This window comes from Stegostoma tigrinum, chromosome 5, assembly GCF_030684315.1.
Source record: "Stegostoma tigrinum isolate sSteTig4 chromosome 5, sSteTig4.hap1, whole genome shotgun sequence".
NCBI classification, from domain to species: domain Eukaryota; kingdom Metazoa; phylum Chordata; class Chondrichthyes; order Orectolobiformes; family Stegostomatidae; genus Stegostoma; species Stegostoma tigrinum.
This window is the reverse complement of record NC_081358.1, coordinates 7,139,899-7,211,987: the sequence shown is the minus strand read 5'-3', so window position 1 is coordinate 7,211,987 and position 72,089 is coordinate 7,139,899. Positions and strand designations below refer to the sequence as shown.

General features: G+C 42.2%; 1 long non-coding RNA gene across 1 annotated transcript; it reads left to right on the top strand.

Annotated features, from left to right (window-relative positions):
• Nucleotides 1-19,893: 19,893 nt before the first annotated feature.
• LOC132209610 (uncharacterized) lies at nt 19,894-43,509 on the top strand. Its single transcript, XR_009445798.1, has 3 exons — nt 19,894-19,967; nt 42,866-42,984; nt 43,371-43,509. It is a non-coding gene; the product is annotated as an uncharacterized LOC132209610 (long non-coding RNA).
• Nucleotides 43,510-72,089: the final 28,580 nt, after the last annotated feature.

Here is a 72,089-nt window from a genome sequence, read left to right as displayed (position 1 = left end):
TAAGAGTCTAATGATGACCATGAATCCATTGTTGATTGTTGGAAAAACCCATCTGGTTCACTAATGCCCTTCCGGGAAGGAAACCGCCATCCTTACCCGGTCTGGCCTACATGTGACACCAGACCCACAGCAATGTGGTTAATTTTTAACTGCCTCTGGGGAATTAGGGATGGGTAATAAATGCTGCAGCGATGCCCTCATCCCGTGAATGAATAAAGGAAAAAAAACATGACTTTACTAACTCCTGATTTAGTTTCTGTCCCCCTTTCTGACTACTGCTTGGAATACTTAACTTTCATCAGGGTCTTTTCCGCTTTGAGAGTATTTCAATACAACACCCTCAGCCCTAGACTGACTGTACCATCCCGATAGCTGTCCCCTTATTTATTGTGCCTGAAGTTCTTTCCTGACTCTTTCTATACACTCTGTCCTATTACTTGTTCTGGAAACCTCCTTCCTTTAGCTGGTTTAAGGTACTTATGACATCAATTTACCTCGACTTACACCATCAGTTTATCTGCCTTATTCTGAATGCTTCATACACTGAGATGCAAAACCTTTAAGTTTGTACTATTATTGAGTTTTCCTACACTTTTATGACTCCTTGGTAAAATATGATACTCACCCATTCTCTCCCTTAGTTTTATTTTCAGTTAACCATCAATCTCATCACTAACCATCAATCCCCTTGCCACCAACTATTTAGCTTAAAGTCCTATCTACATGCCTAGTTCTGAAATTCATCAGGACTCAGGTCTCAGAATGATTCAGGTGGAGCCCTTACCATGAAAACAGCTCCATCCTTCCCCAGTTCTGATCCAATGTTACGAATCCCAACTGGTTTCTCCTACACTGATCTTTGAGCCTTGCACTTACCTCTTTATCTTACTGACATTGTGTCAATTAGCTCATGGCTAATCATCATGGCAGAGATGATTACCTTTCTCCCTCTGTTTAGCCCCTAGCTGACCATATTTCCTCAGCAAAATCTATTTCCTGCGTCTGCCTATTTTGTTTGTACCTATGTGGACTACAACAACTGGGTCTTTCCCCTCGCACTCTAAGTTCCTCTGCAGCCCAGATGAGATTTCATGAACCTGGGCACCAGGCAGACAATACAATCTTCGGGAGCCTCGATCCTGGCCACAGAGAAGAATGTCTATTCCCCTGATTACTCTATACTCAATTACAACTGAATTTCTCTTCCCCCCACTCCCCTCCCTTGGATGGCTCCCTGTTCCTCATTGTTATGGTCAGTTTCTTCATCCGCAACCTCACCCCAGTAATCCACACTGAGAGCTCAAGGCTAGAGGTCCCTTCAACACTACTTCTTGGATTCCTCCACCTGCCCAGTCTATAGTCACACTCTCCTGTTTCTGGCCATTAACTGAATTCAAGGTTGTTAATCTAAGGGATGTAACTTCCTCCAGAAATAAAGCAGATAGACAACTCCCCCCCTCTTGACAGTGTTCAAAACTCAGACTCCAGCTCATCAGCTCCGAGCCAAAGTTCCTCAAACAACCAACGTTTTGCAACAGATGTGGTCACAATGAATCTTAATGGCATCCAGCATCTCCTTCATCATACAGGTACAATACATTGCCTGGCCCTGCATCTCCATTCTATTTACTTAATTCCTAATTTGCTTCTTTTTTTAAAAAAGAAAGTCCTGCTGGTCTTTTAGTTTGTAATTAGTTGTATTTCTCATATTTACCTTTGGCCTGGAAGTAACCCTTGAAAAATAAGAAAATTTGCAGCTATTACCAGTCAACGTACTTCTGGTTTTCCTGTGATGTCACTCTTTACTTTACGCTAGGCCCCCATTCCCAGGCTTCAAGTTATCCTGTTCAAAGAACTTACAAATTATGAACCGAAAAGAGCAAGGAAAAAATTCTCATCCTCTCTGCACTGAATTCCCACAATACCTCCAAAGACTTTGAACTTTGTACTCATGTGAGCTGTGTTTCACTCCAGCGGTGATCTCTCCTTCCTGACTATGTGAAACGTAGTTACGAGCGTCTGGAGTTTTGGCAGATACAGCTCAGAAAATAGAGTATTGAGTTGTTTCTTCAATCACTCTTCCAGAAGAACAAGTAGGTTTGACATTGGTCAGTGCATTGAATATAGGAGTTGGGAGGGTCATATTGCAGCTGGACTGGATATTGGTTATGCCACATTTGCAATACCGTGTGCAATTCTGGTCTCCTTGCTCGAGGAAGGATGTTGTGACACTTGAAAGTGTCAGAAAAGATTTACAAGGATGTTGCCAAGTCGGAGGTTTTGAGGCTGAATGGACTGGGACTACATTCCTTGGATCATTGAAGGCTGAAAGGTGACCTTATAGAGGTTTACAAAATCATGAGGAGCATGGATAGGGTAATTAGACAAAGTCTTTTCCCTAGATGGGGGAGTCAAAAACTAAAGAGTGTAAGTTTAAGGTGAGAGGAGAAATATTTAAGAGATCCAGGGGAGAAAGTGGTGCACATATGGAATGAGCTGACAGAGGAAGTGGTGGAGGCTGGCACAATTACAACAATTAAAAGGCATCTGGATGGGTATATGATTAGGAAGGCTTTAGAGGGATATGGCCAAACACTGGCAAATGAGACCAGATTAATTTAGGGTATCTGGTTGGCATGGACAAGAGGGACTGAAGGATCTGTTTCTGTGCTGTACATGTCTAAAACTCTATGACTATGACTTGACAAGAGGGTTTTTGTTCAGAAATAGGACAGACCAGCTGAGCACCTTTCCCCACAGGCTTCTTGTTGCTCAACAAATTCCAGGTCCAGAAGTATTTTCCATCCAACTACTATTCAAAAAAAGCCCCATTGGGAATATACAGCGGAATAAGCAGTTATCACTAATCTCATGATTTCTGGGAACCCTTAGATAAAAAAAATCTACTATCCACATTGACTATTCGATTATCTCTGTTCAAGAAATCGCTCAAGGTATTTCTACAGAACTTGAAATTAATCCATTTATCCAAAATCCTTCAAAACCTAGCCTTCCAAGAAATATTGATTATGAAATGTCTTCGTAACATGGATTGTATTATTCATGTCTAATAATCCATATATGTATTCCTCAGCATTCTTGCTTGTCAGATGTTTGCACTAGACCCATGATTATCTGTGGTCTTGAATGTGCGTTTGCCAATTTCCCTGGGGCACATGACAATGATAGTGGGAAAAGCTTCTAACTGTTTGTCTTTGTACACACTGTGAGCTTTTTCCACACTGATGGAAAGTCTGCTCACCTTCTGGCTGAAGGTTATTCCACATGGAAGCTTCATCCTGATCCAGCTTACTGAGAATGCTGTGAATAGGCTCGTGATCATGCAGATCTCTGGTCCATTCCCTGCTGGTTTACCATTCATGCTTTTTTTCTTGGCTTTGTCCTATCTTAGCCTGTGGTTGCATTCTTTGGAATCAGAGTAAAGGCCAATCAATGTCCTTTTGCACCATATAACTGGTAAAGTACTAAAGCTTCATGGTGACTGCAACAAATGGCTCTTCCCTCACAGTCTGCTTGCTTTTTCCATCCTGGCTACGGAGGCAGTACTAATGATGATATGAATAAAGATAGAAAGTGCTGGAGAAACTCAGCACATATGACAACACCTGAGTAGTGAAAAACAATGTTAATACTCCATGTCAGATATGGTTCTTCTTCAGGCCTACAGATCTTCAGCGCTGAACACTCTATTTTTGTCTAGTTATCTGGTAATTAACCTTATTAATTGGTTACAATAGCTTTAGATTTTCTACCATCTTTAATTAGTGTGTCAACGTTTACAAAGAGGCCCTTTCGGAAAGCTTCACTGGTGATGAAGCTGCTGATTCTGTATCTGGGTACCTTTGAACCTAAAATGGCGTGTAAGTTTCTCACTGTAGTTGTGTGAGTACTTGTGACAATAAACATTATTCTAAAATTTCAGTTACAATTCGATTACCAGCTCCATTATCCACCCAGACAGTTCAACCTCCAAAAAATCACAGCGCCTACTGTCAAACTGCTCAATTGATTCTTACGGCTGTATCCTGTCCAATATCAGTTCTGGATGGTGAATTGTAAAGTTCCCCTTCGCATGAAGCTGATTTTCCAGTATTTCCCCGGCTTAGCAATATCTCCCTGGTTCTTTTTGGACAAGCCTAAAACATGTGTTTTGTGCAACTGTTCTTCCAATCTTGTTCTGAGCACTTACTCATCCAGTTCTCCAATGACTGCGTTTAAAAAGCTTAGCGCTGTGTTTTGTTTGAAATGCTGAATTTCAGGTAGCACACCTGTGGCCTTCAGTGCATGCTTGGCAATTAAGAAATCATTTTCCTGGTGTTTCTTGACTTTTGCAAATATAATTGATGATTAGGGGATTTAGAATAGCAAGACTTTAAAGCCAATCTATGTGATGTTTCAGCAATTGTACGATTTGCTTCTTTTTTTCCCATTCTTCCTTGTGCTGTTTTTGACTACACCTCATGCTTTTTAGTTTGTTTCACATACTGGCTTTCCTTTTGCTCAGGAATGGCACCTAAGATCATCCCAATGACCGTGCAGCTTTTGCAACTCAGCTATGAACTGACTCATCACTCATAGCGACCACCAAACTGGTGAGCTCATAAATCAATTACTCACTGTTTGATCAGCACCTTTTTCATTGAGACTTGTGTTTCTGCAATCCCAATGCAGATGTACCTTCTGTGCTGTTTCATATCTTGTATGAGCCTTCTTTTCCTAAGCGGTTTAGATGTTTGCATCATGCCTTTGTCTTTTGGAAAATCGCCACTTATCACTATGTTGAGCTTCAGTGCTGCTTTCCCTGACACAGAATTGCCGCTCTCCTAATGGGTTGACGAGCAACTTAGGCTCAATTTACTTTAAAATCATGACCACATTCACTTAACAACCAGCTAATAATTTGGCATGACAGAGCAACTTCTGAACACATCCTTAGATCAGCATGCTGTTGTTTGGAGTGCTGGTATCCCTTCACTAGTCAAACTCTATTTACATGTGAAGTGTCCTCGATGCTGATCCAGCTCCCTTAGAGCCCAGCTCTAAGAGTGAATAGATCCTCTGACACTCCCGTTCTTATCTGTCAGCCAGGGCTTCATGACTGGACCAGATTAATGGCTCCAATCAGGGATCTCATAGTCTACAATGTTCTCCTGGCTGACCTCATTACAATCACTACAGGCTTTTGTCCATGACTTTAAATTGAATTAAATATTCTAATTTATCTCCTCTGGTTTATATTCTGCAGTGGAAACCTATGCTCACCAGGCACTGTTTCCAGCAGTCAGACCAGTTTAGTGTCCTGTGTAAACCATCTGATGATCAGTAAGGTATTAGTGAAGAAATGCACAGATGGACAAAGTCGTGGCCCCAGCATAGCCCTGTTCTTGATCAATGAACTACCCACACCCCACCCTTCCCCATTGCAACAAAATAAAACTAGATGCTAGTTTTTAGTTCTTGCTTTAGTTCACAAATGACATAATGAACATAAACGTCAATAAAGGCACGTGTAGAATTAAGGCAAGAGACTGCTCACAAGTGGTTGAAGTGATTGGAGCTCAAAATATCTCATATGTTGCAGTGTTATATTTAATTTTGCAAAATTTATTTCCAAACCCTGAGATGTTTGAAATTATGGTTATCCACTGAGTGAAACTAAAAATTAATGTTTGCAGAACAAATTACACAGTGAACAGAATGACATGGAGAAAATAAAACAGCCCAAAAGAAAGATTTAAAACTCACAGGACAATGGGGAGAAACAAAGTAAAGGCAGTAGAAGGCAGCTGTAGAATTTGAAGGACAGAATGGCTATTGAGGAATTTTGAGGTAAAGTCCATGGCTTTCCACTTGGGAATTGACAATTAGGCTTAGAGACAGTGCTCTACCGATGTTTTCATTTTTGCAGAAAAGTTGGGAACAATGTTTCTCTATGCCAGAATGGTGAGCCATGATGTGGAGATGCCGGAGTTGGCCTGGGGCGGACAAAGTTAGAAGTCATACGACCCCAGGTTATAATCCAACAGGTTTGTTTGGAATCAAAAACTTTTGAGAAGTTATGCTCTCATACTGGGTTGATGGGATGGGCTGCCTATGACATTGGAGAGCATGCCTCATCTTCACTCTGTCATCAAGCTGTGGAGAGCAACAGACAGATTGCTGGCAATGTTTGAATGAAGATAAGGCCATTTCTGGCATTACTGCAGCCCTCAGGTAAGGAATAAGAGACTAAGTGAAAAGGGAACTTTTAGATTAGATTAGATTCGATTAGATTCCCTACAGTGTGGAAACAGGCCCTTCGGCCCAACAAGTCCACACCACCCCTTGCAGCATCCCACCCAGACCCATCCCCCTATAACCCACACACCCCTGAACACTATGGGCAATTTAGCATGGCCAATCCACCTAGCCTGCACATCTTTGGACTGTGGGAGGAAACTGGAGCACCCGGAGTAAACACAGGGAGAATGTGCAAACTCCACAAGGATTAATGGGAATTGTGGATGCAGTAAAGATAGCAGTGGTGCTTGAGGTGAGATGTTGAGTGTTACATTACTCTCACATGCTTCAGAAAAGATATTGTCATGCATAAGTAGAGATAATTAGAATGTCATATCACTCACTACTAGAGCACAGGCAATGGAACAAAACAGCAATTTAATCTGTTGCAACTGTAGTGAGGTCCAGGAGAATACATTTAACACAAGTTTCATTATTTGTGAATCACAGAACCTCTGCAGTGTGGAGACAGGCCATTCTGTCCAACAAGTCCACACCAACCCTCCGACAAGCATCCCACACAGGCACACCAACCTGCATTTCCCATGGCTAATCCACCTAGCCTACACACCCCTGGACTCTATGGGAAAATTATCATGGCCAACCCACCGAACTTGCACTTATTTAGACTGTTGGAGAAAGCTGGACCACCCAGAGAAAACCCACACTATCATGCGGAAAATGTGCAAAACTCCACACAGACAGTCACCCGCAGTTGGAATTGAACCCGGGTCCCTGGCGCTGTGAAGCAGCAGTGCTAACCCCTGAGACACTGTGCCTAAAAAAAACATGATTGTATCAGACTCTTGGGAACCATGGCTTATAATGTGGTAATGGCACATGTTTGTAGGTAAACCCAGAAATTCTAAGTTGAATGAATGCTGGGTTAGAGAGAAGAAAAAGCTCATACCATAAAAAGAAGCAAAACTGAATGCCAAAAATTAAATGGCTATAAGCGCAGCAACGAAGGCACAGATCCAGTCCAGGATGACTGGCCAACACTATTGCAAAGACGTTTGAGAGGATTAAACAAGACAAGTGTAGACTGAAATTCAGTACTTTTGTAAAGACTCTTGCAATTGTGATAGGTAAATACTGCTCTATTGTGGGCGGTGGGGGGGAAGTGTTCGCTATTTTAACCAGCTGCGAGATGAATCAGGGCGACAGTACAAAATCAAACAAAATGTTTGAGAAACTCAGCCACGGTCAAACTTCAGAAATACAACAGAGGAGATTGCTTGTTTTGGGAGTAAGAGCTAAATTAGCATAAAAGCAAATCTCAAATTCTTTACGGGGTGCAAAGCTCGTTACCTCAGAGCGACATCATCATGGTGATAGGTGGAGCTTAAGATGGTCTCCTGCATTTCAAATTTTCAAACAGTGTGTTTGAATGTGCCTTTGAGGAAAATTAGTTGCAATTCTAGTATAAAGCTAGAATACTGCAGAAGCAGTGAGGTGGTTTCAAGAAGCGTGATTATTTCTGTTAACAGATTCCAGGCAGTCAGGATAGGAGATGTCCCTTGGACTAATTGTTAGCTTGGTGCAGCTGACAGTCAGGATGAAGGGTGCCCACCGGTAGTATTTTCTTGGTGTTGCCGAGAGAGGATATAAAGGAAGTCCACAAACAATGTTACCTTGGTGCAGCTGGGAAATACTGGAACCTGAAGAAACCAGAGGGGTGGTGACTGCATTGTGGAGGTATCTATTCACAGCTGAAACTGTACTGTGAGTAAATGCTGGAGTATAGTCTCTGGAATCTAGTGGAAAGAGGAGGTTGAACCACCAATACATGAGCAGTTGTTCAGGCAATCCATGACAAAACACTTCTGAGAAATCTTCAAAGCTACGAATTCCAAAGTGAAGAATTCAAATTCCTTTTGAAGAAGCCAATTTGATACACAGATTTGGTTACACAGTGTCACTACACTTTGGGGTGGGAGGAAGTTGCTAAGAAACCATGGGATCCATCTAGATATAGTTGCTGTTTGGTGTGTTCTGTAGCACGTTCAACCACAGTTTGTCTGTCCCCCATCGTAATTCTAAATGTTAGAGTATACATTGTACACATACATTGCAATTTGGTATGTACAGAACTTGAGCATTGCTGAAACAAACTTTCATCTTGTACTAGAGATAATAGGTGCTGCAGATGCTGGAGGATCCAAGATAACAAGGTGTAGAGCTGGATGAACACAGCAGGCCGAGCAGCATCTTAGGAGCAGGAAAGCTGGCGTTTCATCAGACTGGTCTAGGCCCAAAACGTCAGCTTTCCTGGTCCTAAGGTGCTGCTTGGTCTGCTGTGTTCATTCAGCTCTACACCTTGTTATCTCTTTCATCTTGTACTAATTAGGACAATTTACAAAATAAAATAAGGTAAAATAATTAACTGTCAAGCTTTGTTTAAAAGTTTCTGACCGTATTGACTTTTATTGGCCAAGGGACTTTGCTCTAAGAAAAGAACCAGAGAATAGTTTTCATCTGAGATAATGGGAACTGCAGATGCTGGAGAATCCAAGACAACAAAATGTGAGGCTGGATGAACACAGCAGGCCGAGCAGCATCTCAGGAGCACAAAAGCTGACGTTTAGGGCCTAGACCCTTCATCAGAGAGGGGGATGGGGTGAGGGTTCTGGAATAAATAGGGAAAGAGGGGGAGGCGGACCGAAGATGGAGAGGAAAGAAGATAGGTGGAGGGCGGACCGAAGATGGAGAGAAAAGAAGATAGGTGGAGTTTTCATCTACTTTGTTGACTTGAAACAAGCCTGGTGTGTGTACATGTTTGTCTGCCAGCAAAGAACAGAGCCCTGTGTATTAATACATTTGGCTTTCAGTACATGCAAGTACATGACTGGGCATGACTAACAATCCTAAAATAGTTGTCAGCTTAATCCTTTGTACACACAGGATTATTTACCAAGTATTGTTCAATTCCAGAATCTCATCAAATGATTGAAGATATGTTGAGAGTTTTGCAAGCGCAGACCAGTTGGATACAGTCAGTACTTTGGTTGTAGCAAACAACAGAAGGGATGCGCTATTTGATCCAATGTGCCAGCCTTTCGGACATATAGCCTGTGTACAGATATCACACAAGCACTGAAACTCATGTGCCACTCAGTTGTGTGATAGGCAGAATGCCTTTTGGTTTAACGACAGTATCCTGTTTGGGGCAAACACCACGCATGACTGCTGTATTGTGGCAGCATAAAACAGCTACTTCACTTGTTGTTCAAACTTTAGAAATGCCTTACTTTTCTAGAGTAGTCTGAAGTAGTCTGGGCAATTTTCAGGGCAGACCATTTCCATGAGTGTGTGTGACATTGCTGTGAGAAATGATTGATAAAACACAAAAACAGAAATTGTTGGAAAAACTCAGCAGGTCTGGTGGCGTCTGTAGAGAGAAATCAGGGCTAATGTCCAGTAACCCTTCTTCAGGACAGGCACATCAGAGCTCAATCTGCCCTAATTATGCATCAGGCATGCACAGTGAACAAATGACTTGATCCTTTGTACAGTTCCTGATTAGGTCAATCTTTGATAATATGTCTTTTTCAGCAATACCCAATTTGTAGATGTGTTGCAGATTGTTTTGCTGTTCAAACTTTCATTATAAAGTTGATTTTGCTCTTTAAAAGCTATGGAAATTTGTGGTTTTATTCTCTGAATAAGCACTGGGCTCTCAAACTTTGTCTATTTTAAACAAAAAAAAAAGCTATTGGTCCCTAGTCAGACTGTAGCATAAATTTAACAGCTTCTTCGGGAAATGAAAAACAGTGAAGGAACTTTCAAGCATTAAAATGATCATGGAGAAAGTAATGAGACTCAAGGTGGACATGTACTCATGATATGATGGTTGAGCTCTGGGTATTGCATCTCAGGCAGTCTATATTGATCTTGGAGGATATGCAATGCAGATTCAGCAGATCTATATTCAGGTAAAAAGGTTGAAGTTATAATTAAATTAAATTATAAGGGCAGGCTTCATAGACCAATTTTATGTTCCATTAAGGTTGAAAAATAACTGCGGGTATAATTGAAGTGTTTATCGTCATTAAAAATTTTGATTAGGTAGGGAGGGAAAAGCAATTTCCTTTGGTCGAAGATAACTAGATATAACCATAAAGTTGAACCGAGGTCATTCGGGGTGTAGTCACACAAAGCAAAGAGGAAATCTAGAACATTTTCTTAGCAGAATTTGTTGAAGCTGGGTCAATTTGAAAATTTCAAACTGAGATTAATAGATTTTGTTTTAGGTTAAAGCCATATTAGTTTTGGAGGCAAGATGGATAAATAGAGTTACGACACAGATCAGCCGTGATCAACTCAAATGGCAGATACGTTAATGGAGCATAATGGACTACAATGTTTCAGTTTATTTTGAGATTAATTTTTTAATTTAAATATTAGCTCATTTATAGGTTCTATTTATGGCATACCATTATTGAATATTATAAAGATTGACAAGTCGCCAGGCCCGGACCAGATTTGTCCTCGGCTGCTTTGGGAAGCGAGAAATGCAATTGCTTCGCCACTTACGAGGATCTTTGCATCCTCGCTCTCCACTGGAGTCGTACCTGAGGACTGGAGAGAGGCAAATGTAATTCCTCTCTTCAAGAAAGGAAATAGGGAAATCCCCGGCAATTACAGACCAATAAGTCTCTCGTCTGTCGTCTGCAAGGTGTTAGAAAGGATTCTGAGGGATAGGATTTATGACCATCTGGAAGAGCATGGCTTGATCAAATGCAGTCAACGCGGCTTTGTGAGGGGCAGGTCATGCCTCACAAACCTTATCAAGTTCTTTGAGGATGTGACTAGAAAAGTTGATGAGGGCCGAGCTGTGGATGTGGTGTATATGGACTTCAGTAAGGCATTTGATAAGGTTCTCCATGATAGGCTAATTCAGAAGGTCAGGAGGAATGGGATACAGGGGAACTTAGCTGCCTGGATACAGAAGTGGCTGGCCAACAGAAGGCAGCGAGTGGTAATAGAAGGAAAATATTCTGCCTGGAAGTCAGTGGTGGGTGGTGTTCCACAGGGCTCTGTCCTTGGGCCTCTACTGTATGTAATTTTTATTAATGACTTGGATGAGGGGATTGAAGGATTGGTCAGCACGTTTGCAGACAACATGAAGGTTGGAGGTGTCGTTGACGGTATAGAGGGCTGTTGTAGGCTGCAGCGGGACATTGACAGGATGCAGAGATGGGCTGAGAGGTGGCAGATGGAGTTCAACCTGGATAAATGCGAAGTGATGCATTTTGGAAGGTCGAATTTGAAAGTTGAGTACAGGATTAAGGATAGGATTCTTGGCAGTGTGGAGGAACAGAGGGATCTTGGTGTGCAGATACATAGATCCCTTAAAATGGCCACCCAAATGGACAGGGTTGTTAAGAAAGCATATGGTGTTTTGGCTTTCATTAACAGGGGGATTGAGTTTAAGAGTCGTGAGATCTTGTTGCAGCTCTATAAAACTTTGGTTAGACTGCACTTGGAATACTGCGTCCAGTTCTGGTCGCCGTATTATAGGAAAGATGTGGATGCTTTGGAGAGGGTTCAGAGGAGGTTTACCAGGACGCTGCCTGGACTGGAGGGCTTATCTTATGAAGAGAGGTTGACTGAGCTCGGACTTTTTTCATTGGAGAAAAGGAGGAGGAGAGGGGACCTAATTGAGGTATACAAGATAATGAGAGGCATAGATAGAGTTGATAGCCAGAGACTATTTCCCAGGGCAGAAATGCCTAACACGAGGGGTCATAGTTTTAAGCTGGTTGGAGGAAAGTATAGAGGGGATGTCAGAGTCGGGTTCTTTACACAGTGAGTTGTGAGAGCATGGAATGCGTTGCAGCAGCAGTTGTGGAAGCAAGGTCATTGGGGTCATTTAAGAGACTGCTGGACATGCATATGGTCACAGAAATTTGAGGGTGCATACATGAGGATCAATGGTCAGCACAACATTGTGGGCTGAAGGGCCTGTTCTGTGCTGTACTGTTCTATGTTCTATGTTCTATGTTCTATAATCCGTCAAATGTTCGCATATCTAGATATTGTGGATTTAATTTTCCCAAAGCAATCAACATTGTACAAAGCAGCCAGTATTATTAGCTGTTGCAGAAAACACATGAAATAAATGTCATTATCTTGTAAACGGAACTGCCAGTCCTATATATTTCGCACAGTTACTGCAATATTAAGAAGTAATCCCCCAGGTATAGGCTGTAACATGAGCCATTATAGAACAAAATGAAAGGCTGAGTTTCTTACAACAAAAAAGATTATAAAATAATTGTATTGCACCATAGGATCAGAATGGGAAGGCAATTGCTGAACTGTTCTTAGCATTGATAATGTTACCCAATCTCTGAAGCTTTCAGTGGTATTTCTACGCATAATAAGAAGAAAATGCATTGATAGAGAAGAAGTTTGTCTATTTCTCTAGTTTGGGTTTACATTAAGCCAGTTGGCATTCATAATTCACAGACACTTTTATTTAAAATAAAATGCTGTCTGAAAGCTGAAAAGGGCAGTAAGTTCCAGAAATGTGATGCTGAGCCTAACTGAACAATTTTTTTTCCAACGTCAGCAGCTTTCATTCTTAATTACCAGTTCATAGGGAACACTTTGTTTCATTAAGAGCATGCTACTCGAAACTATTGATCTCAAATGATTACCAGCACTGGAGGTAATAGTAATCATGGCTTATTCTTGTGGTTTCAAAGCATTGCAAAGGTACATTGCAAAAGTAACTGCAGCTTACGTATCCCCGTGCAGCACCACTATGTCAGTGCCAGAAAGCATTTTACACGTTGTCATAATTGCTCATCCACTTACTCTTTCCATTCGCACTCTGCTGGATGTTCTACATTATCTCTGCAATGCAAAAGGGCAGCTGAGTTTTGGTGCAAAGCAATGTCAACAGGTGGTGATCATATGGAGTGCGATTTCATTGTGGGGTTACCATGGTAACATTATTTCATTTTTCACATCTAAGCAGTTATTACAGCTAACAGTGATGTATGGCAAGATCATATAGAAAAAAAGGAGATTCAAACATGCCCTTTAAATAGAACGATTGAACTCATCAACAATTAAATTGAAATTCTTCCTTTGTGGTTTTGTGCGAGCACGTTTTAATTAAAGTAGAGTTTTATATAAACTGGTTATATAACAAAGGAGACAAATATGAGTCAGTGTGCATGAAGGCAGCTGACTGCTAATACCTCTACTGTGCCCTCACAAAGTTTGTTTTTACCCTCAGAGTTTCTTCATGATAAGAAAGCACTCTCAGTATTATCCCAAAATTTTCGTTAACCATCAATTGCTTGGCCTGGATTGCTTTCTAGCGGATAGAACAAGAAGGCTGAGACCTAAAATGAATTTTAAATTCCACCGTGTCCCCCTCCTGAAGGCTCCACATTTGCAGTGCAGGATGGATTTAGAGCATCAGTACCACTTAGGATAGGTTCACAAATATTAAGAAAAAGGGAGATGTGGTTTTGGAGCTGGCTATCAATGAGCTAATTCACATGGATGATTGAAATATCAATGCCATTGTGCCTGTTAGCAGTGGAAGACTTTCCAAATCTTTAAGCAGATCCCTAGTGTAGTAAGAAAGTTAGGAGTAAGACTGCTAGACACTGATAGCTGATGGCTTTTATGGGCTATATTGCTGGAAGTGATGGAGACAAATCATGCAATTTTGTTCTGCTTCTGATACAATTCCTTCTGGGATACCACTAATTACACGTTGCCATTTGGAATACGACTGTCCCTGCTGGCTGGAAGTGAGGTTCACAACATTGCATTCAGAAGAAGCCCAGCTCCACTCAGTCAACCTGCCATTGGCCCTTTAACTGGCTTGAGGCAAGACTTTAGTTCCCATCTGAGAGGAAGTCCCACCTCCCAGCAACTTTATTTAAGGAAAGGCCACCATAGTTCTAAAATATTATAGGGCTGCGCACTCATTAGATACAACCGGTGGTGATAGTTTAACCTGAGGGTCACCATACCTCAGACAGGGGAAGTGATTGGGAAGGAGGATCCTTCATGGTAACCTCAGCCTGCACAGGAATGGAGCCCATGCTGTTGGTAGCATTCTGCATTGCAAACCAGCCAGCCAATTGAGTTGGTTGACTCCCAAGTAGTAGGTAAGCATTCCAAATGAGTTAATGATATGTTACATTGGCTGCAGCCATTCTACTGATATCACACACAGGCTTCTGGCAGAAACAAGCTTTGGGAGTGAGCAGATGTAACTGGACGAGCTCACTAAGCTCCTCACAATTATGCCTGACCAATTGTAATTGTATTTAATGCCATCATACAATAAACTGTCCTGTAATCCAAAAAAGTGACTCTTCTGTAGAAGCTGTTATCCACTAACCACTAGATGGTCCAAGACAAATGAAAGCCAAAGGCCGATTGGTAGCAGCGAACTTGATCAAATAACCCTTACCCAGTACTAGATGCCTGTAGAGGCAGTAAATGACACACAGTACCAGGATTGACCATCTAACAAAATATTGCATACTGCCACTGTAAGAAGACAAAATCAAAAGGTCCATAGAGAAAGGTTAAACATTCATTCAATCAAATTTAAACCAAAAGAACTGCAAATGCCAGAAATCAGAAACAGAAACAGAAATTGCTGGAAATGTTAGTGCGGAGGGAACAGAGTTAACATTTCAAGTCTAGCAATTCGTCATCAGAATCCAGCAGCCACCAGTCTGGAAAACTCAGGACGACTGCTCTGACTTCTCTCAGAATCCACTTTGGTTGCTTCACAGCAGCACCCTCTGCTGGATGCTCTTCCTCCTTTCGATTAGCAGGTCCTCAACAACCCCTTCTCAGTTATGGGGATTGTTCAGATTTCTCTCAGAATCCTCCTCAGCCATTTCTCACTGGTGCACTCTCGGCTGGCCTGTAAAACTTGATTTGGTACACTTTTAAATTTAAATTTTGATACGAATGCCACAATCACTGGAATGCCTGTCAGGAGCCCAGGTATCCTGCAAGTTTCGCTACCACACAAGAGAGTTGAAAGTGTTTGCGTAGTTTGCAGGCAGCTCATCTTACTGTTGAATTAGCATTCATATTTGAAACTCGTCTTCCTGAAGAAGGTCAAAGAAGGTCCCATTAATTCCAAGTAAACAAGTGACCCAAGTCATTTGTTGGTCCAGCAATAAACCAAGGTCAAACAATCCATACAATAACCAGTAGAAGATTTCATTGGGCATCCTAGAGTCAAGATCAAGCTCAAAGAGAGGAAAGAATATGTTAAGATAACCATTGATGGCATTGACAAAATATTTCAAAAGACTAGAACGAATAGTGACCAGCAAAAAAAACGTTCTACTAAATTTCACGAAAACAAAACTATGACCAGTCAATGCCAGTGAGATCATTCAGGGTGAGCAGTAACTTTCAGTAACCTGAGAGTCTGAAAAATGTTACCCAGACAAACAACCGCTGAGGGGACCTGAAGATATCCAGCTGACCAGCAACTCAAGACGAGATGCAAATGATTCCGTGGAAGTCAGACTAAGATCCATAGATTCAGGACATGGTCACTCAGAAGAAACTGCCTGGTATAACCATCCAGGATACTGCAAAACCATTGGTCACCTTTACCAGTGAGAAAAAAGAAGTGCCTGATCCAGAAATTCAGGTTACCACAGCGGGGTAAAAAGCATGAGATTCAACAAAACAGCTGTCTCCCATGGTGGACATTTATGAGTTGAAAGAGTATTTTGTATTTAGTAACAGCAATTGCGGAGATGAAGGGTTCTTCAGATAAGCTAAAGGACCAACAATAATGTTGACAAGGATCACCATCCTCCACACAGGATATTCAAGATTTTAAAGAAATTGAGCAGAAAGATGATCCACAGATCAAATCCAAGGTCTACAGTCCTCAAGCAAAAGGTTGAGTATTCTTTCGCGTCTGGAGGGAGAGCATTCTGAGAGAAATTGACATACATTGAAGACTTGTACTTTCATGAAAGGAGACTTGTTAGAATAGAATGGAATAGCTTCAAATAGAAATTTATTGGTATATGTATTTTTACACGAAAAATACAGTGAAAAGTTTAATAAGTCATCCCAAGAGGGAACAGAAGTCACACTTAATCATAAAAAAGTAAAATTAAGACAAAGATAACAAGGTGCAGAGCTGGATGAACACAGCAGGCCAAGTAGCATCAGAGGAGCTGGAAAGCTGACGTTTCGGGCCTAGACCGTTCTTCAGAAATGGGGGAGGGGAAGAGGGTTCTGAAATAAATAGAGAGGGGGGGAGGTGGATAGAAGATGGATAAAGGAGAAGATAGGTGAGAGAAGATAGACAGGTCAAAGAGGCAGGGATGGAACCAGTAAAGGTGAGTATAGGTGAGGAGTTAGGGAGGAGATGGGTCAGTCCAGGGAAGGTGGACAGGTCAAGGTACGAGATGCGGGTGGGGCTTGAGGTGGGAGGAGGGGATAGGTGAGAGGAAGAACAGGTTAGGGAGGCAGGGAGAGGCTGGTTTTGGGATGCAGTGGGGGGAGGGGAAATTTTGAAGCTTGGGGAATCCACATTGATGCCATTGTGCTGCATGATTCCCAAGCGGAATATGAGGTGCTGTTCCTGCAACCTTTAGGTGGCATCGTTGTGGCACTGCAGGAGCCCAGGATGAACATGTCGTCTGAGGAATGGGAAGGGGAGTTGAAATGGTTCACAACTGGGAGGTGTGGTTGTTTATTGCGAACCGAGCAGAGGCGTTCTGCAAAGCAATTCCCACGCCTCCACTTGGTTTCCCCAATGCAAAGGAGGTCACAGCATGTACAGCAGATGCAGTATACCACATTAGCAGATGTGCAGGTGAACATCTGCTTGATGTGGAAAGTCTTCTTAGGGCCATAGGATGGGGGTGATGGGGGAGGTGTGGGGGCAGGTGTAGCACTTCCTGCCATCTTTACCATGGGTGTCCAGTCCCTATACACCTGTATTCCGCATGCAGATGGCCTCAAGGCCCTCCGCTTCTTCCTGTCCTGCAGACCCGAGCAGCCCCCTCCACTGACACCCTCATCCGCCTAGCCGAACTCATCCTCACCCTCAACAACTTCTCTTTCGATTCCTCCCACTTCCTACAGACAAAGGGGGTGGCCATGGGTACCCACATGGACCCAAGCTATGCCTGTCTCTTTGTAGGTCACGTGGAACAATCCCTCTTCTGTACTTACACAGGCCCCAAACCCCACCTCTTTCTCCATTACATTGATGACTGTATCGGCGCCGCCTCGTGTTCCCACAAGGAGCTCAAACAATTCATCCACTTCACCAACACCTTCCACCCCAACCTCATGTTCACCTGGACCATCTCTGATACCTCTCTCTCCTTCCTGGACCTCTCTGTTCCATCTCTGGCAACCACCTGGAAACCGATATCCATTTCAAGCCCACCGACTCCCATTGCCACCTTGAATACACCTCCTCCCACCCACTTTCCTGCAAAAATGCCATCCCCTATTCCCAATTCCTTTGCCTCCGCCGCATCTGCTCCCAGGATAAGGCATTCACCCCTGAACATCTCAAATGTCCTCGATTTTCAAGGACCGCAAATTCCCCCACTCAGTGATTGAGAACGCCCTTGACCGTGTCTCCCGCATTTCCCACAACTCATCCCTCACATCCGACTCCCGCAATAACAACCAAAAGAGAATCCCCCTCATCCTCACATACCACCCCACCAACCTCCGGATCCAACGCATCATCCTCCGACACTTCTGTCATCTACAATCCGATCCCACCACCAAAGACATTTTTCCCTCCCCACCCTTGTCTGCTTTCTGGAGGGACCACTCTCTCCATGACTCCCTTGTTCGCTCCACACTGCCCTCCAACCCCACCACACCCGGCACCTTACCCTGCAACTGCAGGAAGTGCTACACTTGTCCCCACCCCGATCCCAGACCCCACATCAAGCAGATGTTCACCTGCACATCTGCCAAGGTGGTATACTGCATCCGCTGTACCCGTCGTGGCTTCCTCTACATTGGGGAAACCAAGCGGAAGCTTGGGGAACTGCTTTGCAGAACACTTACACTCGGTTCGCAATAAACAACTGCAACTCCCAGTCGCGAACCGTTGCAACTCCCCCTCCCATTCCTCTGATGACATGTCCATCCTGGGCTTCCTGCAGTGCCACAATGATGCCACCCAAAGGTTGCAGGAACAGCACCTCATATTCCACCTGGGAACCCTGCAGCTCAATAGTGGACTTCAGAAGCTTCAGAATGTCCCCTCACCCCCACGCATCCCAAAACCAGCCCAGCTTGTCCCTGCCTCCCTAACCTGCCCTTTCTCCCACCTATCCCCTCCTCCCACCTCAAGCCCCACCCCCATCTCCTACCTACTAACCTCATCCTCCCCCCTTCACCTGTTCATCCTCCCTGGACTGACCTATCCCCTCCTTAACTCCCCACCTACACTCACCTTTACTGGCTCCATCCCCGCCTCTTTGATTTGTCTGTCTCCTCTCCACCTACCTTCTTTTCTATCCATCTTCTGTCTGCCTCCACCTCACTCCCTATTTATTTCAGAGCCCCCCTCCCGCGCCCCCGCCCCCCCATTTCTGAAGACGGGTCTAGGCCTGAAACGTCAGCTTTCCTGCTCCTAAGATGCTGCTTGGCCTGCTGTGTTCATCCAGCTCCACACCTTGTTGTCTCAGATTCTGCAGCATTGGCAGTTCCTACTATCTCCAAAATTAAGACAAAGTTCATCACAGTTCAGTTTACGGCTCCTGGGCTCAGGGAAAGCTGATTTAGGAACATTGGGATACGCTGTAGTTGTAGCAAGGCCACTGAACACTAGGCTGGAAGCTTCTGCAAAAGAAGGTCAAAAATTGCACGACACCTGGTTATAGACCAGTCGGTTTATTAGAACTCACAGGCTTTCAAACCATTGCTCCTCCCTCAGGTGTAGTGAGAGGGAAGGTATAAAGACATTGAATTTATAAGTAAAAGATCAAAGGATCATTCCACTGATGCGAATATGTTTTGACACCCTCCTGTTAAATCTTTAATCAGTTAGAATGGAGATGCAGGTTTTGATTGATTAAAATGAAAATCGTGGAATTTATTTCAAGTCACTGCCCCGAAATAACTAAAGGTTTTATCAGTGTGTACAAGAGTTGACATTTCAGTTCAGATAATTCATTTTAAGTGTGAAGCCTTGTTTAGAATCTGGCTGCGTGTCACCTTGGAGTCAGACTGGTTTTATTTCCAAAGTCGGAATTTGTAAAATGCCACATTGACTGTCTACAAATTATGTGCTTTTTGAACAAAATAGAATGTATCTGCAAATGCAAATCTGCAAATGCAAATTTACCCTATACATTTGTATGTGTGTGTGTGTGTGTGTGTGTGTGTGTGCATGTGAGGGAGAGAACGAGAGAGAGAGAGACAGCGAAAGAACGTGTGTCTGTGTCTGTGTGTGTGTGTGCAAACGAGAGAGAGAGAGGGAGTATATGTGTGTGTGCATGTGAGTGTGTGTGTGAGAGAGTGTGCGTGCTTTTGAGTGTGAGTGCATGTGTGTGTGTGTGTGTGTATATGCGGATGTGAGAGAGAGAGTGAGTGAGAGAGAGAGAGAGAGAGGGGGTTGATACGCCATTGGTCATATCCTGCGACTACCTTCTGTCGAGGTTAGTACAGTTTTTCACTGTGGCCCGTTGGAGCTGGCAATCGATGAGGTGAGTGTTGTATCCTGTTCTTATGAAGGCGTCATTCAAAACCTTCAGGGGCCTGCCTCGCTCCTCCTCACCTGAGCAGATCCTGTCTATCTGTGGAGCCTGTCCGTAGGGGATGGTTTTTTTTTAATATGTTTAAGGTGGAAGCTAGAGCAGTGCAGCATTGTGAGGTTATCTGTGGGCTTGCAGTGGAGTGAGGTGTTGAAGTGTCCATCCTTGATGGAGATGGGTGTCTCCAAGAATGGGGCTGATTCTAAAGAGCAGTCTGTGGTAAGTTTGATGGTGGGATGAAGCTTGTTGATATCGCCATGAGTCCAAACAGATAAAAGATTTAACAGGAGGGAGCAAGCCGGCCATTTTATGTTTATTCAGTACATTCACGGCAGTTGTATGATCCTTTAATCTTTTGCTTATAAATCTGTGTCTTGATACTTCTTCTCTCACTGCACCTGAGAAAGGAGCAAAGGTTTGAAAGCTTGTGTTTTGAAGTAAACCTGTTGGACTATAATCTGGTGTTGTGTGATTTTTAACCTTGTCCAACACAGTCCAACATTGGCACCTCCACATCATCTGCAAACGAAGTCTGCAATCCTGGGCCAAGACTGCCACTCCTGGGCTAGACCATCTGCCAGGTCACTGGAATACAACCGAAAACGAAGATGACAAGACTGGCACCCAGTGCCGAGATGTCCATGCTGGGACAAGACTGCCATACCAAGAGATGACCACACAGGGAGACTGCGACTCCTGGAGACCACCAATGCCGGGCTGAGAGTGCCTTTCTCCTCCTTCAGGTTCCTAGGTGCAACCTAGCATCTGAGTCCCGGCCAGTAAGTCAGCATGGGGTGTGGTCCTCACTCAACGGGGAACCCCAGGCTAGGGTCTGGTTCACCTCAGCATTGCTGCCACTGCTGCTGCCACTGGAGGCTTCAAAGAAAAGAAAACAAAGAAAAAAGAAAAGGATCAAAAGTGAAAAAGAAGAAAAAGAAAGCCAATGGGAATGGATGAGATCCAGACTCAGTCCCCTGCTCTGCCTCCATTTTGGAAGAGAAATGTTGGTTGGGGTGGTATATATGATAGCAGTAAACATATTATAGCTATTCCTTTATTCACTCAAGGGGGAGCACATTGCTGGCCAGGCAGCATTTATTGCCCAGATGGCAGTTCAGAGTCAGCCATATTGCTGTGGAGCTAGAGTCACATGTAGGCTAGACGAGGTAAGGATGGCAGCTTCCTTCCCAGAAGGGCATTAGTGAGCCAGATGGGTTTCCGACAATCGACAATGGATTCGTGGTCATTGTCTGACCCTTAATTCCAGATATTTTTATTGAATTCAAATTTCACCATCTGCTATGATGGGATTCAAACCCAGATCCCCAGAACGTTATCTGGGCCTCTGGGTTAACAGTCCAGTGTTAGTACCACTAGGCCATCACCTCCCCTTGAGTTACACGTGGCACTGCTGCCTCACAATAACAGGGACCTGGGTCCACTTCTACCCTCGGGTGACTGTCTCTGTGGAGTTTGCACATCCTTCCTGTGTCTGCGTGGATATCTTCTGAGTGCTCTAAGTTTCCTCCCACAGCCCAAGGATGTGCAGGTTAGGGTAGATTAGCCATGCTAAATTACTCATAGCATCCAGGGATGTTTAAGTTGAGTGGGTCAGCCCTGGTTAACGCAGGGTTACAGGGATAGGGTAGGGTGATGGGTCTGGGCGGGCTGCTCTTCAGAGGGCTGATTCGAAGGGTTGATTCAGAGGTGGGGTTTGATGGGCCAAACTTTAGCAATTCTATAATGATTGTAAAATGAGGAGATGTAGGGATTAATATTCATGTTACATTGGCTCCACCCATTTCATTGATGTCACACAGTCTGTGGGCAGAGACAATGAGTTCTACCTTAGCTTTCAGGGGCAGCAGTTCTATTTGCTTCAACTTGTAAGAGGCTTGTAACCACTTGTTTGTCTCCTGCACAGTCACAGCATTGAAGGCCTGGTTTAATCTGTTGTTCAAATTTTTGAGTTGTCCCCCACGCAGTGGAATCTGATGTCGATTTTTAGACTTTGAGGACTCAGAGTGACTGCCTTTAGGGGCTTTCATGACTTTGTGCAACAGTAAATGATTTGATCGGGGAGTCATAATTGACAGCAAAAAGTGCTGTTGAGGCTTCGAAGATCTGGAAGGATCTGAGGAGAGACAGAAGCAGAGTGAACATTTTGAGTCCATTATGATGCTTCTCAGGATGCAAATGTCTCCAGCAGTTCCTGTTTTTGTTTCAAAATTCCAATATTTTGCTTTTATTTTAGCCATGAATGAGGATTGTCAGTTGGGTTTGCAGTGTTGAATACCCATGTGTTCTGGGAACTATACTCTACTTAGCAAATAGAAAAACCACGTACATGCACTTACTTTTTAAATTCAACTTAATAGATATGAGCCACTGACTGGCTTATTCCTCAGGGCAAGGCCCTGACCAATCATTAACCTTATGTGGTTTAAAAATCTAAACAAAACCTGGTAGTTAACTGCCAATCATCATTACCTGCCAATTTTTCCATGGCAACAGATCTACCAATTTGAGTAAAAATAGTCTTTAACAAATAAGAACAGGAACATCTGCAAGTTGTGGACAGGTAATGAGGAGAATTTGTGAGAAAGGATTATATTTCAGCAAGGTTGACAATCGGAAGTGAGTAGAAGCTGGAAAATGCGCATCAATGTTAGTTCATTTGACTTCCTAAGTTTCTCTTTCGGTCATTATATACTGATTGGGATAATGAGTCTAAAACTAATTCAATTGTTCTCACAATACCTTTTTATTTTTTGATTGTCAAATAATTGTAATTATTGAAATCATTATAGATTTTAGTTCCCTTAAATTTAAGGGAAATCAAGGTTGATCTGTGATTGTTTAGCTGTTATAGGTGTTGTTTGGGGTCCAAAATTGCAATTGACATGTTTGTGTCAGTTTAGGTGCTGTATTGGTAAATATTTTAGCATGTATATTTGATGCTGGATGCAGAAGGAGCAAGAGGAGGCGCAACAACAATAGGAAAAGGAGGAAGACGATGGAAGGCAGAAAACTGAATTAAACAATGGATTGAATACCTATGCCCCCCATTTCCCAATATTTGCGGTAGGGAATGAAGGTTGAGATGGTGAATTTGATTTTCCAAATTGCCACAGGCTATGAAGGAAGTTGCCAAGGAATTGGAGAGTGACAAATGCTGTGGTTGTTAAGGTTTAGTCATCTTAGCTCTGGGCATCTCTGTAGGAGTTCCTCAGGGACTGCTCTCAGCCCACCTATCTTCAGCTGTTTTTTTCAATGACTTTCCTCCTGTATGGTCAGAAGTGGGGATTTTTGCCAATGATTGCACAATACTTAACATCAGATACTGAAGTGTTCTGAGTCCAAATGCCTAAAAAGCCAACATTTCTCGACAGAATTCAAGTATGGGTGGCAAGTGGCAAGTAACATTTTAGGCAGTTCAGGCAATGGCCATCTCCAACAAGAGATCCTAACCATGGCTTCTTGACATTCTATGATATCACAATCACTAAGTCCTCCACTATCAACATCCTAGGGGCTACCATTTCCCAGAAACTATAAATACAGTGGCTGCAAGAGCGGTTCAGAAGCTAAGAATCCTGCAGCAAGTAACTCATCTCCTGACTATCCTGTCCATCATCGACAAGGCACAAATCTGGAGTGCGATGGAATATGCTGCACTTACCTGGATGAATACAACTCCAACTGTATTCAAGAAACTTAACACCATCCAGGACATAGCAACCGACTTGATTGACAGCACATCCACAAAAATTATTCCTTCCATCCCCCTTCACACACAATAGCAACAGTGTGCACCATCGAGAAGATTAAGGGAATATTTAGTAAAAGTGTCAACATTTTGAGGGATTTTAATTAACCAAATACTGAGAAATTGATTCCTCTTTAAAGTTGGCTTGTAGCAAAAGATCATAGATTTAAAATTAATAATAAGTTAAAGAATTGAGTGTCCTTTACGATTCCCATACTCCAATCCTATTGCTTCAACATCTGTTCATAGATTACACTAAAATTGGTGGGGTGGTAAATAGTGAGGACGATAGCGTTAGATTAGATGTGTAAGAAGGGAGGGAGGCAGAAGACAGGAAATTATTGGCTTGTTAGCCTGACCTCAGTTATTGGTAATATTTTAGAGCTGATTATTAAGGATGAAATTGCAGAGTACTTGTAATGCGTGATAAGATATGGCTGAGTAAGAGATAATGGGAACTGCAGATGCTGGAGAATCTGAGATAACAAAGTGTGGAGCTGGATGAACACAGCAGGCCAAGCAGCATCTTAGGAGCACGAAAGCTGACGTTTTGGGCCTAGGCCCTAGGCCCGAAACATCAGCTTTTGTGCTCCTGAGATGCTGCTTGGCCTGCTGTGTTCATTCAGCTCCACACTTTATTATGGCTGAGTAAGCATGGCTTTGTCAAGAGGATGTCGTACCTGACAAATCTCTCGTAATTCTTTGAGGAGGTAACAAGAAAGTTAGACAAAGGAGAGCTAATGGAGGTGATCAATTTGCATTTCCAGAAGGCATTTGACAAAGTGCTGAATACAAAGCTGCTAAACAAGATTAGAGCCTGTGGGCAAGTTGCAGGTGTGGATAGCAACTTTGGTTGACTGACAGAAAGCAGAGAGTAGGGATAAAGGAGTCTTTTTCAGGATGACAGCCAGTGACCAGTTGAATTCAGTAGACCTCTATGTTGGGACCACAATTATTCACATACTACACTTGCAATCTCGACAAAGGAACTGAGGGCATTGTTGCTAAGTTTTCAGGTAGCACAAAGGTAAATAGAGGGATAAGTTGTGTTAAGGAAGCAGGGAGGCTGCAGAAGGACTCAGACATGCCAGGAGAGTGAGCAAAGTGGCAGATGGACTATAATGTGGGAAAGTATGAGGTTGCGTGCTTTGGTAGGAAGAATAGAGGCATAGACTATTTTCTAAATGGGGAAAAGCTTGAGAAATCTGAAGCACAAAGAGACTCAGGAGTCCCAGTTCAGAATTCTCTTAAGGTTAACATTCAGTTGGCAATTAGGAAGGCAAATGCAATGGTGGCATTAATTTCAAGAGGGCTAGAATACAAGAGTGGACATGTACTGCTAAGAATGTATAAGGCTCTGGTCAGACCACATTTGGAACATTGAGCAATTTTGGGCTTTGTATCCAAGGAAGGATTTGCTGACATTGGAGGAGATCCAGCGGAGTTTACAAGAATGATCCCGGGAATGAAGGAACAGTTGTAGACTCTGATTTTACTCAATGGAGTTAATGAGGATGATGGGGGATCTGATTGCAACTTACAGGACACAGAGAAGTCTGGAAAGAGTGGATGTGGAGAAGATGCTTCCACAAGTAGGAAAGGCCGGGACCCAAGGGCATAGTTTCAGAGTGAAGGGACAACCCCCTTACAGCTGACATGAGGAAGAATTTCTTCAGCTAGAAGGTGGTAAATCTGTGGAACTCACTGCTACAGAATACTGTGGAGGTCAGTTTAATGAGTTTATTTGAGACAGAGATAGATAGGCTTTTAAGGGGATCAAGGGTTACAGGGAGAAGGCCCGAGAATGGGTTGAGAAACATCAGCCGTGATTTAATGGCAGAGTAGGCTTGATGAGCTGAATGGCACAATTCTGCTCCTGTATTTAATCATCTTATGTTCTTTAGACAAGGGAGAACATGTTGAATGGTAGGACCCTGGGAGGCAGCAAGGATCACACAGCCTTTGCATGCATGTAAACACATTTCTTATGGTAACTGAACAGGTAGATAAATGGTTAAAATGGCATATGATATACTTACCTTTACTGGTTGAGGCATAGAGTTTGAGACCAGTGAGGTTATGCTGGAAATGCATGAAAATTGGTTAAGCCACAGATAGAGTATCATGAGCTGTTCTGGAATCTACGTTATAGGAGGGATCTAGACAGCACTGGGTGCATAGAAGAGTTACCAGGATGTTGCCAGGGCAGAAGAATTTCAGTTATGAAGAGAGATTGGACAGACTGGGACTGTGTTCCTTCGAGCAGAGGAGACTGAGGGGAGCTATGTATAAGATGTATAAAATTGATAGGGTAGGCAAGAAGAAACTTTTCTCTTTGATGGGAGGATCAATGATTAGGGGCAAAGATTTGAGGTAAGGGGAAAAAGATTTTGACGAGATATGAGGAAATGTTTTTTCACCCAAAGGGTAATGGGCACGTGGAACTCGCTGCCTATAAGGGGGGTAGAGACAGCAAACCTCATCACATTCAAGAAAGATTGAGATTTGCACTTGTGATGCCTAGGCATGCAAGGTTAAGGGTCAAGTGCTGGAAAATGGGATTAGAATAGTTGGGTGGTTGTTTTCTGATTGGCCTAGATGGGAAGATATAACATGCCTATGGTTAGGTAAACACTCTGAACGCTGTCTTCATTTATCACAAAGAAGCAGAGGGAATCTTTGCATAAAGGTTGCTCAAGACTGAGATGAATGTTGGATGGAATAAGTCATACAAATGTCAAGAAAAGGTGTTTGATGACCAAATTGCATTATCTGATTCCATTCTTCAATTTTCTGGGGAAGTAAATTTGAAAAATCCATGATGCTTGGCTTCCGTTCATAGCAGCTCTGTTCTTCCAATTGATATTCTACTTTAAAGTGAATACTATTTGTAGAAGTATCATCTATGCACTATGTCAGGTCAAAAACCCCTTAAGAAAATTGAAGCATTACACTTCCTGTTGGAAATATCAGCCTGCACTAGTTCTTTGAAAATTATAATTGTTCTTAAATGCTATGTTCTGACCACCCGCACAGTTCCTCAATGGCACATTATCTCAAATGACAGATTCAAATATTGCGACAGTTTTTAGCTAGGTAACAATGTTCTCAAGGAAATAGTACACACCAGCAAATGGTTAATTTTATACGCTACTGGGATTGTGCTAAAACATCGCATCGACTGGAGCAGTTGATTTTTTTTTCTGATGATTACTGTACAGAATTTTGTTTCACCTTGGCTGCTTGCTGGTCTAATTGGAGGATTCAGACTTCTCTGTGCCAAAACGACAGCTTGTCAAAGCCCCTGAGGAGCTATTCCTTTCCTGACATTTTCATGTTAATTGGTACGAATGGCGACAACTAGAAGACAGACCAGAATGCTACATGGTGTTTTAGTCATGGTGCCAGTGTATAGCTGCCCCAGACAAGGAGAGAAATTGTAGATAGGGTCTTTTGATGTATTCTGCTTAAATAGACTTGATTAGTTATTTACTTGGGACCAGTGCTACCTGAGCACAAGACTACCTCAGCTGGCAGGCAGTAATTGGAATAAGTCGAATGAGTTGGATGGGATCATTGCACTGTTATATTAGACATCTGTGTTTTTAAAGTTGAATTCATTTTTGCTTCTTTTTCAGTATTCCCTTTTTTTTTCAAGAAAGAAACTTCATATGATGTGGGCCACACTGGTAATGCAGTATTTATTGCCCATTTCTTTGTGCTCAAATGGTGTTGAGTCAACAATACCTGCAGACCTGGAAAGACCACATAGGGTCGCCAGAGCATTCCCCTGAAAGACAATCATGGCAAGTTAGACTTAAAGCCAATCAATTTCATAAATTAACAAATTTGTGAAAAAAATTCGACCATGCTGTAGTAATGTATAAACTCACTGTAAAGCACCTTCTTAAGCGGTTTTTCCATATCAAGGATAAAAGAGCATCACTGGCCTATTTATTTGCATCTACCAGTCTCCTGGCAGTGAGAGGTACTGTAGAGAGTCTGAGTACTTTGTTGCTTGTTTCCTACCTCCATCTGAGTCGACCCGAAACGTCAAACCTTCCTGCTCCTCTGATGCTGCTTGGCCTGCTGTGTTCATCCAGCTTCACACCGTGTTATCTCAGATTCTCCAGCATCAGCAGTTCCTACTATCTCTGAGATCTGATCTCAGATGTTTATAGCTCTATATGAATTACCATGTTTCTTAATTACAGCCTGGTCACAATTTTACTTCTTTCCAGGTTGCTTTCTTCCAGGGGGGGCACGTTAGCAATAGGAACCTTAGACATATTTAGTGAATTGTGAGTTGGAGTTGGACCAGGCGTTTCACAGTAGTCAGAGAATGTATGTTGGGAAGCTTGTAAGAAGTTAAAAAAAACTTGTTTTGCTCCTCTTGACTCACTGCAGAGCTGTAAAGCTGCTTATTATTTAATAAAGGAGGAAGGGTGACTCAGCCATGGCTCACAAAGGATATTGGGACTGCACTGGATGCAGGGAAGAGATGTGTATGGTTGCCTTAGAAGGACAGATGAGCCTGAGGGTTTGAGGCATTTTGGAATTCAGCAATGGGGGACAAAAGTATTGATTGGGAGGGGGAGAGTGGAGTATGAATTAAATTATAAGGGACATAGAGAATGATCAGGGGACCTTGTAAGGGCGTGTGGAGAGCCAGAGTTTGGTAAGAATAGATGGGGTTTCCTTGTAGCCAAAACTGAGGAAATTGTAGTTGAGAACAAAGAAATGGCAGAAGAGTTGAATAGATTTGGTTCTGTCTGCACTAAAGAGTGTACAAATAAACTCCTAGAAATTTTGGGGATCTAACAATTTGGTGAGTGAGTAGAATTGAAGGGAATCCATACTACTAGAAGGATGGTGCTGGGAAAGTAGATAGGGTTAGGGGCTGATAAATCACTGGGCTCTGGTCTACATCCCAGGATACTAAAGGAGGTGGCCTATAGATGTTGAGTGCATCAGTAGTCACCTTTTAGACTGTATAGCTCCTGCTGATGGTGGAGTAGCTTACACAATTGTTTGGAGACTGAGGGAAAGAGGAAATGGAGAATTGACCTAGCATCAGTGTTAGGGAGTGTGCTGAGATCTATTGTAAGGGACGTGATAACAAAACACCTGGAAAGCAATAGTGGGATCAGACTTGGCCGGAGCAGATTTGTGGAGGGGAAATCATCCTTGGCAAAGCTGGTGGAATTTTCTGAGGATGTAATTGGTAGAATAGATACTGAAGAACGAATGGATGTGATATATTTGGTTTGCAGAAAGCTTTGGTTGTTAGGAGATCGGTAGGCAGGATTGGGGCACTTGTGATGAGGTTTAGTAATCTGGAATGAATTGGAGTGACAGGCAGGAAGCAGAGATTGGGAATGAATGTGTCTTTTTCCATGTAGTGGAAAATGGCTGGTGGCATTCCACAGAGATTGGTGCTCAGGCCCTGGTTGTTCACAATATATATTGCCTGGATGATGGATTCAGGGGAAACAATTCCAGGGTTGAGGATAACATGGGATTGGCTATGAGTGTTGCAAGGATGGGAGGAGGATTCAGGATGATTTCAACGGATTGGCCGAGTGCTTGTTTATTCACTCACAGGGCATGTGTGTCACTGGCTAGGCCAACATTTATTGCCAAGAGGGCGATAAAGAATCAACCACATTGCTGTGGGTCTGGAGTCACATGTAGGCCAGAGCAGGTGAAGATGGCAGTTTCCTCTTTTTTAAAGGACATTAGTGAACCAGATGGGTTTCTCCCACAATTGACATGTGATTCACATTATCATTAGACTTTTAATTCCAGAACTTTAAAATTGAACTTGTGATTATACAATGGCTTTAAGAGGTGTATTTTGTCCTTTTTTGTGGAGAAAGGTCGAAAAAGAGGTGGCTTGGATTTTGTTTCAAGCCATTAAAGTAAACAGCTTGTGAAGCCTTGTGTGTTTTTTGTTTAACTTTGCAACAATCGAAGCTGCATAAATGGATGGAGTCAGGCTCCACAAGAAACAGGGTTTTAGAACAGCTTTCAGCAGTTTCTGGAGTCTTGAAGTTGGCTATGGAAGCAGTGTCTATCTCTATCTCTCTGTCACAGCTAGAAGCTTGGATTCTCTTTCTGCAGTCACATTGACATTTGAGACCATCAGTTTTAGTGACTTTGCTTTTGTTCAAGGGAGTATCTATGGGATCTTACTATATTGGAACAGTTGCTGGTTAGTAGTTAAATAATCCATCATTTGGTTAAGTTTTCCAATAGAGTCAAGGTTGTTCTAATTTTTCTCTTTCTTGTTTGTATTTTATCTGAGGAGGGAGGGTAAGAATAAAAGGTGTTTTGCTTAAATCCAAGTAGTGTAGCCAATTGAATTACAATTGGAACACAGCATTTTACATATGCCTTTAAATAAGATAAAAGTTAGGGTCTAGGCTATCTCTTTGATATATTTGCGAAGGGGTTGGTCTGCTTCATAACATATTCAAAAAGTCCACCTTTTGCTGTGGTACGACCTGAACCTGGTTCTCTGGATTAACAGCCCAGCAACAATACCACTAGGCCATGACTTCCCCTTTGAATCAACAAATACATAGCAGATTCAGTACAGTGTGGCAAGATGTGAGGTTGTACATTTCAGTATGTGGAGTGGAGGAGCAGTGAATTCTTTGGACATTTGTGATTATTTTAGGAGGTGTGGATGTTACAAGAAATCTATGTGCCATTCTACATCAACCAATGAAAGTAGGCAGGCAGATGCAGCAACCAATTAGGAAGGCAAATGGTATATTAGCCTTCATTGCAGGAGATTTTGAGTTCAGAAGTTGGGTGTCTTCCTACAGTTTTGGTGAGACCATGCCTGGAGTATAGTGTGCAGTTTTGATCTCCCTGCATAATAAAGTGTACACTTGCTATGGAGGAAAGTTCACTAGACTGATATTGGGGGTGGCAGGACTATCCTGTGGACGATAAATTTCTTTGACTGAGCTTATATTCACAAGAGTTGAAAAGGATGAGAGGTGATCTGATTGAAATGTATAACACACTAATAGGGCTGGAGGAACCAGATGCAAGGAGAATGTTTCCCCTGGCTGGATAGCCTGTACCTAGAAGTCACAATCTCAGGATATGGATTATGCCATTTAGGACTGAGATGAGGAAATATTTATTTACTCAAAGGGTAGTGAACCTGTGGAATTCTCTACAACAGAAGAGAGTGGAGACCAAGTCACTGGATATATTCATGAGATAGGTAGATAAATATTTAGACTTGAAAGGTGTCAGGGGTATAGGGAGAAACTTGGAATGTGGTGTTGAGACAGAGGATCAACTATGATCATATTGAATGGCAGAGCAGGTTTGAAAGGCCAAATTGCCTATTCTGCTCTTCGTTTCTATATTTCTGTCTCACAGTTTTAACTTTTCACATTTACTATGGTCTGCCAGATTTTCTGAAGTTCGGGCAAGTCACTCCATGAAGACATGATAACCAAACTGAAATATTTAACCTCTGAAAAATTTCCTGAAATTGATTAGCCACACACGTACCTCAGCCTGTTTGAGCATGAATGGCTTGGGATCCTATTTCAAACTGGTCACATTTTAACCTACCTTCTGCATCCAATCCACTCATTATTCTAATTTCTTCGTTAATATTTTCAGGGAGTTACATAAGATATTGAGATGCAAGTTATTTCTAATCAACAATTGCATCAATTTAGGTTGCTCCTTTTGAAGATGCAAAATATTGAATGGTGTTATCATGGGATCCACTGTTAAATTTTGTTTGAAGAGCTTTTAGAACAAAATGAGATTGATTTTAAGGAATAGCTTAAATAAAGACAGAGAGGCAGAAAGGTTTATGTCCTAATATTACAGTTATAATGTTTGTAAGATTGTCAGAATATGTGACAATATCTTTAAATTTAGAGTAAAATAAAATGGCTATTTGGTCTGTTCTGAAGTCTGCTTTCCTGTAAGCTTGGGTCATTTAATTTCTAGAGATTAAAAGAAGGTTTTATATTATTTTAAAGAAATAACGCGCAAAGTATTTACACTTGAAATCAATGGTAGTGACCCAAGTGTTAAAATTAGAGACTGAGAGCCTTCCAAGTCCCAGAAAAGTGTTAAGAATGTTGGATTGTAAACCATTTGTAATTGAAACTCTCCACTCGGTTTCAAGATGAAAGAGAGTGGGGCTCTCAAGAATAGCTGTTGGCATTTCTGCATAGATGCAAGGGCGGTGTAATTCAAATTGCCAATGAGGAAGGATGGGGCTGAGGACAATATTGCAGAGATAAGGTATTAGCCTTTCCTGGAATATTGTGAGCTTTTCGTCTTCCTGGATCTATGAGACAGGGAGCAGCTAGAAACTGAAACATTTGCTGGAGAAAAAGGAAACCATGGGAATAAACAGTCACCCAACTTGTCGTAGAGGAACAGTCTGTGGGAAAATGAAACCTTATTGTGAAAAATCATTTTAAACATTGCAACTTATCAGTCTGGGAAATAATAGAACAATATTAAATGCTTAGAAGCTAATAATCATTTTTGGATTGATTGTTAAATTTGAATGTCTACATAAAAGATTGTGTAAAGCATTCCATGAAGAATATTTTTCAGTTTAGCTAAGAATAAGAAAAGTCATATTCTTTGGCTTAAATTGTAAGTTGCCAACAAAGTTTTAATTAGAAGTGTTTTTAAGTATTTTTTCCAGCAAACATTTTTAAAACACAAAATTTGAAAGTGTAATTCCGTCAGCTATTAACTGGAAGTTAAGATTTCATTTTAGAAGTTACTTGTCTCTATTGGGATCAAAACATCAAGGACCTGAGAGCAAAGCCACCAATGGGAGGTGACACACGGACCTTAGAGTATTGTAGGGCTCAAACTAGTGGCACAAATAGGGAGGAGTAAGATCAGGGTGGGATTTGAAAACATGGATGAAAATTTTTAAGTTGAGGTCTTGACAGACAAAAAGCAAGTACAGGTCAGAGAGCTAAGTAATCAAATCTTACTAACCAGTCAATCATGTAGAACACTTTGCGGAAGTCCATACAGACAATGCCGACTGTTCTGTCTTCAATCTTCTTTGTCACCTCATCAAAAAACTCAAACAAGTTAGTGAGACACATTGACTATGTCTAGTGAGTCCATGCCATTCTGTATGCATGTAAATCCTGTCCATCAGAATCCCCTCCAACAATTTACCCACCCCTGACATAAGGCTCATGATCTGTATTTCCCTGGCTTTTTCTTACAGTCTTTCTTAAATTATGGCACTACAGCAGCCACTCTCCAGTCCTCTGACACCTCACCTACGGCTGTCCATGATACAAATATCTTAACAAGGGACCCAGAAAGCTCTTCCCTACCTTTCTGGGAAATATCTGATCAGTCCCAGTGAATTATCTCCCTTTGTGTGTTTTCAGGCACTCAGCACTCCTCTTCTCTAATATGAACACTTTACAACATATTACTATTTATTTCCCTAAGTTCCTTAACTTCCATGTCCTTCTCCATAACAAATACCGACACGAAATATTTGTTTAGAATCTCACCCATCTCTCCTGTTACACCTACACTGCTGCATTGATCTTCAGGGGGCCTTATTTTCTCCCTAGTTACTGCTTTGCCCTGAATGTACTATTGGAATATCTATGGATTTTCCTTAACACTATTTGCCAAAGGTATTTCATGTCTCCTTTTTGCCCTATTATTTCACTCCTTAAGAATACTCCTACTGCCCTTCTACTCCCTTAGTGATTCAATCCATCCCAGCTGTCTATATCTGACATATGCCTCCCTTTTCTTGGCCAGAGTCTCAATTTCTGTAGTCATCCAGCATTCCCTACACCGACCAGCCTTGTCCTTCACACTAACAGGAGCATACTGTCTCTGAACTCTTGTTATCTCATTTTTAAAGGCCTCACACTTTCTAATCAATAACCTCTCCCAATCAACATTTGAAACTTCCTGTCTAATACTATCAAAATTGGCTTTACACCAATTTAGAGCTTTAACCTTTTGATTAGTTCTATCTTTTTCCACAACTATTTTAAAATTAATAGAATTATGATCACTTAGTCCAAAATGCTTCCCACTGATACCTTAAATATTTGTCCTACATCATTTTCCAACAGGTCAAGTATTGCTTCTTCTCTAGTGAGTGCATCCACACATTAAATAAGAAAGCTTTCTTTTACATACTTGAAGTCCTCCCCATCCAAGCCCTTAACATTATGACAGTCATAGTCTATACTTGGAAAGTTAAAATTTGCTACTATTACAACCTAATTATTCTTACGGATATCTGAGATCTTGCATATTTGCTTCTCAATTTCCTGCTGACTGACAGGGCCAATAATACAATCCCAACAATGTAATAATCCCTTTCTTATTTCTCAGTAATACCTATATAACTTCACTGGATGATCTCCCAGGAATAGCCTTCTTACGAATAGCCATAATGTTATCCTGAACCAAAAGTGGCACTCCATGTCCACTCTTGTCCCCCTTTCTATCTTTCCTATTCTTATAGCACCTATACCCTGGAACATTTAAGCTGCATTAAGGTTCTGTCCAGCCCTGAGCCATATTTCCGTAGTGGCTATGATATCCAGTCCCAGGGTCCCAACTATACCTTAAGCTCATCTGTTCTACCTGTCAGGCCTCTTGCATTGAAGATAATGCAGTTTAATTTATCAGTCTTACCTTGTACTCTGCCAAGTCCTTCTCTACTTTGACTATTTGACTTACTCTCCTTACCTTCAGTACCGGCTTCATCCCTTTCTGTTCTCTCACTACCACTTTGCTATGCGCACCCGCCCCCCCACCGCATACTAGTTGAAGAAGACTTGAAGAAATTTAAAATGAGGACTGAATTACTCTTAGACCCTCCAATCATTTGCCAAGTAGGGTAAAATGTCTTCACAAATTGGTTCTGATGTCAAAACTGGTAATGCACGCCCTAACCAGGATGCAAGTCGAGGTGTAGGCAAACAGCTGCAAGTGTCTCTTGTGCCTCCAAATACAATTCACTGTTATGCAGGAACATCCTTTTATTGGCCAGCAGCATATATCAGGTTAGTGCAGTGCTGATTTAAGTGAGGGAGAGCAGTGTATGAGGGAATGCTGTGCAACCTATTGATAAAACTGAACACTTTTTTTTGAAAGAACTTGCTCTGCTCAGGGCAGTTGTGATTCTCAGTGTTTTACTAAAACTCATTTTAAGCTCCTTGGTAGCACATTCAAGGGCCACGATACTTGTTATAGGCAGCTGACCTGGATGTATAAAAAATATGGTTATTAAAGTGTCTTTGAAGGTGCAGAATATTGCTGTGTGAAAATGCGTTGGTTTACCTATAATGCACCTGATCTCCATATAGAAAATGGTGACCAATTCCTACTTTGCATGTAACATCATGAATGATGGACTCATCTGTCAGTAAAATCATTGTTTTCCATGATTCTCAGCAACCATATGACTCGTACTGTTCATGCAATTGTGGTTGAATATATCATCTCCTTTACGATTTCATTTGTAACAAATGATTCCTTAGCCATACCAGTTGCTTTGCATTAGATTGACAGAATGATACACTAGCTAAGAACAATAAATTTGAACTACAAAAATATTTCCCTTCACTTACAAGTTTTTAGGATCACATATTGCAAAGAACAAGCTGAACATTTGCCTCCTATTTATTATTAAATTAACCAAGTTATATTTAGCTCTGTCAAGTCTTACCATAACAACTACTTGGTCCCTAGAAACCATTAAACTGTTTCTATGGTAACTCACCATTGTAATTTCTTTTACCCACTGTGATTGGCTAAGAGGAAGCTTATCTTCCATTGACCTGCTGATTGGTTGTAGTTAATCACATGACTATACTAATATATAACAGCGAAAAAGTACCTGGGAATCAGCTTTAACTGTGCCTTCTTGGCTCAAAACAACCCACCTTTCAAAATTATCCTGACATCACATTAAAAAGATGGGCTATGAAACTAAGTGAGAGGGATAGCTTAACGCTTCTTGCCATCTTATAGTGAAATGAATTGTAGTTCAATTCTTAGTACAGACAAGTTGAGTACTGTAAATTCCAAGTATATCAAGGGAAATGAGATAGCTTTAGAATTTGCTACTCTGAGTAAGGAATGCTATGTGACAGGAAAGCAGATCAGGAATTATAAGTAGTCATGATTTTCAAAAGGTACCATTTCTGAAAATAAATTGCTCCTTCAGTATTGTACTAACCTGTCACCACTGATCACATACTCAGAAATTTGACTCAGGCTGAAACATAAGCACTTGTCTCATTTCAATTGAAGTTAACTTGCTTTGGAGTCCCTAGTTTGGTGCGATATTTAAAATCTCACATCTAAACCCAGTTTGCTCACACCCAGACTCCTGATACTCGATTCCAAGTCAGAAATTGAACCAACCAGAGTCTTGGATAAGACATCCCACTGTGATTGCACTTCATCTCAGGGAAAGAAATCAACCAACACTGCCCCCGACCGGCCCCCCCCCCCCACCCCACCCTGCACTCCCTCCGCTTCCCCACCCCCATATAGCTCCAGCTGCCTCATTTGTAGCTCTAGTCAAGCCATGATATCGAGAAACAGTTGGAGGCCCTGGACACTGCTACAGGCCCTGACAACATTCCAACAATAGTCCTGAAGACTTATGCTCCAGAGCTTGGACTCACCTCACCAAGCTGTCCCAGTGCAGTTGCAATACTGGCATTTACAAACAATGTGGAAAATTGCCCAAGTATGTCCTGCACACAAAAAGCAGGACAAATCCAACCTGCCCAATTACCACGCCATCAGTCTTCTCTCGATCATCTGTGAAGTGATGGAAGGCGACATTAACCCTGCTATCAAGCAGCACCTGCTCAGCAATAACCTGCTCAGTGACGCCCAGTTTAGGTTTTGCCAGGGCCACTCAGCTCCTGATCTCATTACAGCCTTGGTTCAAACATGGACAAAAGAGCTGAATTCCAGAGGTGAGGTGTGAGTGACAGCCTTTCCTTGATATCAAGGATGCATTTGACCAAGTGTGGTATCGAGGATCCCAGGCAAAACTTGAATCAATGGCTATTAGGGGGCAGTCTCTGCGATGGTTGGAGTCATACAGGACACATAGAAAGATGGTAGTGTTTGTGGGAGGTCAATTACCTCATCTCCAGGACATCTCGGCAGGAGTGCCTCAGGGTAGTGTCCTTGGCCCAACTATCTTCAGCTGCTTCATCAATGATCTTTGCACCATCATAAGATCAGAGGTAGGGATGTTCACTGATGATTACACAATGTTCAGCACCATTCATCGCTCCTCAGATACTGAAGCAGTCCATTTCGCATGCAACAAGATCTGGACAATATCCAAGCTTGGGCTGACAAGTGGCAAGTGACATTCACGCCACACAAATGCCAGGCTACGACCTTAACCAACAAGAGACAATTTAACAACCAGTCCTTGACATTCAATCACTGAAACCCCCACAATCAATATCCTGAGAGTTATCATTGATCAGAAACTCAACTGGACTTACCACATTAACATTTTGGCTACAAGAGCAGGCCAGAAGCTGAGAATACTGCACCCAATAACTCACCTCCTGATCCCTCAAAGCCTGTCCACCATGTACAAGGCACAAGTCAGGGTGTGATGGAATACTCCCCACTTGCCTGGATGAGTGCAGCCCGAACAACACTCGAGAAACTTAACACCATCCAGGAGAAAGCAGCCCACTTGATTGACTCTACATCCACAAACATACACTCCCTCCACCACCGAAGCTCAGTCACAGCAGCGTGTACTATCTTCCAACCCCATGACCACTTCCACCTAGAAGGACAAGGGCAGCAGATATACGGGAACACCACCAACTTCAAATTTCCATCCAAGCCAATCACCATCTTTTCTTGGAAATATACCCCCGTTCATTCAGTGTCGCTGGGTCAAAATCCTGGAATTCCCTCCCTAATAGCATTGTGGGTCAACTCACGGGAGGTGAACTGCAGCAGTTCAAGAAGGCCACCACCTTCGCAAGGTCAACTAGGGCCAGGCAATAAGTGCTTGCCAGGCAACAAAGTTCAAATCACACAACATGAATAAATGAGAAAAAAGAAAGTAAACCAAGCCTTTGGATCAGGTTGACAACAGAGCGGGGTTCTGTGAAAGCAAAATTACGTGGTATTTTGTCCTTACACCACAGAACGCAAGAAAATTAACACTACTTGAGGCTCATTGACAGAAACTTTACCTCACCATCTGTTAAAACCTACCACAGTGAGTTTACTACCAGTATATCAAGCTGGTATTTTAAAGGTGAACTGGAAAACAAACTTTGGAATTTGTTACTGTTCCGATTAAAACATTTGGCTCAGAAATAAAATATTCACAAGATTTCTCCTGACTTCCAACTGTGCAGACACATAAATTGTAAATGGGTTGTGAAAGATGATGTGGGGCCAATTAGGGAATAAGAAAAAATGATTTACGCATTGTGGCAGGGTGTATGGTTGAGGTATATAATTAGCACTTTGCAATTGTTTTTGCCAGGGATGAAGATACAGCGAAGGTCAAGGTGAAAGAGGAGGGCATTCAAATACTTGAAGGCTTTAAAATTGATAATGAAATGGTGTTGGATAGGCTGTACATAGAACATAGAACATAGAACATTACAGCACAGACAGGCCCTTCGGCCCCTGATGTTGTGCCGACCTGTCATACCGATCTGAAGCCCATCTAACCTACACTATTCCATGTATGTCCATATGCTTATCCAATGACGACTTAAATGTACCTAAAGTTGGCGAATCTACTACCGTTGCAGGCAAAGCGTTCCATTCCAAGGCTGTCTGTAGTTAAAGTTGATGTGGTAACTCAGAACCTGTGTGATGCACCTAGGAATATTGAGAAAAGTGGGTATTGGAATTGTGCAGATCCTGGCTATATTTTCCCAGCTTCCTTAAGCTCCAGTGACAAGATGACTGGAAAGTTACAAGTTGTACACATTTGTTTAAAAATGGGTATGAATGTAAACTCAACAGCTTGGCCAGTTAGGGCCATCAGTTTAACATCCCAACATAAAACCTCATAAAAACAATAATTTGGAACAAAATCAGAAATTGTTGGGCAATTGCAAGTTAATTAAGGAAAGCCACCTCGGATTTAATGAAAAAATATGTTTAAGTAGCCCATTTGAGCTTATTAATGAAGTAACATAGAGACCCAATGAGGGTAATGCATGTAATATGGTGTACATGGACTTCTAAAAGATACTAGACATGAACAAAATTATAGTTCATGGAGTAAAAAGGACAGTGGCTATAGGCATACAAAGTTGGCTGAATGACAGAAAGCAGTGCGAAATGTGTACTTTTGGACAGAAAGATGTTTGTGTGGAATTTCTCAAGGATTGGTTGGAGATATTGTGAACTGTGAGGAGTATAATTTAGAACGTCAAAATGACATAAATGTGCTATGGGAATGAGTGGATATATAACAGAAAATTTAAGGTGCCTTTTACCTAGGGTGGGGGGGCAGTACAGTTTCAAGACTTGGGGCCATGCTTTTAAGGGGAGAGGAGAAAGATTTAAAAAAGATAGAGGGGCAACTTTGGTTTTTATTTGGTGTGGTTCGTGTGTGGGATGAATATCCAGAGGAAGTGATGGAGGTGGGTAGAGTTACAATGTTTTAAAAGGCATTTGAATAAATACATGAATAAAAAATATATTTGAAGAGATATGGACCAAGCACAGAAAGGTGGGACTAGTTTAGTTTAGGATTATGGCCAGCATGGATTGGTTGGACTGAAGATCTATGACTCTATGACGCAGGGATGTTTGAAGTGACATGTTTTGCCAGAAGGTGTAGTTTAAAGAAATACACCTTATTAATCCATTTTTTGTATTGCATAAGTCAAAAGTCTATGAAAATTGTGACCCACATGGAACTTGATATTCCCATGTTAGTTGCATTCAACTTTGTCCAGCAGTAGGCATGAGACTTGTTACAATAAATCACACAAAACTGTTCAAATGCCACAAAGAGCAGATTTAGAATCAGTGGAGTTAGTAACAGAGAGTGGAGACCAGGCACCATGTGGGTAAGGTGGTATTAAGTGTGTGATAAGAAAGTGACTGAAGTCCATTTGTTGAGGTTCACTGAGAAGTTTCCCAGAGATGATTCATAGCTCACTGCAGACTGAGACTTGGAAGAAGTGTTGGCAGCCAAGAGGCAGAGCTAAATATTGGTCACACAATTAAGAAAAAAATCCTGGAAGCAAAGGGAGTCTTGGGGGGAGCATTTGGCTTGGAGCCGGACTTTCATTAACAGTTCAGTGCAGCAGATACTTAACTTTAAAAGGAAGATGACACACAGTATTAGCTTGGTGCAGCTGAGCAGGATTAAGGGTCTGAGAAATGCAGGGGAAGTACTGGTTTGGTGAAGGTAACGGTCTTGTGGAAAAAGCTCAACTTGCGCATTTCAGTGCCGTTTCTAGAATCAGAGTGCAGACCTAGGAAAGGGGATTGAAAGATTAGCCATTAAAACTGTCCATGGCATGGTTTTCAGGGAGGTTTTAAAGTCAGTCTTCAAAAAGTGAAGAATTTGAATACCTTGTGAAGTTTTAATTAGGCTTGATGAGCCCATTTGCTCCACATTGAATGTGGTCATGACTAAGCTGACAATCCTTAGCTTCAGTTTCCTGTTTTTTCCTATAACCTTTGATTTCCCACACTGATATAAAAATCTGTCGATCTCATCCTTGATCATAGTTAATGGCCCAGCTTCTGTAGTAAAGAATTCCCAACATTCACTACCTTCTAATTCCTTTTGATCTCAGCACTAAATGTATGATCTCTTACACTGAGTTTATGTTGCCTGCTAATAGACTTGCAACCCACCCCAAACACAAGGGACAAATAACCTTTCTGCGTCTACCCTGTCAAGCTCCCAAAGAACCGTGTGTGTTGTTACAAGGAGGTTTCTCATTTTTATAAAGTTAAATGAGTGCAAACCCAACCCATTCAGTCTCTGTTCATAAGAAAATGACTCCGTATCCAGGATCAATCTTGTCAGCCTTTTTACTTGGAATGTCTCCAATGCAGGTTCATATTCCTGTACATAAGGGGATCAATACTGGTCACAATATTCCAGATATGATCTAACTAGTTCCTTACATGGTTTTGACAAGGCTTCTCTATTTTTCGAGTGCACTCTCAATGAAATAACGGTGAACATTCAAATTACCTGCTGATCTTGTATGCTAGCGTGGTGATTTATGTACAAGGACTGCCAAGTTCCTCAGTGCTGTGGCTGCGTTCCACTGCATTCTGCATCCTTTCTGTATTTAAATAATATTCAGTTCCTTTAATCATCTTGCCAAACTGCAAACCTTTCATCTTCCCATATTATATTCCATTTGCCAACAGATGGCCACTCAGTTAACTGGTCTATATTCCTCTGCAGACATCTTGCGTCATCCTCATCACTTGGCTTCCTGCCTTTTTTTTACATCATCAACAAACTTGGCAATAGTATGTTCACCTTTCCTCATCCAAGTCATTCATATCTGTTGTATATAATTGTGGCTCCAGCACTAATTGTTTCACAAATTGCAGGTTTCCCTCCAGAACTCTTTTAATGCATTAATTTGCCAATCCTCTATCCATGCTAACCTGCTTTCCTGATGCCATGAGCTCTAATTTTATTAAGTGTCCAAGCATGTGGTACCAAATATTTTATATCTATTCATTTTCCTTTATCTATCTTGCTCCGTACCTTCTCAAAGAATCTCTAATAAGTGTGTCGGGTTTGATTTCCCCTTCATGAAGTCATGCTGACTCTGCGTGGTTATATCACACCTTTCTAAATGCTTTGCTGTTCAATCCACTGGAGTTTAGAAGTTTGAGAGGAGACCTTATGGAGGTCCACAAAATCATGAAGGGTATAGGTAGGGTTAATGGAGGTGGACATTTTTCTTCCTAGAATGGGGGATTGCAAGCCGGGGTGGGGGGGGCACATTTTTAAGGTGAGAGGAGAGAAACTTTAAAAAAGACGTGAGGCGTAAATGTTCTATACAGAATGTGCTTTGCATATGGAATGAACTTTCTGAGGATGTGGGCATAGTTACAACATTTAAAATCACTTAAATAAACACGTGAATAGGAAAGTTTTGGAGGGATTGTGGCCAGGAGCAAGCAGGTGGGACTAGTTTAGTTTGCGATTGTGTTCAGCATGGACTGGTTGGACAGAAGGGTCTGTTTCCATGTTGTATGACTCTGTTTCCAATGAAGATGTCAAGCAAACTGGCCGATCATTATGTGCTTTAGACTTCTTCCTTTTTGAATAAAGGTATTACATCGGCAGTTTTCCAATCATTTGGGACTTTTCCAGAATCTTAAAAATGCACTACCAGTCCGTCCATCATCTCTATAGGTACTTATTAAATATCTTAAGATGCATCTCAACAGTCGAAGAGACTTCGAGATAACAAGGTGTAGAGCTGGATGAACACAGCAGGCCAAGCAGCATCTTAGGAGCAGGAAGGCTGACATTTCGGGCCTAGACCCTTAGCAAAATCTTCTAAGAAATGTCGCAATACTGTGGTTGATATTATTTTTGCAGGGTTTCTCTGTTCCTATGGTGGGGGATTAAGAGAGCCCATTGGTTTTTTTTATTATCTCACCTCACCCAAATATATCTAATTCAAAAGTTAGCTGTGATAAGAATCAACACTTCAAGACCTATATTGGGTCAGAATCCTTAATTGAATAGTATTGATAGTTAACAATCAAAGCATTTTTAAAGTGAAGTTGTAAAGTCTTTGTTTAAAATTGAATTTATAATTATGAGAATAGCTACAGAATACTGTAATATACATAAGACACACACTCCTTTACTTATTCTGGCCATAGGAGATTCGATTGAACAATTCTGTTAGTGGTGGGTAGTCTCCCTGGACGGGTTGTAGAATCAAGAGCAGAACTAAGTGTCTAATTTGTTTTGCTTCTGATTTTCCAGCTAATTACATCTCCAAACTACATCTCATTATCAGTGAACAAGTGGGAAAGGCTCGTATTAGGAAGAGGCTTCCTGGGAAGATAATGGGAAAAGTGCTACTTCATTCAAATGCAAATTAGGTAATCAGAAATGAAATATATTTTGGTACATTACATCAATAACTTGAAAGATGGCTTGGAATTGATGGATGACTTTAGGCTTATGGCTTTCGACAGCCCTCACTGCTGAGGCTTTCCTCAAATTACCTTCAAAGTCTGCTAGAGGTAGAGATCAATTGTTATGATCATTCAAAACGCATTACTGATTGATCATGCCTCTACCAGGAGAGTCTTCCTCTATTTCAATGTGCAATTTTAATATTCTGGCCAAGCAAAACTTTTTGCCATGCATGCTATCCAGCTTTTCCTCAGTTTTGACAAAAACTTGAAATATTAACAGTTTTATTCCAACAATGCTGCCTGACTTGCCAACTGTTTTTAGTATTTTTTCTGTATTTATTCCATAGAGTCTTTCAATTTGGAGCACCTTGTTTTATGAAGATAATCACAAAAGAAAATCAGTGGAGAAGGAGCAGTGATTACTTATGTTTACAGCTGCCCACAGACTTTATGATTCCTTGAGATCATTTAGAGTGTGGCACCCTCTACAGGGGATCTGTCGTGTGAGAGATCCAGGCAAAGGAACTCTGAATATCTTCAATTAATCAGATTAAAGAATCTTCACCCTGACACAAAAGGAGAAACAATTCATTTGGATCTAATATCAGGTACAAGGGACATTAGTGTGAGTACCCCATGTTTGGTTTATTTGAGGCAGGCAACATGCAAACTTAGCATATTAGCATGATTTTAGAATGCAGGCCAGCGTGAAATCTGTTGCCAACTGTCTGCATGTTCACTAGAAGTCCTAAGCATGCACATTGCGAATAAAAATTAAACCAAGATCTTGTGACAATGATGCTCACCACTAACCCTCAGCCCCAAGAAGAAAGCTGTTCCAAATGGCTGACATTTAAAAAGCTAACCATGCAGTGATAACACACTCTGGTCAGATGTAAAAAAGGCAGTCTTTCAGCAGAGATTAAGGGGTTATCCTCTGTCGCTCAGCACATGATCAACCCTTAGACAATACTTCAAAAAGCATTCAGCCATTGTCGTGTTGGTCTTTTCAGAAGTTTGTTGAGTACCTACTGGTTGTCGTAGGTGACTACTTTTCAAAGAACCCTTCGTTGATTGCAGAGCGCTGTGAGAGACCCATTTGGTGTGAAAACCATCGCTCATACAACTCCAACACTGAGTGAAAGGGAAAACTGGTTGATGTTTCTCCAAAACCATCTAAGGAAAAACTTTGAACTGATTTAGCATCTTATTCCATTCTTAGAATTATCAAAAGTATTTTAGAATCAACGTCCAGGTATCGTCACTGTTATTTTGTGCGTTAATATAGCAGAAAATGTGCACACACCAAGGTCCCACAATGGTATAAACATAGCTTTAGTTTGATTTGGTTTCCATTTCGAGGGAGGAATATTTTAGAATACTTTTGCACAGGCTCCTTTTCTTCTTTTTTTAAATCTCTAAGTGAACAAATAATACAACCTTTTTAAACAGCTCAGTTGACAGACTACAAACTGACAATGCAGGTAGCAAAATCCTAAACAAAGCTGGGAAAAACAGCAATGAGTCAGCAGTTGTGGAGAGAAATAATGGGCAAAATCTTCCCAGCCACTGCACAATGTAGGCTAAGGCAAGAAATTTGGGAGCATTGGGTGGGATGTCCATCTCGGCCCTTCTCAATGTTAAAACCAAATAGTCGCATTTTCCAACCAAATCCTTGATGTTGACTGAAGATCATCACTATTAAGCGGTTAGAGGCATGGATTATCACTCATCAGTACTTAAACACACTCTTTAATGTGCAGTCTTCCATTCTCCTACTAGTCAGCAATTAGACAGCAAGAATTCATGATATGAAAGTCAGAACAGACCCCAGCTCAAGATTTCCTCCTCAACCTTCCACCTTCATCTTTGACACCTAGAACCAACATCTCAGGGCACACTCTTTATGCAATATCTGCACATACTATACACCCACAGGCACAGTTATCTGATACATACCGGTCTCTCTGCCTCATCATAGCACACCTCCAATCCACTTACAATATAGCTCACTTTTAATGTTGTGTTTTGTCTGCATTTTTCATCAGAATTCTGCTACAGGGACACTTTGCATGCAAGGACAGGCAACCATCATGTTGAATAGACCAGGTTGCATCTCCAGGCCGCCCACACAATCTTCTAGTGCGCGCACACTTTACATTGATCTACGTGTACATCACACCCTTCTTTGCACTTTGCCCATTTTTTTCATTCATGGAATTTGCATGTCACTGGCTAGGCAGCATTTATTGCCCATCCCTAATTTCCCAAATGGCAGTTAAGAGTCAATCACATTGTGGATCTGGAGTCGCATGTAGGCCAGACCAGGTAATGACAGTAGATTACCTTACCTAAAGGACATTAGTGAACCAGATGGGATTTTACATTAATGGATATTAATACACAATACATTAATCTTGATGTGGAAAGTCTTCTTGGGACCTGGGATGGGGATGAGGCAGGAGCCGTGGGGGCAGGTGTAGTGCTTCCTGCGGTTGCAGGGGAAAGTGCCGGGTGTGATGGTGCTGGAGGGGAGTATGGAGTGGACAAGGGAGTCATGGAGAGAGTGGTCCCTCTGGAAAGCATCCAAGGGTGGGGAGGGAAAAATGTCTTTGGTGGTGGGGTCGGATTGTAGATGGTGGAAGTATCGGTGGATGATGCGTTGGATCCGGAGATTGGTGGGATGGTACGTGACGGCGTTTTTTTCTTGGGGCTTGGCATGGTTTTTCCACATCAAGCAGATGTTCATCTGCACATCTGCCAATGTGGTATACTGCATCCACTGTACCCGTTGTGGCCTCTCTACATCGAGGAAACCAAGCGGAGGCTTGGGGACCGCTTTGCAGAACACCTATGCTCAGTTCGCAATAAACAACTGCACCTCCCAGTCACAAACCATTTCAACTCCCCCTCCCATTCCTTAGATGACATGTCCAACCTGGGCCTCCTGCACTGCCACAATGATGCCACCCGAAGGTTGCAGGAACAGCAACTCATATTCCGCTTGGGAACCCTGCAGCCTAATGGTATCAATGTGGATTTGACAATCTTCAAAATCTCCCCTCCCCAACCACATCCCAAAACCAGCCCAGCTCATATCTGCCTCCCTAACCTGTTCTTCCTCTCTAGTATCCCCTCATGCCCTCCCACCTCAAGCTGCACCCCCATTTCCCACCTATTACAACCTGCCCCCTCGACATGTCCTGGGCTGACCTATCTCCTCCCTACCTCCCCACCTACACACACCTTTACTGGCTCCATCCCCACCCCTTTAACTTGTCTGTTTCCTCTCCACCGATCTTCTCCTCTATCCATTTTCGATCTGCCTCCCCCCTCCTTATTTATTTCAGAACCCCCTTCCCCTCCCCCATTTCTGAAGAAGGGTCTCAGCCCAAAATGTCAGCTTTCCTACTCCGAAGATGCTGCTTGGCCTGCTGTGTTCATCCAGCTCCACACCTTGTTATCAGATTCTCCAGCGTCTGCAGTTCCTATTATCTCTGATACATTATGAACTGTGCAGGGCAGCTTCGGACTGACCGTGTACAACACCCTTTCAAATGTGAAAGAGGCCCAAAGGATTCCCTAGAATCCAGGAACCCTTGGAGCCACTAGGACCTGATCGGTAATTTTAGGTCAGTTTGGGACAATAGCATGAGAACTTTACTCAACCTCACAGAAAGAACCCTTTACAAACCTTGACACTTCTCTGATTTCTAGTAAGATTCAGTCCAACATGTCAGACTGATGACCTTCCATCAGAACTTCCACCAGATCATGATCTTGACGGTGGAGCAATGTGTGATCTGCTGAAACCTTGAGAAAAGGGAAGGCAACACAAATCATGTTGTGAAGGTTGAAGAGCATAGCAAATCCTTTTACTAATTGGTGCACTGTCACTGTTTGCACAAATGTAAGTGTCAGCACATTCTTGGTGCAGTTACATACTGCAGAGGAAGTACACTGAAAATCAGGTTCCAAAACCTTACACTGTTTAATTTCAGTTACAGAAAACCAAAGCTTTTTGCATCAGAACCGAGTGATGTGAGAAACTATCGACTAAATGTTCTAAATGAAAACCAATAATTGAATTACATGAAAATGCACTTTTACAAGAATCTTCTATTATCTCCTTAAAGTACTGATTATCTTAACTCCACTGTTCCTTTGTACCCCATATTCCAATGATCACAGCCAAGAGTGAGAGGTAAATGCAGTTTTGTTTGCTGCCCTTCCCTCCTGTCCTCAACAGGGGCTTGTTGTTAATTTGTTTTCCTGATTTTCTCATTTTGAAAATAGGTGGTCATGGTGTTTTCCCAAATCCTCGAACTCCAATTTTAATAGACACACAGCACAGGGTTAAGACAAGGTAAGGTTTATTAGAATCATAGAATCCCTTCAGTGTGGAAACAGGCCCTTCAGCCCAACAAGTCCACGCCAGCCCTTGGGCCATCCCACCCAGACCCATCCCCCTATAATCCACCCAATCTACAGGCCCCTGAACACGACGGGCAATTTAGCATGGCCAGTCCACATAGCCTGCATATCTTTGGACCTCATCCAGAAGCCAGAGAGAATGTTTTGTGACACATGCATCTAAGGAAAAGAAGACAATGAAAAGTAAAGTCGGTACAAATTACTTAGAACCCAAGATATCAGAATTAGATCACGAGAAGTAAAGAGCCCAGTCCAGTTAATGTTCCCTCAGTTGGCTGTGCACAGAGGTCACTGCTGCAGGAGAACATACAGAGTCAAATTGCTGTTGATAATGCAATAATTGGTAGCTGGGAATTGATTGACTTCATAGTTGAAGTATAGGTTTCTTCCCAAAAATCTAACTTTTCTGACACATCTGATGTTCAGCTAAGCCTAGAGCTGCTTACTGTTCAAAGAACAAAGAGCAAAGAAAATTACAGCACAGGAACAAGCCCTTCGGCCCTCCAAGCCCGCGCCGATCGAGATCCTCTGTCTAACCTGTCATCTATTTTCTAACGGTCTGCGTCCAGTTGCTACCTGCCCATCCATGTACCTGCCCAAATATATCTTAAAAGACGCTAATATGTCCGCGTCTACCACCTCCGCTGGCAACGCATTCCAGACACCCACCACCCTCTGTGTAAAGAACTTTCCACGCATATCTCCCTTAAACTTTCCCCCTCTCATTTTGAACTCATGGCCCCTAGTAATTGAGTCCCCCACTCTGGGGGAAAAAGCTTCTTGCTATCCACCCTGTCTATACCCCTCATGATTTTGTAGACCTCAATCAGGTCCCCCCTCAATCTCCATCTTTCTAATGAAAATAATCCTAATCTACTCAACCCCTCTTCATAGCTAGCACCCTCCATACCAGGCAACATCCTGGTGAACCTCCTCTGCATCGTCTCCAAAGCATCCACATCCTTTTGGTAATGTGGCAACCGGAACTATACACAGTACTCCAAATGTGGCCGAACCAAAATCCTATACAACTGCAACATGACCTGCCAACTCTTGTACTCAATACCCCGCCCAATGAAGGAAAGCATGCCATATGCCTTCTTGACCACCCTATTGACCTGCGTTGTCACCTTCAGGGAACAATGGACCTGAGCACCCAGATCTCTCTGATCATCACTTTTTCCTTGGACTTTTCCATTTACTGTATATTTTGCCCTTGAATTTGATCTTCCAAAATGCATCACCTCACATTTGCCCGGATTGAACTCCATCCGCCATTATTTGCCCAACTCTCCAGTCTATCTATGTTCTGCTGTAATCTCTGACAGCCCCCTTCACTATCTGCTACTCCACCAATCTTAGTGTCATCTGTTATAAGCACAGAGATAAAACAGGTCAGAAAGGTGAATCCAAACAATCTAGTGCATACAGTTAATGTGCCAGGGGCTTTGGGTTTCGCCACTGAATTAACAAAATGGGTTTTGATGGTTAGGTCAAAGTCTACTGTGCTTTGTGGCAAATAACTGTGGAGTCATTGGCAATTAGTCAAGCAATGGTACGTTTTGTAGGTTTCCCTTTTGTCCCAACAATCTGAGGTAAAAGATTATTTCAACCTACCATAACATAATGCAAGGATTACTACATTCCAGGGGAGGTCATGAGTTTCTGTCCTCTCGTTAGCTGCTGGTTAGAACTTGCCAGAAATTGTGGTCATCTAGCAACATGTGATTAGTGGCATCTAGACTGCCAATCAAGCAAGCTTAATGAAACTTTAAGCAAAAGCATATAGTTTTAAACAATTCTGGATTTTTACTCCCAGCTTTCAAGCAATACACATGAAGAATGAGCGATATTAGAAAGAAATAATTGTTTTGAATAACATTTACACACAATAAACAGATAGTAGATGAAATATTCAAATTGTGAAAGAACACTTGGCTCTTGGAAGCTTAAAATTGTTATTGTAATGAATCCCAGTTCATTGGGAATGTCATACATGGTCTTGATGGAAATAAATTACTTTATGTATTTCATACCTAAATCACAAAATTCTGAATCAAATGATGGAATTTAACTTACTGACAGGAAAGAAGAGAAGGAGCAATTAAAAGTGGAGTTGTTCAATCTCCCACCGCATTCCGACTAATTCATCATTTTAACATCACTGGATTTTGTGGCTGATGAGAATTTTAACACAACTGTAAAGGAATCTCATTAATATAGATGTACATGGGACCCTAATTATGGCACTTCATTGCCAGGACACTGGGAATAGAACATAGAACATAGAACATAGAACAGTACAGCACAGAACAGGCCCTTCAGCCCACAATGTTGTGCCGACCATTGATCCTCATGGATGCACCCTCAAATTTCTGTGACCATATGCATGTCCAGCAGTCTCTTAAATGACCCCAATGACCTTGCTTCCACAACTGCTGCTGGCAACGCATTCCATGCTCTCACAACTCTCTGCGTAAAGAACCTGCCTCTGACATCCCCTCTATACTTTCCACCAACCAGCTTAAAACTATGACCCCTCGTGCTAGCCATTTCTGCCCTGGGAAATAGTCTCTGGCTATCGACTCTATCTATGCCTCTCATTATCTTGTATACCTCAATTAGGTCCCCTCTCCTCCTCCTTTTCTCCAATGAAAAGAGACCGAGCTCAGTCAACCTCTCTTCATAAGATAAGCCCTCCAGTCCAGGCAGCATCCTGGTAAACCTCCTCTGAACCCTCTCCAAAGCATCCACATCTTTCCTATAATAGGGCGCCCAGAACTGGACGCAGTATTCCAAGTGCGGTCTAACCAAAGTTTTATAGAGCTGCAACAAGATCTCACGACTCTTAAACTCAATCCCCCTGTTAATGAAAGCCAAAACACCATATGCTTTCTTAACAACCCTGTCCACTTGGGTGGCCATTTTAAGGGATCTATGTATCTGCACACCAAGATCCCTCTGTTCCTCCACGCTGCCAAGAATCCTATCCTTAATCCTGTACTCAGCTTTCAAATTCGACCTTCCAAAATGCATCACCTCGCATTTATCCAGGTTGAACTCCATCTGCCACCTCTCAGCCCATCTCTGCATCCTGTCAATGTCCCGCTGCAGCCTACAACAGCCCTCTACACTGTCAACGACACCTCCGACCTTTGTGTCGTCTGCAAACTTGCTGACCCATCCTTCAATTCCCTCGTCCAAGTCATTAATAAAAATTACAAACAGTAGAGGCCCAAGGACAGAGCCCTGTGGAACCCCACTCACCACTGACTTCCAGGCAGAATATTTTCCTTCTACTACCACTCGCTGTCTTCTGTTGGCCAGCCAATTCTGTATCCAAGCAGCTAAGTTCCCCTGTATCCCATTCCTCCTGACCTTCTGAATGAGCCTTCCATGGGGAACCTTATCAAATGCCTTACTGAAGTCCATATACACCACATCCACAGCTTGACCCTCATCAACCTTACTAGTCACATCCTCAAAAAACTCGATAAGGTTTGTAAGGCATGACCTACCCCTCACAAAGCCGTGTTGACTGTATTTGATCAAGCCATGCTCTTCCAGATGGTCATAAATCTTATCCCTCAGAATCCTTTCTAACACCTTGCAGACGACAGACGTGAGACTTACCGGTCTATAATTGCCGGGGATTTCCCTATTTCCTTTCTTGAAGAGAGGAATTACATTTGCCTCTCTCCAGTCCTCAGGTACGACTCCAGTGGAGAGCGAGGATGCAAAGATCTTCGCAAGTGGCGAAGCAATTGCATTTCTCGCTTCCCAAAGCAGCCGAGGACAAATCTGATCCGGGCCTGGCGACTTGTCAATCTTAATGTTTGACAAAATTTTCAGTACATCAGCTTCCTCTATCTCTATCCATTCCAGCATGCACACCTGCTCTTCAAAGGTTTCATTCACTACACAGGTCGTTTCTTTCAACCTCTCTTCATAAGATAAGCCCTCCAGTCCAGGCAGCATCCTGGTAAACCTCCTCTGAACCCTCTCCAAAGCATCCACATAACTCAGAGGTAGTAAGAACTGCCAATGCTGGAGTCAGAGGTAACACAGTGTGGAGCCGGAGGAACACAGCAGGCCAGGCAGTATCAGAGGAACAGGAAAGCTGATGTTTATATCCTGATCCGAAATTTCAACTTTCCTGCTTCTCTGATGTCGCCTGGCCTGCTGCGCTCCTCCAGCTCCACACAGTGAAGAACTCCCTTGCTCTTCTTCAACATAGCGCCATGCAATCTTTAATATCCACTCAGAAGAGTGTATACAGTTGCAGATTTTTTTTAACCTCATCCAAAAGGTGATAGGTTTCAACAGTGCAGCACTCAGTCACTATCGTACTGGAGTGTTTGCTTAGAGTTTTTGTGTTAATGTCTGTCACAACTAACAGGTATATCCTCAGAGTGTAGTTTGTGAACTGTGAATTTATATAGCTTTTCTATCCTCCCCATTTAGATTTTTGAGCATTCCAATTCAAAAATAACCAGTAAAAGCTTTAATTACATACCAGATCAAAGTTTAGTTTATTGTGCAACTGTTGTAGCAAGTTACTAAAAGGAAATCAAAGATGAAAAGATAGATAAGGATAAAAGATATTTAAAAAGATGAAAGTCCAATTACTCCGTTATTATCGCAGACCTGCTACTTGCTTCCGGATTCCCTTTCTAAAGGTGACAGTATTGAAAACACAAAGTTAACAAGTCAACAACTGTAAAAGTTGCATTTGAATTTTTTGGGAGATTGCTTATACAGATGAATTCAAAATGAGGGCAGGTGTTGAGAGAAGGCATTCCTTGCTGTAGTTTTTTTTGTTCACAGACCTCGGTGGAGCTGTGTTTCTGAAAGCCTTTCTCTCTTGAGCTGAGAAATTCTGTGTGATTTCTCCAATACATTTCCGAGGTACTGTAGTCAGTCTGGTCTAAAATAACATGTCACAGACTCCACATCCATGCTAACATGACTGCTCTCCTCACTTTTGATGAACCATTACTCCACAAAGCCAAGTTAATTACATTGGGCACCCCACAGTGATTTTCATTCAGCTCAGACTATAAGGCTATAAAAACATGAGAAATAAGAGCAGGGGGAGGCCATTCAGCCCCTTGGTCCTGCAGTGCCATGGAATTGAACCATGATTGATGCAAAATTCCTCTCCAGTTTTTTACCCCTCTCCCACAATCCTTGATTCCCCTGCTAATCAAGAATCTATCTATCACAACCTTAAATATACACAATGATATTCCTCTGTAGTGCTCTGTGGCAAAGAATTTCAAAGACTCAAACATCTGGGAAGAGAATTTCAGGTCAGTCTTAAATTGGCACCCCTTTATCCTGAAACACTGCTTCTGTTCCTAAGCTTTTCCACGAGGTGAAACATCTTCTTTATCTTAAAGAAAATAATTCTCACCAATTAAAAAGGGGCCATTGTGTTGTCCAGACACTAACCAAATTCTAAATGGCTTTTGCGCTTGATGTTGAGCTAACACATTAGCCTGCCTGTCTTTTTGGCTGAATTGAATTAACTGGGACAGTTGCATGACTCTTGGTAGCTGTTTTTAGATGCTGTGTATTTTAAAAGGTCAGATTAGTCCTCTTTATATATTTAATATTTATAGACATGACAGCATCAAAATGAACAAAAGAGCTGAATTTCAGAGTTCGGTTAAACTCATTGTATTTGACATCATGGCAGTATTTCTTCTACTAGTTAGCATCATAGCTGGCACAAAGGAAAATGGCCCTCCTAGTTAGAGTTCAATCATCTTCCTCAGGGGAGTGTCCTGGGTCCAACCACCTTCAGCTGCTTCATAACAGGCTTCTGTCTATTATAAAGTTAGATGTGAATGTGTAACTATCAGCAATGGTCTGCAGTGTTTGGGATTCCTCAGGTGCTAAAACAGCAGTATCCATCTGCAGCAAGGCCTGGAAAATATCCAAGGTTGGTAAGTAATAAATAACATTTTTGCTACACCACAGCCAGGCAATAACCATCTCCAACAAGAGAAAATGTAACCATTGTCCCTTGACATTCCCAGTGTGGAAGGCCCCACTATTAATATTGTGGAACTACCAGTGACCAGAAACTGAACTGGACCAGTCATATAAATACTGAGGCTACAAGAGCATGTCATTGGCTAGGAATTGTGCAGTGAGGAAGCGTCCTGTGTCTCCTCGGTGCTTGCCCATCATCTACAAGGCATGATAAAAGTGTGATTAAATAATTTCCATATGGGTGCAGCTCAAAAATACCCAATAAGTTCAAAATATGAGGACAAAGTAACCTACCTGATTTGTATTCCATCCACCAGCTTTGTCACCAATGCAATGTGGCAGCAGTATCTACCGTCTACAAGACGCACTACAATAATTCAACAGAGTAGCTTTCAAACCTAGGTAATCTGTCACTTAGAAAGGATGAACACACCACCGCAGGGAATCGCGGAATCCCTACAGTGTGGAAATAGGCCATTCAGCCCACTGAGTCCACACCAACCCTCCTGTATTTTCCTTGCCTAATCCATCTAGCCTGCACATCTTTGGACTGCAGAAGGAAACCAAAGCTCCTGGAGGAAATTAACACAGACATAGGGAGACCGTACAAACTCCACACAGACAGACGCCTGAGGGTGGATTTGAACCTGAGTCCCTGATGTTGCAAGGCAGTAGTGCTAATCAAAGAGCCACCGAGCCATAAGTTGCATGCAAATCACTCTATAAGCGACACAACATCCCAACATGGAAAATGTCACTGTTCCTTCAATGTCGCTGGTCCAAATCCAGGAGAACCCTAACAGCACTGTCGCTGTACCAACTGTGCAAGTACTATAGTGGATCATGAAGGCAGCTCAACACCACATTTCTCAGGGCAATTAAGAATGGGCAATAAATATCGCCCCTGCCAGTGATGCCATTATCACATGAATAAATACTTTTTAAAAAAGAGTTGCATTTCAACACATCAGCTATTGTCTCAGGGCAGGAGTGCTCTCTAGTAAGGCAAATGTTTATTGAGGTGCTCTCCTCAGACCTACCTGTTGTGATTCCAACAAGATGCTTTAAGCTAATTTTGAAAGTTGTTAGGAAGGACAGAAGTAGGTCTCTGCTACCCTGGATTTCTCAGCAGACTATGCCTTGCTGCAAAACCCTTGCAATATCATTCTTTCTGAAATTGACTTCTTGCCAGCAACATCCATCTCATGCTGAAAACTGGATTGTGAACCGCAATCTTTGTTCACACTTCCTTTGCTAGCCTGCTTTCAGCTTTAGATTAGATTCCCTACAGTGTGGAAATAGGCCATTCGGCCCAACACGTCTACACCGCCCCTTGGAGCATCCCACCCAGACCCACCCCCCTATAACCCACACACCCCTGAACACTAAGGGCAATTTAGCATGGAAGATCCACCTAGCCTGCACAGCTTTGGACTGTGGTAGGAAACCGGAGCACCCGGAGGAAACCCACGCAGACACGGGGAGAATGTGCAAACTCCACACAGACAGTCGCCCGAGGCTGGAATTGAACCCGGGTCCCTGGCGCTGTGAGGCTACAGTGCTAACCACTGAGCCACCGTGCCGCCCAGGGATGGATGCAAAACCAGCTGATAGCATTGAAATACAATCCAAAAGGTGAAGACCAATTGCTGATTCCCTCTCAAAAAAAATCATATTGCTTTCGCAATCTGTTCTGTTTCTCCCATTCATCGGCACCAGGAAGCAAAGCTAATCTGGCACCTTTCTGTTCTTTTAGAGTTCTTACCATATGGTGCAGTGCTGAGAGTGATGTAAATACAGTCATGATAGCACGTTAGCTGTCAAATTCACACTGGAATGGGACCTAAAATCAACTCACTACTAATGCGCGATCATTAGAAAGCCATAATAAGTAAAAGATTTCAACTTTCAAATGCCGTGTTCAATCTCCTCAATCACAGCCAGCTTTTTTATCGCCTCAGGAAACAATTTCATTAATCCTCAATTTAACTCAAAGATTGTCAATCACTCTATATCCCCACAATTCACAATTTAGCTTTGAACTCCATAGACACTGCAGCAAAATTGTCCTCTTCTCGAGTATGAACATGCAGTTGCTATGACCAAGAGATTACTTTATCCTCATCATCATAAGGATTGATCAAGGGTCGGAATTCTAGTCAACCAACTGTACCATTGTATTGCCCTTCCTGCAAAGAAAATAGTTTTTGTGAACAGAATACTTAGAAAAAATTGGTTTTGTTATTAAATCACAGTTGAGAATTGCCCAGTATTTTGTCATCTTCTAGCCATAGTACAGTTGAAATATTTATACAATGGCTCTAACATGAGACACCAGATTGGGACTCCTCAGGTGCTGAAATAGCAGTATCTATCTGCATCAAGTCCTGGAAAATATCCAAGGCTGGTAAGTAAGAAATAACATTCTTGCCACACCACAGCCAGGCAATGACCATCTCCAATAAGTGAAAATGTAACCATTGTGCCTTGACATTCCCAGTGTGGAAGGCCCCGCTATTAATATCGTGGAATTACCAGTGACCAGAAACTGAACTGGACCAGTCATATAAATACTGAGGCTACAAGAGCATGTCATCGGCTAGGAATTGTGCAGTGAGGAAGCGTCCTGTATCTCCTCGGTGCTTGCTCATCATCTACAAGGCATGAGATAACAGTGTGATTAAATAATCTCCCTATTACTGCAGCTCAAGTAGCTATGTAAGTCATTTAATGGATGCGTGAACTTCAAGAACTCCAGAGATAATTAGCAAGAGCATTCTCTGTTTTTGTAATGAATAATGAACTTTGTTACATCATCAGTAATTAGTACTTCACACAGAAAGCAGATTGCCACAAAGTCCATCTACAGTGCCTGCTCAAAGCTGTGATGCTTCAAAGGAAAGTGCTTCAACCAGACGTGACATATTTCTGAGTTTTAATGGAAGATTCTGGATGTTCTTTCCTATTTTTTGGATAGGAAATACTGATATTTCAAATAATTCTCTCGTGGATTTTCTACATTGCAATTGCTTCATATTTTGAGGCCTATTTAACAGTTTATGCAAAATATTGAAGTTGAACTGTTTTCTTGCATTTGCATACAGTTGTGACTATATATGATGTATCTGAAGTGTTCTATTCACACACTATAACTTGGCAAATATATAACTTTTGATTGGCTTTCAATATTTTCAGACACCAATATCTTCATCACAAAGAGGTGTAACAACAGGCTTACAATCCCAATACACATTCAAAGTAGCCATTGTAGAACTCCTTTACCTGTCTTAAACTCTTGATCCAGATATCAATTGCATGCCTCAACTTGGATATTGCTCCTTAAAGTATGGTGGAGCTTTGTTAAACAATGAAGCATATTACATACTCGCAATAATATTGTTTGCTTACAATCTCAAATGTTAGGCTCTATCTCAGGTGGTCAATCCAAGAGTAGATCTCTAAACACATCTTCAGAGACTGACCAAACAACTCTACCCATTATAAGCTGCACTCCTGTATACCTCTATCTTGCTGTTGTTGTGTCCATAAGATAATGCCTGATTTTGGCCCATGTGATTGGTTTTTAATAAACCAGTATTCTGTTTGGTGCTGTACATCATCTGGGTCTGAATTTCAAAGCTAGCTTTTATGAAAGTACTTGTGGGACATGGATATTGTTAGCAGGGCCAGCATTTGCCCAGGTAGATCTGTGATTCTGTTAGGGATGGAATTCCAGGATTTTGACCCAGCGACAAAGAAGGAATTGGGATATAGTTCCAAGTCAGGTTGGTGGTTGGCCCGGACGGCAGTTTGCAAGTGGTTGTATTCTCTGTATCTGGCGATGGGAGTAGATGCGGTACCGATCGAGCAGGCTGTTTTGTCCTGGATGTCCCTCAGGGTAGTGTCCTCAGCCCAACCATCTCCAGCTGCTTCATCAATGACCCTCCCTCATCATAAAGGTCAGAAGTGGGGATATTTACCGATGATTACACAATGTTCAGCACCATTCGCTACTCCTCAGATACTGAAGCAGTCCATGTTCACGTGCAACAAGATCTGGGCAATATCCAGGCTTGGGCTGACAAGTGGCAAGTGACATTCGTGCCAGGCAAATGCCAGGCTATGAGCATCACCAATAAAAGACAATCTAAGCAGCACCCCTTGACATTCAATGGTGTGACCATCACTGAATCCCCCACTATCAACATCCTGGGGGGTTATCATTGGCCAGAGTATCAACTAGACTCACTACATTAACAGAGTGACTACAAGTGCAGGCCAGAAGCTGGGAATACTGCAGCAAGTAGTTCACCTCCTGACTCCCCAAACCTGTCCACCATCTACAGGGTATAAGTCAGGAGTGTGATGGAATACTCCCGATGTGCCTAGATAAGTGCAGCCGCAACAACACTCAAGAAGTTTGACACTGTCCGGGACAAAGCAGCCCGTTTGATTGGCACTACATCCAGAAGACACTCCACTACCAACACTCAGTAGCAGCAGTGTGTACTATCGACAAGATGTGCTGCAGAAATTTACTAAAGATCCTCAGGTACCACCATCCAAACTCATGACCACTTCCATCTAGAAGGACAAGGGCAGCAGATATATGGGAACACCTCCATTTCCAAATTCCCCTCCAAGCCACTCACCATCCTGGCTTGGAAATATATCGCCGTCCCTTCACTATCACTGGGTCAAAATACTGGAATTCCCTGCCTAATAGCATTGTGGGTCACCCCACAGCAGGAGGACTGCAGCAGTTCTAGAAGGCAGCTCACTACCTTCTCAAGGGCAACTAGGGATGGGCAAGAAATGCTGGCCAGCCAGCGATGCCCACATCCCACAAATGCAGAGAAAAAAGTATATAAGCATGTGCCAAGTCATAGGTGGTTAAGGTTTAGGGTGCCAGGTAGGTAAAGTGCCAGTGGATAGGAGGTACATTGCCAACCACAGTACCAGGTTCATTTGGGTAGTAGAGGTAGGGAACCAGAGAGTAGGTGCAAGTGGGTAAAGTCCAAGGCACAGAATGGCTAAGGGGTCAGGCAGGTGATGAATGTTTAAGGTAGACAGAGAACCAAGAATGGCTGGCATGATACTACCTACTCAGAATACAAAATTTCTTCCCTGCATTACGCCCCTCCGTGTTTGTTCCTATTGTAAAATATTGTCCAAAATTGCCCTTACTGACCTGCCGGCCTCCCTGTCTACCAGCATTGACATTTTAAAATTCTCATCCTTGATTCCAAATGCCTCCATGCTCGCACGACTCTCTATTGCTATAGCCTGTTCCAGGAATATAAACCTCAGAATTCTAGGTGATCCATTGATTCTAGCCCCTTGAGATTCCCTGGCTATCATTGCTCAGCCAGGTTTGAAGCTCAAGAACTCCCTTTGTAAATCTCTGCACTGTTCTACTGTGCTCTTCTCCTTTAACATCTTCTAAAATACTCTTTGACAAAGCTTTTATTTGCTGCATCCTACTACCTCTTCAGGAGTTCATTATTATTTTTTTTTTGCTTATACGCCTGCAAAGCACCTCAAGAGGGTTTACTATTTTGAAGGGTCTGTATATCCTGTTCTTGTGGTGTTAAATGGTAAAAAAAAACATTTTAAGTGGTCACTGTCATTGCACAGAACACAAGATTTCAAACTGGTATTCTGAAACATTGTCATTTTTTCTTCCTTATTCAATCTATAATTTCAGACTTGCTGTCTTCTGGCACAGACCCTCCTCAAGGTTATCATGCATACTCATCACAGTAAAGTGACTTGCATCTATCAACATCTCATTAATTCTATCCTGGTATGCCATCAGAGTTGGAAGAATGCTGAGAGACACACTGAGAGAATACCATCACCTCATATGTTGATGATCTGATTTCGGCGTGGTTTAATGAGTTTAAACTTGGCGACAATCTTTAACCTTGGCAAGGCAGTGAACACACCTCTCAGATTAATCATCACTTCAAGACAACACATTGCTGATATGACTCCCCTCAGTCTTGTTTCAAATCTTTCATCAGTTTCCCAGTTCAGCAAATGTGCCGACTGAAAGCCAGAATGAATTTTCAATCCACTAGAGCCCCGTTATCATTAGGTCCAAGTGTCAGAGGAACACAGACTCCTTCCTCTGCTGAGATATGAATAATTTAGCTGACAAGCCATCTTGGCAGTCATCTAGTCAAGTGGCTAAAAATAGAAAAGCAAATTAAGAGGCCTTGACATTAAGGAATCCCTTTCATTGCTGCACATTGCTCAAAAATCACACTGGAGACATTTTTCAATCAATCAAGCTTCTATTCCTGAGAACTATGAAGAGTTGTCTTTTTTCTGAGACTTCTACACAAATGTCCTTTTTTCTGTTACAACATTTCTTTTCTTGATGTTATGGATGCAATTTCAATGATTCATTACAAAATCTATTTCACAATACTCTTCTAAAGTAAGATTAGAAAGGCTCTGATTTGAGAAAGTAATTTGTACTTTGCAATGTTGATTGATGGGAGTATACAAGAGGCTTACAATCGGTCACAGCGCAATACAACATGCATTCCACACGGAAATCACTGAAGGATTTGGAACATTTACTTGGGATCGGTATGCCTATTGGTACCGGAAGGTATCGTTGCAGAAACAGTCCATTCGCACTCGCTGGTCTTAAAGCTCCACTTAAATACTTTCTCTCACCTTTTCATCTGATGCATTCCGCCTAGCTTTCTGTTCAATTCTCCCACATGTTTAACTAGCTTCCCCTTTGATGCAATTACGCCATTCACTTTAATTACTCCATTAGTGAACTGCACATTTCAATCACTCCCTGGATAAAGAGCTTTCTCCTGAATTCTTAGATTTATTGTTGATAATTTTCTATTCTTGATCACCAGTTTTTGGCCTGTCCCACAAGTGGAAGCGCTTTCTATACATCTGCCTTTTCAAGCCCCTTCATAACTTTGACAACTATCTTAAATTAAATCAGGTTTCTGTCTTTTTTAGAACCTGTTCAAGCCTTAGTCATAGATGTGTCACCTCAGTCCTGGTAAAATGTGAGGATTATTTTATCAGCTTGCAGGTGTAGTGTGGAGCTTCCTGATACTTGCTGTTGAATGATAGATAGGCACACCAATGATTTGAGGTCTTTTTTCCAATTTTTCTGAATTAATTGTCAAAGTTCTTCCTTACTTGCTTCTAATTTGAAATACCTCAGAATTTGGATTGCCCCTTTTAAGTAGAGAATTAGCGGCAGAACTATGCAGTTCCTCATACCAATCTGCATCTTCTAAATTGACACTGAACTGAATCATTGAAATTAAAATGACATGACTATGTTAAGATGCCACAGAGAGTTGCTTTTGGATTACTAAATAATCCTGAATATTCCAGTTGCCTCCCCTTAGAACTTTCAAACTCTCTGATATTGCAGGCCTTTGTTATAAGTCATAAGGCTGCTTGCTATGTTCACACAAGATTCTTACCACTTATTGTTTCATCTCTGGAAATACTGCAAGGTGCAGTGCCAAAGTCCACAGAGGGTCTATGGCCAAGGACAGTATAACGAGTGGTGAGTTCAATATTGAGGAAGTGCCAAGATATTGGGAAGTGGTCTTTTGAATGCTCCGTTAAACTGAAGCTTCAGCTGGACTCGCAGGTGAACATAGAAGATGCCATGGCACATCTTCAGAGACTGGAGTCAGCCTGTGTACTGACCAATGGTTATTCTTTGATTGATGTAAAAACAGATCATAAGATTACAGAAGCTCAGCATTTTTGTATTACACACTTTAAAACATTGAAAGAAGAAATATAAAAAGGCATTGATATCTGTCAAGGAAAATTAAATAAATCCACCTGGATGTAGGGCCGGATCAAAAGCTTTTAAGCAAAAATAAAACACTATTGAGATACTGCATAACGAAAAAGTTTGAAGTTGAAGAATAAATAACTGTATTAGGAAGAGATAGCAGGTCAAATAACACTGTGTAGCCGCTTTAATTTTAGAGACGGGCCAAATAGAACTCCAAGAGCGAACAGCTTGGAGAAAACAGTTCTCAAAATATAGAATTGCTTTGAAACTATATACTAAATCAGCAAACTGAACAAGTAAGACAATATTGTATTTTGATAAGACCTAGAGTTGAACATGTTACAGCATGTCAAAATATGGAAGAAGGCACAGGTAGTTTTGATGAAGTTCTACAAGCTTTTGACATTAACTTTAATCTGGGAACATGATGCATAGGCTACATGGATTAGCCATACTAAATTGCCCGTAGTGTTCAGGGATGTGTAGATTTGGGGGATGGGTCTGGGTGGGATGCTGTGAGGGTCAGTGTGGACTTGTTGGGCCGAAGGGCCTGTTTCCACACTATAGGGAATCTATGATCTATGATCTATGATCCAACAATAAGAGTTGCCCTAAAGTTTTCTATGGCTATATATACAAAGGAAATAAGTCGAATCCTTTTGATGTAGAAAGAAAGAGCAAAGAGGTTATATTGAGAGAATTTGGGCAACTAAGGGTTACATTGAAGAGCTGAGCCAAAAAAGTAATAAGCTCTGGATTACTATTGAGCCACAGCCCAGGCTGGCATGGTCTGGTATCGTGATCCTCACTGCTAGTCTTGGGGAAGCCCCATGTCTGCAACATCCCATTCAGCAGGATCTTCAGGTCCCACCAACAAAGTGGAATGCCAATCTGCCCCCTTGTACCATGTCCGTGACAAATGGGAGAAATCAAACAGGGAAGCTCAAGATGGACAATGCTGGTCCAGGTGCACAGTGGGCTTATAATGACAGTACAAATGATGCTGGCCTTCTGGTGGATAGCCACTAAATACTGAGTTGCTCAAGGAATCACACATAGTAAGATGGGGATAGATTCAGATGGGACGAATGCTATAGAGCCAGCATAAGCCGCTAGTAATGTGAATTTGATGAGATACAGCTAGGCCTTATGGCAAGAATCCTTCCAAAAATCCTGACATTACTTGCATTTAGTCAAAAAAATGTGGGATTCCACCCAATAAGTCAATGTCAGCACTTTAGACACAAGCAGTTCCTGACTTTTTAAAAAGTATGTACTACCTGTAAAACTGTAAATCATTTCTACAAGATGTGGAGGAGTAAAACAGAGTCATGGATCAGCAAAAACTTAGACTATTCATACAAAACATGATTGTGATAGAACCACCAACGTAGAAAAGTTACCCAATGCATTTCTGGGTACAATTGGAGATCAAACTAACTGGAGTTTCACAGAATCTATTTAGGTCAATGGACATCTGATCAATTTTAACCTTGATAAATTATTTACTGTCACTGTCTTATCAGATCATGCACTGCGAGTGCAAAAACAGAAGTTTTAGTGTACAGAAATTAATTTTTATGGTCCAAGCTCCCAAAATAAAAGACTAGCAACATATAAACACAACGTAAGATGGTAGTAAATGTTTATCGAACCCATAATGAAGAAACCTCACTTTGGACCATTGCACATGTCTTGATATCAACATTCTTCAAGTAGCATAAGGAATCAAAATAGCTATAATAGTCGATGAAGTTGAAGAGAGTTGAAGTTGTGCCAAATCTGTCAAAAGGCAAGATAATCAAAGAACAACTAGTTCAGGGTGCAATGCAGACTGTGTAACTTCTGCATCCTTTTAATACCATTGTTATTTGGGCTGAAGAATGCTGCAGCAGGCAGCAGAGAAGGCAGTTTGCCATTACCTTCTCAGGGGCAACACAGGATGGGTAGTAATTTCTGGCCGGCCAGCAACAACCTCGTCCCACAAGCGACTAAAAAAGAAACAATGGAAACTAGGGAAAGTAAAAAATCTGAGTTAGAGGTTTTGATGCAGGAGGTAAAATATTAGTGTTGTTATGTGTCTGGGAACTATTAAAAACAAGGTTCACTGGAAATTATTGAATCAAAATAAAAACCAATTAGATAAACTGAGCACTTTAGATGGGGAAAGAATCAGTAAGTGTGCATGTTAATATGTTAAAACAATACTGTGATAAGGCCAATAGAAATGTGTACTTCTGATGGTGAAGGAAGTAGGCAGTGAAAGAGAAGCAGAACAGATTGTAGAATCCCAACAGTGTGGAAGCAGGCTATTTGTCTCATTTAGTCCCCACTGATCTTCCAATGAACATCCCATCCAGACCCACCCTTCCAATTCTGCTTTTCCCATGGCTAATCCACCTAGCATACATGCTCCGAGACACTATGGGTAATTTAGCATGGCTAACCTGTACATCTTTGGACTGTGGGAAGAAACCAGAACACCTGGACGAAAGCCACCCAGATGCAGAATGTGCAAACTTCACACAGGCAGTCACCCGAGGCTGGGATTGAACCCGGGTCCCTGACGCTGTGAGGCTGCAGTGCTAACCACTGAGCCACCGTGCCACATATTAGAGAATTTATTTTTCATTCCAAATTCAAAACTTGATGCTCCAACCATCTGCTAGATAACATTATATTTTATCTTCCAGAAATCTGCTATGGTGACTTACAGAAGTTCTTACAAAATTATAAAACAATTTGTGAACAGGCCAGGAAAAAACAGTTTCAGCTGCTCTTGATGTTGATATAGAGGATGTGTTACCTATAAAGTAATTCTGGGCAGACCTAGTCCAGAGAATTTTGCTCAGGTGAGTGAAGAGATTAAGTCCTTAAATTATTGAACCAAGTCATGGCATCTGTAGCTGACCTATAGTGATGGTGTCAAAGCCTGATAGGTCACGAGCATTCTGAATTGATTATTGTAAAGTCAACATGGTGATACAATTGGACCGATATCCTATTCTAAGACTGGGTGCCTGCATTATACAAATTACTCACCATAAAGGTGATTGTAAAAGTGCATAGCTTCCTCAAAGTTGCCAACCAAGTGGATAAGGTTGTTAAGAAAGCATATGGTGTTTTTGGCTTTCATTAACAGGGGGATTAAAGGGAGTCAGCATGGCTTTGTGAGGGTCAGGTCATGCCTCACAAATCTTATTGAGTTCTTTGAGGACGTCACGAGACAGGTTGACGAGGGTCGAGCAGTGGATATGGTGTACATCGACTTCAGCAAGGCATTTGATAAGGTTCCCCACGACAGGCTCATTCATAAAGTCAGGAGGTATGGGATACAGGGAGATTTGGCTGTCTGGATTCAGAATTGGTTGGCTGACAGGAGGCAGAGAGTGGTTGTAGATGGTAAGTATTCTGCCTGGAGGTCAGTGCTGAGTGGTGTCCCACAGGGCTCTGTTCTTGGGCCTCTGCTCTTTGTAGTTTTTTATAAATGACTTGGATGAGGAGGTTGAGGGGTGGGTTAGTATGTTTGCTGATGACACAAAGGTTGGAGGTGCCGTTGATAGTATCAAGGGCTATTGCAGGCTTCAGCGAGACATTGACTGTATGCAGAGCTGGGCTGAGAAATGGCAGATGGAGTTCAACCTGGATAAATGCGAAGTGATGCATTTTGGAAGGTTGAACTTAAATGCTGAATTTAGGATTAAAGGCAGGATTCTCAGCAGTGTGGAGGAACAGTGGGAACTTGGTGTTCAAGTGCATAGCTCCCTCAAAGTTGCCACCCAGGTGGATAAGGTTGTTAAGAAAGCATTTGGTGTTTTGGCTTTCATTAACAGGGGGATCGAGTTTAAGGGCCGCGAGGTTATGCAGCAGCTCTACAAAACCCTGGTGAGACCACACTTGGAATATTGTGTCCAGTTCTGGTCGCCCTATTATAGGAAAGATGTGGAGGCTTTGGAGAGGGTGCAAAGGAGGTTTACCAGGATGTTGCCTGGACCGGAGGGCTTGTCTTACGAGAAGAGGTTGACTGAGCTCGGACCTTTCTCACTGGAGAGAAGGAAGAAGAGAGGTGACCTGATCAAGGTATACAAGGTAATGAGAGGCATGGAGAGAGTCGATAGCCAGAGACTTTTCCCCAGGGCAGGATTGACTGCCACGAGGGGTCATAGTTTTAAGGTGTTAGGAGGAAGGTATAGAGGAGATGTCAGAGGGAGGGTCTTCACCCAGAGACTTGTGAGCGCATGGAATGCTTGGCCAGTGGTAGTCGTGGAAGCAGAGTCACTAGTGACATTTAAGTGACTGCGGGACATGCACATGGACAGCAGTGAATTGAGGGGAATGTAGGTTAGGTTATTTTATTTTTGGATTAGGATTATTCCACGGCACAACATCGTGGGCCAGTACCGTGCTGTACTTTTCTATGTTCTGTGTTCTATGTTCTAATTGTCACAAAAAACTAACTTAAAGGGATGTTGTTAAGTTCCATTAACTGATAGAGCTAAAGAAATATCAACTTCTGTGACAATGGATGACCTTCACACAATGCAAAATTAGGCTGCACGGGATTAAAAATGCACTGGTCACATTCCAAAGATTAGTCAATACAGCAATTGATGATCTCAAAAACTGCGTGGTTTACAATGATTTGGTTATTTTTAGTCATACCTGGAAAGAACATTTACATATTTCGACTGAACAGTTTAAAAACTGAAAGAACTACGGATGCTATAAATCAGAGAAAAATAGAAACTGCTGGAAAAGCTCGGCAGGTCTGGCAAAATCAGTGGAGAAAAACCAGAGTTAATGTTTCAAGTTGAGTGACCTTCCTCAGAACTGATGGTAGCTTGGAAAAACGATAGGTGGGGATAGGGCCCAAAGATAGACAAGAACAGTTGGATAGACAACGGAATGGATAACAATCTGGCTGGGAGGGTGTAAGGCTGTTAATGGGGACAGTTAATGGCTAACAATAGGGCGTACATAACAGTAGACTGTGAAAACAAGGCCTGGTTGTGGGGGTCAGGTAAGGACATAGTGGAGCTCAAGCCCGAAAGTTATTGAAAGCTATAGGGTCTCCCAGGTGGAAAATGAGATGCTATACTTCCAGTTTGCATTGAGCTTTGCTGGAGAGCTGCTGCAAACCTGAGACAGATGTTGGCCAGGGAACCTGGTGGTGTTTTGAAGTGACAGGAAACTAGAAGTTCAGCGTCTTTTTTGAGAACAGATTGCAAGTGTTTCGCGAAGTGGTCACACAGCCTACGCTTCGTTTCCCCAATTTGAGCAGTGAATGCAGTGGACTAATTTGTGGGAAGGTGCAGGTGAAGTGTTACTTCACCTGGAAGGTTAGTTTTGGACCTTGGATGCTGGAGAGGGAGGGGTAAATGGTAAACCACCTCCAATGAGATGCCACCACCAGACACATATTCCCCTCCCCTCCCTTGTTGGCCTTCCATAGGGTTCATTCCCTCCTAGTCTAACAACCCCCTACCAGCCTGACGGCACTCTCCGCTGCAACTACAGAAGGTGTAGCAGCTGTCTATTCACCTCCTCCATCCTCACTATCCAAAGGCCCCTTCCACATAAAGCAGCACTTTATCTGCACTTCCCACAATCTAGATAGTCTACTGCATTTGCTGCTCACAATGTGGCCTCGTTTACATTGCTGAAACAAAGTGCAGATTGGGTGACAGTCTTGCAAAACACTTGTGTTCTGCTCACAGAAAAGACCCTGAGCTTCCAGTTACCTGTCACTTTAACACGCCACCCAGTTTCCTGGCCAACATCTCTGTCTCAGAGCAAGCTGGAAGAACAACATTTCATTTTCCGCTTGGGAGACCCTGCAGCCTTCTGGACTCAATATTAAGTTCAATAACTTTAGGGGTTGAACTACCCCATGTCCTAACCCCAAACCCCACAACCAGGCCTTGTATCACATAGTCTGCTATCACACACACACACACACACACACACACACACACACACACACACACACACACACACACACACACACACTCCCCCTCCATTGTTAGCCACTAACAGTCCCCATTAACAGCTATTCACCCTCCTAGCCAGATCATCATCCGTTCCTTTAACTCTCGAACTGCTCTTCTCTCTCAGTTGGCTCTCTCCCCACCTATCGTTTTTCCAAACTACTGTTAGTTCTAACCCAAAACATTAACTCTGATTTCTCTCCACAGACTTTTTTTTCAGACCTGCTGAGCTTTTCCATCAATTTCCGTTTCTTTGGACTGGTTACAATCTATAATTTGATTATAGATTTGGTTGACAGTAAATTATTTGGGCCATAATGGGACAAGGCCAGGTAGCAACTAGACAAACAAATACACAGGCTTTTTGGATTTTCCCATGCTTAAGTCAAGACATTATTTTGGCATGAGTAGATTCCATCACAAGATTTTTCCACTGTTGTTACAGCTTTTAGCAAACTTTTTGAAGAGAACTTGAGTGTAACAGTGTCAAAGTCATTGAAAATTTAAAAACCACCATGATAACTGCACCAGTTTTAGCCACATTAATCGCATTTTGTGAAGACATTCAAACTTGCTGTCAATGTGAGCAACATTTCGAACTCAGAAAATGGTGTTGAACGACTTTTTGTTTCCAAGCAAATTCACCATCTGTCGACAAAAATGTTCAAAAGATGAAAGAGAGATATTGGCTCTTGTCCTGGCTGTATATCACTTTGACAGACACATGGAAGAAACTATTATTTGTACAATCACATTCCTTTGATTTTGTTTCAGAAATACTTTCAGAAAAGAACTTGCAATTGAGCTAATGAGACTTAATTTTTTTTATCCAACCAAATAATTTGAATATCATTCATATACCTGGAAAATAAAAAAAACTTCATCATCGACATTTTATCGTGAACATATGTGCAAGATATTTGTAATTATACCGTGGTGGATTAATTCTTGGAGGATGTATAGGATAAATTTTTAGATCAGTACAGTGACAAAACCAACTCCAAGGCAGGCTAGCCTGGATCCAATGTTGCACACTGAGAAGGGGTCCGCTAACAATCTCGCTGTAAGAAGTGTTACAAAACAGACAATTGAACTAAATCAGCCTTTCTACTTCTAGATTCAAACCAACATAAAATTAAAACCCTTAACATTCACTGCAATGCTTCCACACCAAAATTTTGAATAACCAATCTGAGAGTTTGTGAATTATAAATTCCAGACACCAGTTCTGTACCTCAAACAAAAGACTTGAGGATTTAAAGTTAGTATCGGGAGAAAAAATTAAACCGCTAAGTAAGCTTTAAAAAAAGTCGTTCAACACCATTTCCTTAGTCCGAAATGCTGCTCGCATTGACAGCAAGTTTAAATGTCTTCACTAAATGCAATTAGCTAAGCAAGCTAATGCCTTGAACCCCACACATTTGTTTCCAGCTCCAATGCTCTCAAAAGACTGACTGACAAACATTCAAACAAACACAGACAAGTGATAAGTAAAAGCCCATAGTCTCTGTACCAGGCATGCTAACACATAGATTAGCCAAGGGACTGCAAAGGAGACTAAGGCATCTCGTCAACAAGTCACCCCATTCAATCTACTCAGCCCAAAAGTTCCTCAATTCCATCAAAGACATAAGCATAGATGATGAGAGGCCATGGTATTATTGTTTGACATTAATGCTCTGTTCACATCAATAGACATACCACTGGCAAGGGAAACAATGACAGCTCTACTGGAACAAGAACAAGACCCGAGTGATACCATCCCCACAGGCAATATGCTGAAGCTACTGGTCCTATGTCTCACCGCCCACTTCACCTTTAACAGCCAAACAGTTGAACAGATCAACGGGACGCCCATGGGAATCACCTATCTCCGGACGAATAGCAGAGCAGTGATGCAAAGGCAGGAAAGAATGGCCCTTCTGCTAATCCAACCAAAACCATGGATAGGACATGTGGACAACACCTTTAAATGGAACAAACTAGAGGAGACAAACCAACTAATAAACAACACCCTCACCGAAATAAAATTCGGCAGGGAAGAGGAAAAGAATGAACAGCTCATTCCTGGACGCCATGGTGGAGTGCAGGACCAATGGGGAATTTGTAACAAAGGTACACAGGAAAGCCACACACAGTCACCAAGTACTGAACTTCAACCGCAGCCACCCCAACACACACGAACGAAGCTGTGTGTAAACATTATTTAAACGGGCAACAACACACTGTAGCAGCACAGAACCAGGAAAAAAGGCATAAGAATACCTCTTCCAGACACAATGGGTATCCAAAAAACTGGGTCAGAAAATGCCTATGACACGCCTGACAACAGGAAAATACTACATGCCCTGACACACCCATCATGCTACCTTACATCAGGAACACATCGGAACTAACCACAAGACTCCTACAACCACTGGGCATCAGAATAGCACACAAACCCACATGAACCCTACTAACTGCTCACCGGAACCAAAGGCCCACTATCCACTATGGACAGGACCAATGTCGTATACAGCCCAATGGTATCAATGTGGACTTCACCAGTTTCAAAATCTCCCCTTCCCTCACCGCATCCCAAAACCAGCCCAGTTCGTCCCCTCCCCCCACTGCACCACACAAACAGCCCAGCTCTTCCCCTCCACCCACTGCATCCCAAAACCAGTCCAACCTGTCTCTGTCTCCCTAATCTGTTCTTCCTCTCACCCATCCCTTCCTCCCACCCCAAGCCGCACCTCCATCTCCTACCTACTAACCTCATCCCACCTCCTTGACCTGTCCGTCTTCCCTGGACTGACCTATCCCCTCCCTACCTCCCCACCTATACTCTCCTCTCCACCTATCTTCTTTTCTCTCCATCTTCCGTCCGCCTCCCCCTCTCTCCCTATTTATTCCAGAACCCTCTCCCCATCCCCCTCTCTGATGAAGGGTCTAGGCCCGAAACGTCAGCTTTTGTGGTCCTGAGATGCTGCTGGGCCTGCTGTGTTCATCCAGCCTCACATTTTGTTATTGTATACAAGATTCCCTGCAGAGACTGTGACAAACATTGCATCAGACAAACAGGAAGGAAATTAACAACAAGGGCACATGAACACCAATTGGCTACAAAAAGACATGACCAATACTCACTCATCCCTGTACACATGGATAAGGAGAGCTACCAATTTAGTTGGGAAAACACCAAAATCCTGGGACAAGCAAAGTAGAGAAAGGCATGGGAGTTCCTCGAAGCCTGACACCCCACAAAGAAAGCCATTAAGAAACAAATAAAACTTGATCCCATATAGACTCCATTGCAAAGGAAAACCAGAAGTGACGTAATCTAGCCCAAGGGACTCCAGAGTTTAAATCCCAGGCAGGAAAACACAACAGCGCTTCATCGGGGGTTACACTGCTGATGTTACCCAGCAGGATAATGAAACGTCTGTAGAACACCAAACCAGCTCGGCCAGCCAACCAACCACAATAAAAAACAAAGCTGGACAAATGAATTAAGTGGTTGTCACAATGCACTATTTTGCAGACATAGAAGTGGACACTGTGGTGATTGTAATGAGGTCAGCCTGGTGGGCCTGCTAGAATATGAGTTCTCTGACTGGGGATGTTAATCTGGTCCAATCAGGGAGCCCGGCTTGACAGATATAAGCAGGAGTGTCAGAGGTTATGCTCACACTGAGAGCTGGCTCTTAGGGAGCTGGATCAGTCTTGAGAACGCTCCACATCCAAGTAAAGCATGACTTGGTGATGGGATACTGGCCTTTGTGGAGTTATTTCATTGACGATGAGGGAAAAGCACAGTCCTGAAGAAATTTGTTTGCAACGCTTGCCTTTAAGTTGGAGTAAGCAGTTCTGGCATCATGCCATTATTTAGGAAGCTTGATTCATTCAATCCTGCCTTCAAACATTGGGCCCAGTATGTGGAAAGAATGCATCTTATTTTCCAGGCAAATGACATTGGGAAAGATTAAAACAAGGAGCAAATCTCCTGACAGCTTGTGGACCTGCAGCTATTTTGATTATTAAGAGCCTAACTTTTCCAGAGGCACCAGATACTTAAACCTTTCAAGAGTTGACAGATTTAGTTAAGGAATATTGCAACCACAAGTCTCCTCTAATTCTGAGATGCTATCAATTTTATTCGAGAACAAGGGGACGCCCTATTGGGAGTTTTTGACTCATTTAAAATGAGAGTGAGTGGCATGAGACTTTGGTTTAACCCTTAATGAGATGCTGAGACATTGTTTGGTATGTGGGATTAATCATGTAACTATGTAAAAGTATTTACTTTCTGTAGTCCAACTGAACTTCAAACAGGCTCTGCACTGGCTTCAACACTGGGAAATGCAGCAAGTGGAGCACATGGGTTGCAATGTATTCCGATGGAAGTGGAAACACTCATCAGGTCAACAGAGTTTGGCCAACACCATGTGAGTGAAAGCAATGGCAGAGCCTCATTCAGGGCACAACTTGAACAGAGGGACTCTAGGTCAGTTCATTGCAAACAAAGCCAAGCCTCAAGCAATAGGTTAAATTTTTCTCAAGGCCAACTTAAATTGGACTCCAGATGGGCAGACCAATGTAGTTGTTGCTAGTATGCAGGCCTGGGTCAGCAAAAGAGTCCCACTAGCCCTAAATTGAGTAAGAGGTCAGGATTCAGGACAGCGCGCTCCCTGGAAAGTCCACCTACATCTGGTTTGGAACAGTTAAATTGCTTTGCAACATTTATTTATCAAAATAAATGTGTCAAAACAAATAGTCAGCCGGTTCTAATTGAGTTTGCTAACAATGCAGCCATTTCAGAAATCACAGAAACAGTGCTTAATAAAACTTGCCCTAGACTC